The sequence below is a fragment of the Rutidosis leptorrhynchoides genome, chromosome 5 (assembly GCF_046630445.1).
Source record: "Rutidosis leptorrhynchoides isolate AG116_Rl617_1_P2 chromosome 5, CSIRO_AGI_Rlap_v1, whole genome shotgun sequence".
NCBI lineage: Eukaryota > Viridiplantae > Streptophyta > Magnoliopsida > Asterales > Asteraceae > Rutidosis > Rutidosis leptorrhynchoides.
The window spans coordinates 347,501,182-347,573,270 of NC_092337.1; positions in this window are offsets into that span (position 1 = coordinate 347,501,182).

Consider the following 72,089-nt stretch of genomic DNA (forward strand, 5'->3'; position numbering starts at 1 on the left):
ATTATTATTAGGATTATTATTACATAAAATACTACGACGAGGTTATGCTCGCATGTTTTCAAAACGAGTTTTTGAAAGGGATAGAGCTAAGGAAATTATGGGTTATAGCTATGGAGGTTATGGGTATAGTTCATGGGTATGCTCGTGAGGTCAACCTAGTGTTTATCATCTCCGTTGTGTCTACATACTTTTCTGCAATATTGAATCTCAATATTGATACGTGAGCACTCATAACTTAACTTTTATATATTGTTAGTGTATCCCTGACTAGTGCTCGAGTATATTTGATTATGCATGCTTGTATGTTTAATTTTTGTCGTTAGATAGTGTATGATAAATCACGAATTTGATAATTATGCGATTGAGATAAGGTATATGATATGCATGTAGTTGGAAAGCTGGCGAAAAATTAATAACTTTTCATTTAGAAAGCGTATGATTTCGATGGACGGATTAAAAGATATCGTCAATTGAATTATCTATAATTTTAATTTATTATTGTTAAAATGATTATCGTTATCGTTATCGTTATCCTTATCGTTATCGTTATCGTTATCATTATCGTTATCGTCGTTATTATCGTTATTATTATTATTATCTAATAATCAATAATAATAATAATAATAATAATAATAATAATAATAATAATAATAATAATATTATTATTATTATTATTATGATTATTATTATTATTATTATTAATATTATTAAAATAATTAATATTTTTTATCAAAACTATCATTTTATTATTTTTATCGTCATTATTATTATTAAAAGTATCACTAATATTAAAACCATCATTTTTATTAAAATTATCATTTTTAATAGAAATATCATTGTTATAATAAAATATCATTATTATTATCATTTTAGTATTATTATCATTTAAAATTATCATTTTGAATAGAATTATTATTTTTTATAAAATATTATTATTACGATTAATATTAAAAAGTATTGCTATTATTAAGATTGTCATGATTAGAATTATCATTTTATTATAATCATTAGTAAATATAAATATTGTTATTTTTATTAGTAGAATAATAATAATTATTATTACAAAATAATACAACTTTCACTTATTATTGTTATTATCGATATTATTTTATCAAATCAATATGTGATACAAAGATATTTTACTACATGTAATATAATTACATTAATAATACCTATCATTATATTTTTATGATATTAAATGAGCTTCATAAATTTTATTACTTAAGATATATAAAAGTATATTTTTATTATATAAATTTTAATTTAAAATTTTATTTATTAACAAATGAATTATATTATTTCTCTAATAAAATCTGTTAAATATATTAAATATATAAAATGACTATATTTAAGTTATATAATAATCATGTATAGATTTTGAAAGTCATTTTGGGTCAAGTTAACTTTTGTTGACTTTTGCATATTAGTCTCGAGCATTAGGATTGTGATACACTATGGTTTAACCTAAATTGTTAGACAATTATTGACCAACATATAAATATATATAATTAATATAGGTTCGTGAATCCGAGGCCAACCTTGCACTTGTTCAATGCTGTCATATGCATAATTACTATGAAATACAGTAAAGTGAGTTTCATTACTCCCTTTTTAAATGCTTTTGCAATATATTTTTGGGACTGAGAATACATGCGCTACTTTTATAAATGTTTGACAGAATAGACACAAGTACTTAAAAACATTCTACGAAAAGAGTTATGAGTACACCGGATATCACCCCTTTTAGTCTGGTAATCTAAGAATTAGGGAACTGGCCCCTAATTGATGCGAATCCTAAAGATAGATCTATGGGCCTTGACAAACCCCAGTCAGAGAATTTGAACTGCTTTAGTACTTCGATTTTGGTATACAACCGCCATCTTTAAAAGGTATGATCTATTTGTGAGGTGTACACAACCATCATATTTAAAAGAGTGACATGTTTGTATACTTTTTGCATGACCGTGCGAAATGCCGGTATGCGGGGGATATTCTAGATGCATTTTTTTAATGTCGATTATCAGGTGTTTATATTTTGTATGAATGAATTTTATCTCTATGCCGTGCGAAATGCCTGATACGAGATGATGTTTATGAAAAATGGAATTTAAATCTTGTGGTCTATTAAAAATATGAAAATGATGGATTATGATAAACTAATGAACTCACCAACCTTTTGGTTGATACTTTTAAGCATGTTTATTCTCAGGTATTAAAGAAATCTTTCGCTGTGCATTTGCTCATTTTAAAGATATTAATTGGAGTCATTCATGGCATATTTCAAAAGACGTTGCATTCAAGTCGTTGAGTTCGATAAAGATTATTATTAAATAAATGACAGATTAGGTCATTTATAGTTTGGATATTATGAAATGGTATGCATGCCTGTCAACTTTCGATGTAATGAAAGATGTCTTTTAAAAACGAATGCAATGTTTGTAAAATGTATCATATAGAGGTCGAATACCTCGCGATGTAATCATATGTTATTGTATTCGTTCTTACAGATTAGGACGGTTGTCTCATGTGGTATCAGAGCGGTGGTCTTAGCGAACTAGGTCTTACATTAGTGTGTCTAACTGATAGAGAATAAGATGCATTAATGAGTCTGGACTTCGACCGTGTCTACATGTTAAACGATTTGCTTATCATTTTTGTCAGAAATTACCTGCTTATCATCTTAAGTCTAAACGCATCTTACTGCATTCATTGCGTAGATAGTGTATAGAAAAAATTCATATCTTAGCTTATCTATTAATTCATATCTTAGCGTATCTATTACTATAAACTTTGCCTGACATATTCCGTAAATTCCTCCGTAATCTACGAAATCTTTTACTCTATATATATATATATATATATATATATATATATATATATATATATATATATATATAGATATTCTATGTAATTAGAATACCATCCGATAGCCGGACATCATTTCATATCGAAAAATCCTTTATTCAACCGTATGAAATGGAACTCGTCACTAGTTCAAGTCCCTCGGATTCCGATATGAAGTTTCACTCGAGCTCCGAAAGCAGCATGACCGGAATGGATCAACCAATTAGCCACCATCTATTCTGGATGAATCGGGGATGGGTTCGTAGTCTATTAAATCATTGGAGACAGGAAGAAGGTGATCCCTTCCATCCACCACATTGCCCTCTTGGCGATGAACCTGAAGCACTTACCGGTGAACCTATTCGAGACACCATTTTCTCTCTCATTTCCAGAGTGTCTCGTCACGATTATATATTACCTCAAATTCTAGATCTTATTCACCCGCTCGTTCGAACCACCGATCATCCTGGTGTAATAGAAGAAGTCAACGAGCTTCGCGCTCGAGTATTGGCTTTGGAGAACATGCTGCAAAGATTACAAGCACCATCGACAACACCAGTACCACCAACAACATCCACATCGCAAGCCTCAATAACACAAGTACCGTCAGCATCACCGACAGTATTACCAACACCAGCAACACCTATAACACTACAAGCTCCCTCAATTACATAACCACCAACGATATCGACAACACAATTACCAATAGGTATATCGAAATAACGAGTTATGAAGTATTAACTCATTTCCACTGAAGGATTTATATGTATATCTTATATATATAAATTTTTAAACCATAATAAATCTTTCCGTGCTAAGCTATTATGTGTGAATCTTAACTACTCGGTTAATTCATATTACTAATATGCTATAATATACATCCTTTATAACGACCCGTCCTAATCCATCTGGACGAATACATTACATTTGGTTACATCGCGAGGTACTTGACCTCTCTATTGTACATTTTACAAACATTGCATTCGTCTTTAAAAGACAAACTTTCATTACATCGAAAGTTGACGGCATGCATACCATTTTATAATATATCCAACTATAATTGACTTAGTAATAATCTTGATGAACTCGACAACTCTAATGCAACGTCTTTTGAAATATGTCATGAATGACTCCAAGTAATATCTCTAATATGAGCAAATGCATAGCGGAAGATTTCTTTCATACCTGAGAATAAACATGCTTTAAAGTGTCAACCAAAAGTTTGGTGAGTTCATAGGATTATCGTAAACAATAAAATTCATCATTTTGATAGACCACAAGATTTAAATACAGTACACCTATCTCGTATACAAAACCATTTTTCATAATGCTTAGCATAGTAGGTTCGTATCCTTTTCTCCCCCGTAGGTTGCCTCGCGATTTTTAAATAACCGTACACATACCTCGTGTACAAAACTAATACACATAACCTGTGTATAAAAATCATTCTCTCGATACATAACATTCACTTCGATTTCATTACTCAACATGGTAACCGACCTTAACATATAATGCACATAAATAATATCCCCAAAACAGAACATCTCGTCTGTATAATAATAATAAACTTCGAAGTACTAAACACTACATCCACTAGCTCTTCCTTCTAATGAACATTCTGGGTGGGGGTGTTAAACCCGGTAGCTACCTTTAGGATTCGCGTGAATTAGGGCCATACCCGATTCTAATTCTTAGGTTACCAAGCAATGATAATCAGGGGGAAAATATTCACATCAATTGGTGGCAATTATCATGTTCACATAATTCAATGGTGGCAATTATCATGTCCACATAATTCAATGGTGGCAATTATCATGTCCACATAATTCAATAATAATCCGCATAACTTCTGTCTGCATAATAATTCATTCAAGGAATGTTTTGCTTGTGTCTATCTCGTCAAACATTTATAAAAGCATTTCATGTATTCGCAGTTCAAAATATATTTCAAAAGCATTTAATAGAGCAGTTATAAAAGCAGCGCATGTATTCTCAGTCCCAAAAATGTAAAGAGTAAAAGGGAATCAAATGAACTCACAATACGATAATTTGTAGTAAAAATATGCATACGACGAAACTGAACAATGCAGGGTTGGCCTCGGATTCACGAACCTATATCATTTATATATATTAAAAAATATAATAATATTTAATCAAGTTTATATATACTATCTATTAATAAATAACTTAATTATATATATTTATATATATATTTTAAATAAATACTTAGTATTTATATATTAGATTCATATTGAAGTGTTTTAATTATAATGTATTAAAATTTACATATATGATTATATTAAAATATATTTAAATATTATATGTAACATTAATTAATAATATTTTAGTTTTAAAAAAATAATAGCATGTTATATAATATATATATATATATATATATATATATATATATATATATATATATATATATATATATATATATATATATATATATATATATATATATATATAATAACTATATATAAAAATATCATTTGTTTGTTAAAATAATAATTATTATAATACTAAAATAGTGATAGTAATAATAATAATAATGATAATAAAAATGATAATAATATATATACAATCATGATAATGATAATAATAATAAAAATAAAAAGTTGTATTATTTTTACAATAAACATAGTAATTTTGATAATAATTCTTAATACTAATAATACTAAAAATGATAATTTAAATAATAATGATAATATTAGTAGAAATGATAGTTTTAATAGTAATGATGATGATGATGATGATGATAATAATAATAATAATAATAATAATAATAATAATAATAATAATAATAATAATAATAATAATAATAATAATAATTTCTACTACTTTAATAATAACAATAATAATCATACTTATATATTAACAATTAATCATCTTATATATAATTAATCTTAACCATAATAATAATAGAATTAATAATAATATTATTAATAATAATAATAATAATAATAATAATAAAGATAATAATAATAATAATAATATCAAATAATACCTTAGAAGCATTAAAAAGAAATACACTACCCGGGACGGGACTCGAACTCGCGACCTCTAACTTACACCACAACACTCCTAACCAACTGAGCTATCCAATTTTTCTGATATAAATTACAAACACACCTTTAAAACCATTCGATTTGTTTTGTGATAAATATCAAAATATTATTTTAGATATAAATAATATTAATTCCAAATATAAAATATCTATACCTAATTAAAAGAAAATGCGTGGGGTTAAAAAAGGAACATATACAGCTCGATTCTTCCATTAATTATCATCATCAATTACCTAACATCATCATCGTGATTCATCAAAATCTTCGATGCTCACCATCATCTTCATCGTGTAATATCATCACAGTTCCATAATCATTATCACCGTTATTAATATCATCCTCATCATCACTTTCCTTCGTCTCTTTAATCATCATCCCCATCATTTATAATCATAACAGAAACAGGAAAGGATGTACAGCAGCAGCATCAGAAAATCGAAACAGGAATAGCAGAAAAGAAATCAAAACAATAGTAGTCACTATCCATCGTCTTCTTCATAACTTCATTATCTTCTATTTAATAGTTAGAGTGGGGTTTGTAGGGTGTGGGTTTACACCTTAATGAAACTAACACAAGAACGTAACAGTAATTGTATTCGAGTGGTAACTGCGACAGAAAGGAAAAAGAAAAATATAAATAGGTCCGGTGATGGTGACGGTTTTAAAAAAATATGTAGCAGCAGCAGCTAGTTGTAACAGAAAGAGGATAGCTGCAGGGTTTTAGAGAGAGAAAATGAAGGAAAGAAAAAAAGAAGGCATAGGTTGTTCTCGGCCAATAGTAGCAGATGACAGGAAACACGATGATGAAGATGGTGGTTCGGTTTTTGTGATAAGTGAATGAAACATAGCAGTAGTGATTAGTATGGTGAGGGTGATGGTCGAGGGATTTGGTTCGAATAGGAGGCAGCAAGATGATGGTTCAAACTGTTGCACTCGATAGTAAAAATATTCATGTGGGTTTTGTTTTGGTCAGTTAAGAGTGATGAAGTGGTGTGGTTGATTCGCGTAGCAGCAGCCATGAATGATGATGGTATTCTCTGTGGTAGTTTGATTAAGTTTTGTATATCTTCACAACAAGAAGGGTTTGTTTAACAGCTCAATATGAAATATTTGTGGTTCGGGTTGATTTAGTTGTGGTTTTGGGTTATCATTTGAAGGTAGTAACAAGTGGGTTGTTTGAATTCGTTTGAAACAGAAACATGTGAGTAGTAGTAGCACTCGAAGATGATTGAGTTTGTATAGGTAAGTCGAGCAGAGAGTGGTGGTTAGTGGTGAAGGAGGTGGTGAGTTTAGCGTTCAAGGAGGTGGTCTCGGTTTAAGGTGATGAAATGTATGTTAGTTTGCAACTCCAATAGAAACTGAAATTGGTAGCATATGGTTGTTTTGAGCTGTGTACGACGGTCGACGATGAATGTTGAGTTTAAATGGTCCTTGATCTTCTTGTAGTAATTCATGTAAATGTTTATTATCATTACTAATGATTATAGTAAAAAGTTTGTATATTTTCTTTTAGGATATTAGATTATGGTTGATGATACGAGATTAATAGACATGAAAAGGGTGAAATGTGGATTATACTGGTCGAAGAGATTTCAACAAGAAAAGGGAAAGATGAAAGAAAAGGGAAAGATGAAAAATATGGGATATTGATTGAGGTGGAGAGCAGAATCATGAATTGGGTTGCTTACCCCCAATCATGCATATATAGATAGAGATACGTTTTATTAATAATAATATAATAATATAATAATAATAAAATTAAAGAAAAACATGTTCTATAAGGATTAAACAGAAATCTTAATTTGTTAATATATGCCGACAGTTTTCACGGAGTATGTATCGTGCAAAATCAGTGGCGATTAAAAGTGTTCAGAAAAATCTCATATTTTTAAATTAACTATATTTATTTATTTTGGTCATTATGGTATAAAATTCGATCATTAACGATTAAATAAAAAAATACATCAACTGTCCCTCTCAATTCTGGGTAAAATATAAAAAGTTCTAAAATTTAACAAACTGCTCCTAAATACATTTTTAATAAGTCTATAATTTATAGAACTCATTTTCTGATCACCGTTTATTTTAAAATCATATAAGTTTGAATTTAGTTTGCTTAATATCAATCGGAACATCGAACAAGTAATGCAATCACTTAATATTTATTTTTAATATACTTTACTTATATATAGATATATTTTAAATAACAATTATTATAATATCCTATTTTTATTTTATTTTACCTAATTAAATTTTAATAGCTATAACATATAATATTTCAAATTATATTTCTCATTACCATATATATATATATATATATATATATATATATATATATATATATATATATATATATATATATATATATATACCCACATATTTATTTACAATTAATTGTTCGTGAATCGTCGAGAGTAGTCAAAGGGTAAATGAATACATGAACACAATTCAAAGTTTTTGAGATTTCAACATTACACACTTTGCTTATCGTGTCGGAAACATATAAAGATCAAGTTTAAATTTGGTCGAAAATTTCTGGGTCGTCACAGTACCTACCCGTTAAAGAAATTTCATCCCCGAAATTGGATAGAGATCATCATGGTTGACAATAAGTATGTTTTCATGACGAATATGAGTTGATAAATAGAGTTTTATCATCCTTGAGTAATATGAATGAAAAAATTCGATTACTCGAAACGTACGAGTGAAGCTACCACAAAATAATGAAATAAAGAAATAGAGGCTCGTCTTAACTTTTGACGTAGTCATGTTTGAATTTCGGAATTCCAGGGATTTAAAGAAAATCTTTGAAATCTATATAAGATTTGATTCTTCGGTAATTAAGGAAATTAGGATCCTATTTGGTTAAATGCGAGGATCTGTCTCGATTGCTCTGTCTGATATTTCACTATAAATCCTCCTCTTTTGTTCCATTATTTTCATAACTCTTATACTTTTCTTTCCTCGATTTTATGTACAACAAATAATGATCTAGAATTCGTAGGTATGAGCTTTGGAATGAACATAGCTAATGAACTCATAATAGCACGATCTGATTTGTCAAATTATCAGAATATACCGGGAAAGATAGAACTATCAATAAAAATATGTTCTTGATTTGTTTGGAGTTTAGGTAGAATGTAAGAGTCGTGTAACATGGCACATGATGACGTTATAGTCTGTGAATCATCACGTTTCATTAGAAACTCAGCATGACTTACTGTAATATAATCACGTTGATCAAGTGTCATTATATTATACTAACTCATGCTTCAGCTCCCAACACTAGTTCAAAAACATTCATAATTTAAATTCAAATTTTTCAAAATTTGGAAACTAAAACAGTTTCCTTTATTATGTAACACAGATATCGTGAAGAGATAAATGATTTCAGATAAGAATAGTTATGAAAATATCTTCAGAAAAATTGAGGATATTTATAATGAAAGATACGATAATATCTTATAATTCTACAATCAAAATGTGATGAAGAAATTCATTCACAAAGATTTAGAACAATTACGGAACAAGGCATTCGCTAAAGATTTCATTAGAATCAGAATCATCTGGATTCTTTATATACAAGTTTAGTCCTTGTGATTTGTTCAGAATCTCCTTCATGGTTTGCTCAATTCATTTTTCAGTATCAAAATCCTTGAGCTTTTTCAACACTCCATTCTTTATCATCAAACTTTTGACTGTTAAGGCAGTCTTCAGTTTTCACTGCTTCATCAGCTTTTTCAAAATTCAGAAAACTGATTCATAGGCTAAAGTGCTTTTCAGAAATCCAGAATTGAAGTTCGTAAATCCAGGAGATAGAAGTTATATATATATATATATATATATATATATATATATATATATATATATATATATATATATATATATATAATTGTTGTCATAGATTCGCTGAGAAATTTGATATTATCGATTGATGCCTCCCGGTATCTGGTATGGTAATTATTGTTACAAGATGCCGATGAGTTCATGATAAGACTTCAATAGATAAATATAGTGTTTCGTCGAAGAGATTTAAGCCAAGGAGCAACTGTGAGGACCGCTCCTAATCCATCCGGACGAAGTCCTTCTCGATTATAAACAATTCACAATAGTTGGTTACATCGCGAGGTACTAGACCTCTAAATGATACATTTTACAAACATTGCATTCGCTTTTAAAAGACAAACTTTCATTTCCTTGAAAGCTGACAGTATGCATACCACTTCTTAGTATATCCCACTATAAATGACTTGATATTAATCTTGATGAACTCAATGACTCGAATGCAACGTATTTTGAAATATGCCATGAATGACTCCAAGTAATATTTCTAGAATGAGCAAATGTACAACGGAAGACTTCTTTTAAACCTGAGAATAAACATGCTTTAAAGTGTCAACCAAAAGGTTGGTGAGTTCATAGGTTTATTGTAAACAATAAAATTCAGTGATTTTGATAGACCACAAGATTTAAATACCGCATGGTACAAATGGGCCCGAATCCTATACCCACCTGTAATGTACATGCTATATCTTTTAAATACAGTACATCTTTCTCGTGTACGAAACCATTTTCATAAATCATAGTAACCGTACACATATCTTGTGCACAAAAAATAACATACACATAACCTGTGTATAAAATCATTCTCTCGATATATAACATTCACATCAATTGGTGGCAATTATCATGTCCACATAATTCAATGGTGGCAATTATCATGTCCACATAATTCAATGGTGGCAATTATCATGTCCACATAATTCAATAATAATCCGCAGAACTTCTGTCTGCATAATAATTCATTCGAGAAATGTTTTGCTTGTGTCTATCTCGTCGAACATTTATAAAAGCATTTCATGTATTCGTAGTTCAAAATATATTCAAAAGCATTTAATAAAGCAGTTGTAAAAACAGCGCATGTATTCTCAGTCCCAAAAATATAAAGAGTAAAAGGGAGCAAATGAACTCACCATACTGTATTTTGTAGTAAAAATACATATGAAGACATTAAACAAGTGTAAGGTTGGCCTCGGATTCACGAACCTATATTATTCATATATTTATTAACACATAGAATTGTAATCGAATAAGTTTACATATTTTTATTGATGATATACTTGTTATATTTAATAATTTATAGGTTTTATTAATTAATTAAGTATGTTTATTTTATATACACTTTTAAATGAAAAATTAATAAAAAATTTAATATAGTTAAGTTATGTGTATTAAATATATTCTTAAGTAACTAATATTTATATGCTAAAATAATATTAATAATAATAAATAAAAAGTTGTTTCTTTTTATAATAATAATAATAATAATAGTTCTTATAATAATTTTACTAAAATGGATGTTTTTAAATAAAATGATAGTTTTTCTACTAATGATTCTTTTAAATAAAAATTTGTTATATCAACAATAATAATACTAGTAGTAAAAATTTATAACAATAATATAGTTGTAATAATAATAACACTTCTAATTATGATAATCATGTTAATAATAATAATGATAATATAATTAATAATACTTATAATTATAATACTAATATTAATGATAATAATAATAATAATAATATATATATATATATATAAAAATATGAGTAAAACTACCTCAAGGTAACGGCTTAAAAAAATAAACTGCCCGCAACGGGACTCGAACCCGCGACCTCTCCTTTCCCATAAACACTTCCTAAACCATACTTCTATTTCGATATTTCTGCTTATATATCACAGATATATGGATATAACTCGTACCTATCTGTTTCTCCTTATTATTCAGTTGTTTTTTTTTTCCTCATCAACCACAATGGGTCTCGGCCCAATCTTATTTCAGTCCAACCAAATCCATATTCGGCCCATCTACAACTAAATCAAGGCCAACAGCAGTTCAAAAAAAAAAAAATAATTCCGTGGCCTAGTCTTGAACCCATGACCTCTCGGCTAACACTAACATCACCACACCATCTAATCTGTCTCGCCATTCTGAGTTCATTCACAACAGAATCGTATATAACCCATTTATATTCTTGTATCTTTCTCCTTCTTCTTAAAATTTCATTCGCTCAGTAAACCTATCTAATTACTCTTATAGTTCCTTCTCATCATCTTGATGAACTGTATTATTATTATTATATTATTCATCATCTTAATCATATCATAATCCTAATTACCCACTCATTTATTATTAACGGCATCATTATCATAATAATCGTATATCATTTTCATCGAATTATCTAATACCATTTAGTCTCCATCATCGTTATCCTAATCTCAGTTTCATCATCACTCACCCCGTCATCAACACATCATCTATCATGTCATCTTTATAAAACAGAATTTTAGAAGCAAGATCGACCCTAGTCTTGTTTGCTGATGGGCTTGGGGTCTTGTATGTGGGCTTGTGTTGGCCCAACTATATAATTTATACGGCCCTTCTAAATACAGTGTTTTGATTTAATATATCTATCTGCTTTTTAGTGTCGTGCAATAATAGGACCGTTTAACTTTTATTATTATATACATTATCATTATTGAATCAATCGTCATTATCATCTTTAAAATATTGTTTATCATTACTCCCTATTATCTCTTTTGGTTACATTCGATTTACAATAGAAAAAGGTTTATAATAGCATTAAGACTTACAGTTGTATATAGCATTATGACAACCGCACTTTGCAGCTGCTTTGGTCGATCTAAGTTTGAAGGTTCTAAATGAAACGATGGTAGAAAATAGGAGGGAAAGAGAGAGAGAGAGTGATGGAGTATGGCGTTGGGTTTGAAAGAAACAAGGAACCGAAGCAAGGTCAGTAACAATAGCATGTTGTGGTGATCTTCATTCGAAGTGATACAAAAACTGAATTGCAAAAATTATAACTTAATGATTGTCGGCTTGTGATGAATTGAAGAAAAGGAGTGAGAGAGGTGATGTGGGGTGACTCACGATGGTGGTTCTTGGTGGCTAGTTTAGTGGTGGAGATGGTGGTTTATGGTGTCAAGATTGGTGCAAGGTGGCGGTGATAAAGGTGATCGAGCTTGAAGATTGTGGTTTCAAGATTATGGGAGAGAAAGATGGTGGCTACTTGGGTATCAAACGGAACAAAAAGAAAATATAGTGAGGGTGCTCGTGGTCCTGGGTTCACGAAGCAAGCAACAAGAAAGGATAATGGTTGGTTCGTTTTGGTTGTTGTAGTCCGAGGAAACAGAAATCATGAAAAGAACTAATAGGGTGGTGATGATCAACGGTTTGGTTTGATGAAACGAGTAGTTGGCAAGAAAACAAAAGGTGTTGGTTATGGTAGGTTACAAGTCGAGTAGTAAGTAATGGGTAGTAATAACTTGGTGATAGTCTAGTAGTTGCAGTGAGGTTGCTTGTGGTTATGATTTGTTTGATTTTCTGTTTTCTCTCTTCTTGAATTGCTTTAAATGTTAAATAGCAAGTAATATAGATATTAACACAGTATTGGAATCGTTTGCAATTGTTTTGTATCAAAAGGCAATCGACAGCTAAATCGTTCGTACAGGTATTCAGAATAAAAAAAATTATAAGTGACATCAATGGCTAACAGCTTTTGGAATTACTCTTATAATTAATCACAGACTTGTACTACCAATTACACAAAGAATCAATCACCTACAGCAATTGAAAATGATTGGAAAATGATTGATAACAGAATACTAGTTTCATGTATACATATAATTAACCTTATAAATATAGTTGTATAAGTATATATATATTTATATATCTGTATTTGTATCTGTATATATATATATATATATGTATATCTTTATATCTCTGTATCTATGTTTAAGTGTGTATATCAGTATCTATATATCGTTTGTATATGTAAGATGTTACTTAATATTAGTAATAATACTTAATAATAATAATTGATAATTGTATTTATAAATAAAATTAAAATTCTATTAATATTCATAATAATATTAATGTAAAAAAATGATATTATTAATATTATTAATGATAATAATGAATTGTATCATTTTCTAATAATAAAAGTGATAATGATAACAATAATTTATAATAATAATAATAATTATTATTATTTATAATAATGATGTTCAATAATAATACTAATACTTATCAAAATGACAAAATAAAAGAAAATATATAATTACTGATTATAAAAGAAAATATATAATTACTAATTATGATATTCACAATGATAATTATATTTATTTTATAATATATGATTATTTATATGTATGGTTAATTTATATGTACATTTCTATTTACGTTTATAGGTTCGTGAATCATCGGGAATAGTCAAAGGGTAATTGATTACATTAATATAAATTTCAAAACTTTCGAGACTCAACATTACAGACTTTGCTTATCGTGTCGGAAACATATAAAGATTAAAGTTTAAATTTGGTCGGAAATTCCCGCGTCGTCACAGTACCTACCCGTTAAAGAAATTTCGTCCCGAAATTTGATCGAGGTCGTCATGGCTAACTATAAAAATATTTTCATGACGAATATGAGTTGATAAATAGAATTTTATCATCATTGAGTAATATAGATAAAACGATTTGATTACGCGAAGAGTATAAGTGAAGCTATCGGAAGAGAGTGAAATGAGTAAATGTAGAATCGTTTTAACTGATGTCGTAGTTATGATTGATTTCTGGAATTCATGAGATTTAAAGGAAATCTTTGTAATAAGATTTGGTTCTTCGGCGATTAAGGAAATCAAGATCTTCTTTGATTAAATGCAATAATCTGTCTCGATTTCTCTGTCTGATATTTTACTATAAATCCAACCTCTCCATTTCCTTACAACTCACACCTTCTACTCTTTCCCCTTTAATTCATACTTTAACACATTCGTCAATATGCTCCATCCCGTTCTGATCCTTGATATACTCTTAACTTTCATATCTGTCATTCTTCTCTTTTATCTACCACCGGAGGATTTTATTTACTTTTACTATTACCTTGGGGTTATAGTGTTTTTAATTCTCCCGTGCCTTTACGTGGCAATACGTATTGATATGCACGGTTTGTAATTTATGTGTTCTTGTCGAGCTTTATATTTTATTTAATATTCAAGAGTTCCATAATTTTTTCTCCTCTTCTCGACTTCAAGTCAAGCGAATAATGGGCCGGAATTCGTAGGTATGGATTTTTGAAGCGAACATAGTTAATGTTCTAAGAAAGAAATCGTAATGGCACAATCTTGATTTGGTAAATTACCAGAATCTTCGAAAAGATAGAACTATCAAGAAGATATGTTCTTATTATGTTTGGAGATTGGGTAGAATGTAAGAGTCGTGTAAATGGCACATGATGACGGTATGTTCTGTGAATCATCACGTTCCATTAGAAACTCAGCATGAATTACTGTAATATAATCACGTTGATCAAGTGTCATTATATTATACTAACTCATGCATCAGTTCCCAACACTACTTCAAAATATTCCTATTTTAAATTCGAAGGTTCGCAGAATATAGAAACTAAAACAGTTTCCTTTTATGATATAATACGGATAGCGCAGAGAGATAATTAATATTGAACGAGAATATTTATGAAGATATCTTCAGAAAGATTGAGGATATTAATAAAGAAAGGTACGATGATATCTTAGGATTTCAGAATCAAATTGTGATGAAGATATTTATTCATGATGATTTAGAGCGATTAAGGAGCAAGGTATTCGCTAATGACTTCTGTAGATATTGAATCATTTGGATTCTTTGAAGGAATGTTTAGTATTTGTGATTTATCCATAGCCTCCTTCATGGTTTGCTCAATCCGTTTTTCAGTTTCAACTTTTCCGAGCTTTACCGACATACTATTCTTTCTCATCAAACTTCCGATGGTTAAGGTCGTTTACGGTTGTCTACAGTTTCTGATGCTTCATTCAGTTTTTTTTTTTTTTTTTAAACTCAAAGAACTGATTCGTAGGCTAGAGTGCTTTTCAGAATTTCAGAATGGAAGATCATAATTCTAAAGGTTATAGGTATACATATAACTGTTGATGTAGAAACGTTGCGAGATTTGAAATACTGATTGCGGATTCTCGGTAATTGGTATGACAATTCTCGTTATAAGATGCGGATAAGTATATGATAGAGTTTTAATGAACAAAAATAATGATTCTTCAGAGAGACTTATGTCAATGAGTAATGAAGTTTCTGGTAAGTTTAATGTTAATGTGGAGGAATATAAATGGTTCCCCGGTAACGTTGATGAGAGGCAAACTTATATATCGAAGTCATAATAAGGCTAATCCGAATGAAAAATTGAAGTTGACTTGCTGGAGCTGTGACAAAATTGGCTACTCGAACAGGAGTTGCAAAGTTATTTTTCGGTAATAATAACGTCAAAGGAGCTTGCACAAATATGTGTTAAACGTTTACTCAGGTTCCGAGTGTTTTCAGGTGCATAACTATATGCATCAATCTTTCCTTTCGTAGATGAAGTGCGATTAGTTCATCCTCTCGATTGAGGTGTTTTCAAGAATTAAGAAAGGTTTGAACGTAGATTATAATCGTCAAGATACAAATGAGGTTTAAGATGAAATCAAGTGGCAAACTTGAAGAAATATTTAACTGTAGTAGAAGTAATCTATTTACAATCTTTTAAGTCGAAATGTGTTGTATTTAATATTTCTTACTCTTTTAATACTTTATAATTGTCCATAATAGTAGTCCAATAATCCAATAGTTCAATAGTTCCACCAAAACTAGTATATTTTAAGGAAATAGTCATATAGGAACAGTTAGCTAGGAACAGTTAGCTAGGATTTGGTTAATATAGTTTTAAAGTTTTTTTTTTTTTTACGTAGTTAATTAATTGGTTACTAATAAATTTTATTTTGTTCATTGTTTTCTTCATTATGCCACTTGTCAAATCTTGACTTGGATTCTGATCGGTCAAAATCCGAATATGAAATTGAACTTGGATGAAAATTGTAAGACCCTAATCTTCATTGTACAGCAGAGTAAATAGGGTACATGAAGTGTGGGTGACCTTGTATATTAAAACAGAGGTCAGAGGGCGAACTGAGCAGGGTGCGCTCAGCGCACACTTAGGGATGCGCCTGGCGCACTCCTCACTGTAGCCAGGTTCTGTTGTTTTTTTCAGATATTTTGGTGGGCATTTTGGTAATTTCACTTGTGGACGTGTTGGAGGCCAGTAGGTCAGATCTTGGGGTATCATTCACTCCATTTTCAACAACCTTATCTTCTTCACTTTAATTTTGGAGAGAGAGTGTGATTTCTTGAGTGAGAAAGCTTAAATCCAAGAGGAAGAAGTTGTTCTCGGGCCAAAGTGCGGGTATTAAAGTCGTTCATCTACTCACTAGCTACGTTGGGGTTGTAGTGGTAAGCTCTAATCTTGATTTCCCTACTTTGATTTTGTGTAGGGTTAGGGTTTGGGTAAATGAAGAACATAAAACGCATAATTGTTGATTTTGGGTGTTCTTGGGTAAGATGGAGTCATGAAGACTCAATGGTAACTAACTTAGGGTTTTAAAGTGTTAATTGGTGTTATGAGTCCTAATTGGTTAGTTAATTACTAGCACACCTAGCTAATTGGTAAATGGGTGTTAGTTGGGTTAGTGGATGACCCGAAATGGGTGTGTTGACTTTAAATGAGTCAAAGGGGTTAATGATTTACCTAGTTTGGGATTATGGGTAAGAATTACCCTAATTGTGTTATAGTTAGTGTTGATAGACCTTAATCACTAGCTTTTAAGTGATTGACGAGGATCTTGACCCTTAAGGGGCGGTTTTGGTGAAAATGGGGCATTTAATGCATTTAAGTCATTAAATGCACTTGAGTGAATTGTTGGTGTTTAGCCCAACAAGTTTGTTTGTTGATTGAATACTTATTGTATTAGGTACTCGGCTTTGAAGCATTCGAAAGTATAAAATCATCACCAAATCGTTGAGGTGAGTGGAATAATTATATATGTATGTATATGATTTATTTACTTGTGGGGTATGTGTTAAAGTTCGATGTTGACGATACCATAACCTAGAGTATATTGTTGGTTCGTTTTGATGAGGGTTTAAGTTCGATGTTGACGAAGCCATACCGCTAGTGTAGTGAAATTCGATGAGGGTTTAAGTTCGATGTTGATGATACCTCATATGTGGGTTTAAGTTCGATGTTGACGATACCACATTTATTGGGTCGAATGGGAATTAAGTTCGATGTTGACGATACCATTCATTGAGCTAGCCTTGGGATTCGAATACTAATGGATGTTGTGAACATCAATGCTTATGTATTGTGTTATAACGTATTGTGTTGTTGCATTATATGATATTGTTATACTAGCTTATGTTATCGAGGATTTAGCGTTATACATTATAAAGGTATGCTAATGATGTTGCTAATATGTATGCGGATGTGTTGTAAGTGTTTGCAAGTAAGTAAGTTATATATTTATATGTATAATTATTGCATTCACTAAGCTTTGCTTACCCTCTCGTTGTTTATCTTTTATAGGCTCGGGCGTTGATAAGGGTAAGGGCGTACGGTTGGATTAGAGATTTTTCGCTTGTTGTTTGATAGGGGACGCTTTTGGATGTGATAGCTTTTGGAGTTTGACCGAGATTTGGGTAGTTTAACCCCAAACACCATGCTCTTAGTGTCGTTTGGAATTTAAACTAGTGTGGTCGAAACTCGAACTTTTGTATGAAACTCGTAAAACGACCGATGTGGGCCCCATTTTTTAAAATTCATTTTATTATTGAATCGTGTGAGTTTTAACCATTATAACATGTTGTGAAAAGCGTTTCGTATAAATATGTCGGGAAGTGGGAGATCTTTATTTGAAAATTGATAAAACCGGACAGAACTGAATGTGGGCCTGTGCGCGCCGCGCACCCCAAGGAGTGCGCGTGGCGCACTCTACTGATAAAAAAAAAAATTTGTTTCGCGTATTCGGTTGGTTATTGGTTTGGGTTGTTACAAAAATAGTTGTTCTTTGGTGAACGGATACGTATAGGTGTGAATTTGAGCATTGTTGTTAATGACTGCTGAATCTGAATTGAAGAATGTACAGTGTAACTTATTATTGTGAAATCTAAATATTCCTCGGGTATTACCTACCCGTTAAAATATTTTCACCATTAACAGTTTGTACAAAAGAATTTTTAATCACAATCTTTATGAAAATATATATACATATATATTTTCTTCAGATGTAATTATGGATTTAATGAGTCAATATAATATTAGACTCATTTGATTTTCGATTTGAGCTAGAATAAGTAACCTCTAAAACTATTAGGAACCACATATTCTTCGCAGAATATTAATGAAGTTATGGATCAATACTTCATTGTTAATTATTAGGATCCACATATTCTACGCAGAATATTAATGAAGTTATGGTTCAATACTTCATCGTATTAGGATCCACATATTCTTCGCAGAATATTAATGAAGTTATGGTTCAATACTTCATCGTATTAGGATCCAAATATTCTTCGCAGAATATTAATGAAGTTATGGTTCAATACTTCATCGTTAATTGCTGTTGGTACTCCTTGGTTTCCATGGTGCGTATAATGTTGATGTTCGTGGGACAGATTGTGAAATTTAGGCTTGGGATGCGGATGTTGTTGTTGGTGGTACTGTTGATGCCGGTATTGTTGCTGAAGCTGGTACATTTTGCACCATACTTTTCAAGGTTACAACTCGGGTGCGAAGCTCGTTGACTTATTACCCCGGGATGATTGTCGGTAGTAACGAGCGAGTGAATAACTTTTCGAATTTGAGATAGTATATAATCATAGCGAGATATTCGGGTAATGAGGGTGAAAATTGTGTTTCGGATTGGTTCGCCGGTAAGTAATTCAGGTTCTTCACCAAGAGGTGAATCCGGTTGATGGAAGGGATCACCTTCTTCTCATCTCCATTGATTTGGTCGACTACGAACTCATCAGATGAATTGGGGATGGCTGATTGATTGATTCATTCTGGTGACGCTGCTTTCGAAGTTGGAGTGGGACTCCATATCGGAATCCGAGGGACTTGTACTAGTTGTGAGTTCCATTTCGTACGATTGAGTAAAGGATTTTTCGATATGAAATAATTTTCGGATATCGGATGATATTCTAATTACATAGAATACCTATACATAGTACAGAAGATCCCGTAGATTACTAAGGGAATTAACCAAACTTGTCAGATAAAGTCTACAGTAGTAGATACGCTAAGATATGAAGTAGCAGATACGCTAAGATATGAATTTTATCTATACACTATTCATGCAATCAATGCAGTAAGATGTGTCTAGACTAAGAATGATAAGCAGGTAATTTTCGACACAAAATGATAAGCAAAACTTTTGATATGCAGACACGGTCGAAGTCCAAACTCACTAATGTATCCTAATGACTTATCAGTTAGACACACTAATGCAGACCTGGTTCGCTAAGACCACCGCTCTGATACTAACTGTGAGGACCGCTCCTAATCCATCCGGACGAAGTCCTTCTCGATTATAAACGATTCACAATAGTTGGTTACATCGCGAGGTACTAGACCTCTAAATGATACATTTTACAAACATTGCATTCGCTTTTAAAAGACAAACTTTCATTTCCTTGAAAGCTGACAGTATGCATACCACTTCTTAGTATATCCCACTATAAATGACTTGATATTAATCTTGATGAACTCAATGACTCGAATGCAACGTCTTTTGAAATATGCCATGAATGACTCCAAGTAATATTTCTAGAATGAGCAAATGCACAACGGAAGACTTCTTTTAAACCTGAGAATAAACATGCTTTAAAGTGTCAACCAAAAGGTTGGTGAGTTCATAGGTTTATTGTAAACAATAAAATTCAGTGATTTTGATAGACCACAAGATTTAAATACCGCATGGTACAAATGAGCCCGAATCCTATACCCACCTGTAATGTACATGCTATATCTTTTAAATACAGTACATCTTTCTCGTGTACGAAACCATTTTCATAAATCATAGTAACCGTACACATATCTTGTGCACAAAAAATAACATACACATAACCTGTGTATAAAATCATTCTCTCGATATATAACATTCACATCAATTGGTGGCAATTATCATGTCCACATAATTCAATGGTGGCAATTATCATTTCCACATAATTCAATGGTGGCAATTATCATGTCCACATAATTCAATAATAATCCGCAGAACTTCTGTCTGCATAATAATTCATTCAAGGAATGTTTTTCTTGTGTCTATCTCATCGAACATTTATAAAAGCATTTCATGTATTCGTAGTTCAAAATATATTCAAAAGCATTTAATAAAGCAGTTGTAAAAACAGCGCATGTATTCTCAGTCCCAAAAATATAAAGAGTAAAAGGGAGCAAATGAACTCACCATACTGTATTTTGTAGTAAAAATACATATGACGACATTAAACAAGTGTAAGGTTGGCCTCGGATTCACGAACCTATATTATTCATATATTTATTAACACATAGAATTGTAATCGAATAAGTTTACATATTTTTATTGATGATATACTTGTTATATTTAATAATTTATAGGTTTTATTAATTAATTAAGTATGTTTATTTTATATACACTTTTAAATGAAAAAATAATAAAAATTTTAATATAGTTAAGTTATGTGTATTAAATATATTCTTAAGTAACTAATATTTATATGCTAAAATAATATTGATAATAATAAATAAAAAGTTATTTCTTTTTATAATAATAATAATAATAATAATAATAATAATAATAATAATAATAATAATAATAATAATAATAATAGTTCTTATAATAATTTTACTAAAATGGATGTTTTTAAATAAAATGATAGTTTTTCTACTAATGATTCTTTAAAATAAAAATTTGTTATATCAACAATAATAATACTAGTAGTAAAAATTTATAACAATAATATAGTTGTAATAATAATAACACTTCTAATTATGATAATCATGTTAATAATAATAATGATAATATAATTAATAATACTTATAATTATAATACTAATATTAATGATAATAATAATAATAATAATAATAATAATAATAATAATAATAATATATAAAAAAAATATGAGTAAAACTACCTCAAGGTAACGGCTTAAAAAAATAAACTGCCCGCAACGGGACTCGAACCCGTGACCTCTCCTTTCCCATAAACACTTCCTAAACCATACTTCTATTTCGATATTTCTGCTTATATATCACAGATATATGGATATAACTCGTACCTATCTGTTTCTCCTTATTATTCAGTTGTTTTTTTTTCCTCAACAACCACAATGGGTCTCGGCCCAATCTTATTTCAGTCCAACCAAATCCATATTCGGCCCATCTACAACTAAATCAAGGCCAACAGCAGTTCAAAAAAAAAAAAAATTTCCGTGGCCTAGTCTTGAACCCATGACCTCTCGGCTAACTCTAACATCACCACACCATCTAATCTGTCTCGCCATTCTGAGTTCATTCACAACAGAATCGTATATAACCCATTTATATTCTTGTATCTTTCTCCTTCTTCTTAAAATTTCATTCGCTCAGTAAACCTATCTAATTACTCTTATAGTTCCTTCTCATCATCTTGATGAACTGTATTATTATTATTATATTATTCATCATCTTAATCATATCATAATCCTAATTACCCACTCATTTATTATTAACAGCATCATTATCATAATAATCGTATATCATTTTCATCGAATTATCTAATACCATTTAGTCTCCATCATCGTTATCCTAATCTCAGTTTCATCATCACTCACCCCGTCATCAACACATCATCTATCATGTCATCTTTATAAAACAGAATTTTAGAAGCAAGATTGACCCTAGTCTTGTTTGCTGATGGGCTTGGGGTCTTGTATGTGGGCTTGTGTTGGCCCAACTATATAATTTATACAGTCCTTCTAAATACAGTGTTTTGATTTAATATATCTATCTGCTTTTTAGTGTCGTGCAATAATAGGACCGTTTAACTTTTATTATTATATACATTATCATTATTGAATCAATCGTCATTATCATCTTTAAAATATTGTTTATCATTACTCCCTATTATCTCTTTTGGTTACATTCGATTTACAATAGAAAAAGGTTTATAATAGCATTAAGACTTACAGTTGTATATAGCATTATGACAACTGCACTTTGTAGCTGCTTTGGTCGATCTAAGTATGAAGGTTCTAAATGAAACGATGGTAGAAAATAGGAGGGAAAGAGAGAGAGAGTGATGGAGTATGGCGTTGGGTTTGAAAGAAACAAGGAACCGAAGCAAGGTCAGGAACAATAGCATGTTGTGGTGATCTTCATTCGAAGTGATACAAAAACTGAATTGCAAAAATTATAACTTAATGATTGTTGGCTTGTGATGAATTGAAGAAAAGGAGTGAGAGAGGTGATGTGGGGTGACTCACGATGGTGGTTCTTGGTGGCTAGTTTTGGTGGTGGAGATGGTGGTTTATGGTGTCAAGATTGGTGCAAGGTGGCGGTGATAAAGGTGATCGAGCTTGAAGATTGTGGCTTCAAGATTATGGGAGAGAAAGATGGTGGCTACTTGGGTATCAAACGGAACAAAAAGAAAATATAGTGAGAGTGCTCGTGGTCCTGGGTTCACGAAGCAAGCAACAAGAAATGATAATGGTTGGTTCGTTTTGGTTGTTGTAGTCCGAGGAAACAGAAATCATGAAAAGAACTAATAGGGTGGTGATGATCAACGGTTTGGTTTAATGAACCGAGTAGTTGGCAAGAAAACAAAAGGTGTTGGTTATGGTAGGTTACAAGTCGAGTAGTAAGTAATGGGTAGTAATAACTTGGTGATAGTCTAGTAGTTGCAGTGAGGTTGCTTGTGGTTATGAATTGTTTGATTTTCTATTTTCTCTCTTCTTGAATTGCTTTAAATGTTAAATAGCAAGTAATATAGATATTAACACAGTATTGGAATCGTTTGCAATTGTTTTGTATCAAAAGGCAATCGACACCTAAATCGTTCGTACAGGTATTCAGAATAAAAAAAATTATAAGTGACATCAATGGCTAACAGCTTTTGGAATTACTCTTATAATTAATCACAGACTTGTACTACCAATTACACAAAGAATCAATCACCTACAGTAATTGAAAATGATTGGAAAATGATTGATAACAGAATACTAGTTTCATGTATACATATAATTAACCTTATAAATATAGTTGTATAAGTATATATATATATATATATATATATATATATATATATATATATATATATATATATATATATATATATATATATCTGTATTTGTATCTGTATATATATATGTATATCTTTATATCTCTGTATCTATGTTTAAGTGTGTATATCAGTATCTATATATCGTTTGTATATGTAATATGTTACTTAATATTAGTAATAATACTTAATAATAATAATTGATAATTGTATTTATAAATAAAATTAAAATTCTATTAATATTCATAATAATATTAATGTAAAAAAATGATATTATTAATATTATTAATGATAATAATGAATTGTATCATTTTCTAATAATAAAAGTGATAATGATAACAATAATTTATAATAATAATAATAATTATTATTTATAATAATGATGTTCAATAATAATACTAATACTTATCAAAATGACAAAATAAAAGAAAATATTTAATTACTGATTATGATATTCACAATGATAATTATATTTATTTTATAATATATGATTATTTATATGTATGGTTAATTTATATGTACATTTCTATTTACGTTTATAGGTTCGTGAATCATCGAGAATAGTCAAAGGGTAATTGATTACATGAATATAAATTTCAAAACTTTCGAGACTCAACATTACAGACTTTGCTTATCGTGTCGGAAACATATAAAGATTAAAGTTTAAATTTGGTCGGAAATTCCCGGGTCATCACAGCAACGAGGTTGCTGGTACGTCTGCTGGTAATATGATGGAATATAAAAGGTTTCCCCGATTACGATGACGAAAGGGCAACGTATATGTCAAGGTTATAATAAGGTTGTTTCGAACGAAAAGTCGAAGTTGACTTGCTGGAGCTGTGACAAAACTGGCTATCTCGAACAGGAGTTGCAATGTTATTTACGGTAATAATAACACAAAAGGAATTAGCACAGCTACATGTTAAACATTTACTCAGTTTTCGAGAGTTTTTCAGGTGCATAACTATATGCATCAATCTTTTCTTTCGTAGATGAAGTGCGGTTGGTTCATCCTCTTGATTGAGGTGTTTTCAAGAATCATGAAAGGTTTGAACGCAGATTGTAATCATCAAGATACAAATGAGGTTTAAGATGAAATCAAGTGACAAACTTGAAGAAATGTTTAGTTTCATATGTTATAATCAATATTTTAATTTATTTTAATTGTTCAATGTTATTAGTCCACAGTTAGTAGTCCACAATTAGTAGTTCAAAAATTCTTATATAATTTAATTTATAATATTAATACGTGTCGTGACCCGTTATATACATGTCTCAGACTCGATCATAACTCAAAGTATATATATTATTTGAGAATTAACCTCAACCCTGTATAGCTAACTCGAGCATTACTGCATACAGAGTGTCTATGGTTATTCCAAATAATATATTTAGATGACGTCGATATGATATGTCAAAACATTGTATACGTGTCCCGATATTTAAAGTGCGTAAAATAAATAACAGAATTTAAATGACGGTAAATAAAATTGCGAGAATATAAATTGCGATAAATAAATTGTGATAAATAAAATGTAATCAGTTAGCTAGGAACAGTTAGCGTAGATTCTTAACAAAAATTTTCTCATAGTTAATTTGTTTGTTTCTAACAAATTTTATTTTGTCCAATGTTTTCTTCATTATGCCACTTGTTGGATTTTGATAAGTCAAAATCCAAATATGAAATTGAATGAAAATGGTTATTCTGAACGGATTCGTATATCTGTGGATGTAAGTAGGATTGTAAATGACTGTTGAATCAGATTCAAAGAATGTACGGTGTAACTTATTAATGTGAAATCTAAATATTCCTCGGGTATTACCTACCCATTAAAATATTTTCACCATTAACAGTTTGTACAAAAGAATTTTTAATTACAATCTTTATGAAAACATATATACATATATATTTTCTTCAGATGTAATATAGATTTAATGAGTTAATATGATATTAAACTCATTTTATTTACGGTTAAAACAAGAATATATAATCTCTAAAATATTAGAGATTACATAATCGCCATGTCGAACGAAGATAAATGATGTAGAACGCCATGTAGAACGATGATTATGCTCGAGGTACAATATGAGATGTTGAGGCGTGTGATGTTGAAACTTGAGTTGTTAGTGGTACTGGTATTGATGTTGGTGGTACTGTTGGTGCCGGTGATGTTATTGAAGCTGGTACATTTTGCACCTTATTTTCCAAGGCTACAACTCGGGCGCGAAGCTCGTTGACTTATTTGTCACGACTCGGAAAATTTCGACTAATTTTAAACCAAACTCTCGATACGATGTAATATTCTTGACACGATAAGAGAAATCTGTTAGGCTGAGTCTCAAAAATTTTGAACTGTTTCATATATTCAATTGACTTTCGACTGCTCTCGACGATTCACGAACAATTAATTGTAAATAAACATATGTATATATATATATATATATATATATATATATATATATATATATATATATATATATATATATATATATATATATATATATATATTATAACTTGATAACTTGAAATACATTAATAAATTATTATACGATTTAGTTGTAAAATTAATGATATAAAATGGGTGATGAATATTGAAATATAAGTAATTTATAAATGTATAGAAATTTATAATATTTTAGGTAAATAATTATGTATTAATATTAAATTGTTATATTAATATTATTAATATCATTACTAATATTATTATTAATTATTAATAACTATTATTATTATTATTAATATTATTATTATTATATTATATATATTTTTGTTATTAATCAAGTATCTGTGCATCATAATATTGTAAGACCCTAATATTTATTATACGGAAGTGTAATTATGCTACATAAAGTGCAGGAAGCATTGCGTAATTAAACAAAGCTCAAATTCTGCCCAGACATGGGTGCGCGCCGCGCACTAGCCCAGCGACAGAATCCTGCTTTTTCTATTTTTGAGTTTAATGAGGGTCTTTTTAGTCTTTTCACTTGAGGCTGGATCTCAGGCCTTATCAGCTGGATTGGATCCACTTTTAGATCATTTTCACATCCATTCATCACTCTCAAGTATCATAGAGAGAGAGGGAGAATTCTAGTGAGAGAATTGGGGTTTTGGAGAGGAAGGAGCTTGAATTGATCAAAGTCTCGGGTTTTAAAGTTGTTCACCTCGTTCCTAGCTACGTTTTGGTTGTTGTGGTAAGTTCTAACTCCGAATTTCATTGTTTGATTTGGTATTCAAAGTTAGGGTTTGAACTTAAATTGTTAAGAAACCCATTTAAACTCATGAAGTGGGTTTAGTGATACTAGTAATCGGGTTTATCGTTGTTGTTGGTGGATTTTGGGTTAGTGAACAAATTGGTTATGTTTAGTACTTGTAATTGGGTTTAATCACTAGGTTTAGTGATTATGGAAGTATTGGAACCCTTTTTGTGTGTTTGAAAGACTAATTTTGGAATTGAGTCAAAATTAGGATTTTTTGGGTGATTTTGAGATTGATAAGTGTTTAACACTTAAGATTGGGTTCATTGGCATATTAGAACCATGTTCACTTGTGATTAGTGATTTTTGATTAGTTTGGACTCATTTTGTGTTTATGAGTGCAATTGGTCGAATTTGCACCAAGTGTCGAATTGAGTTGGTTGTAAATCCACTCTAAGTGTGTTGTTGTATTTGTGATGAATTGATTAGGTATTTTCCATTGACGTGTTGCGGATTACTTGGAAACATTCATCAAGGCGACAAGGTGAGTGTTAATATCCTATGTGCATATGTATGTGTAGGATGGGTGCGGGTCGGGTGAAGTGGTTCTCGATTATAGAGCTCACTTCACATATAGGTAGATTTTAATGGACTTGCGTTTAGGTCCAATTGGCACGGTTGTGCGTTTTGGTTGACCACCTTTGGCGAGGTACACGTTTTGTGTGTACGATATCACACGTGTTTGTGATGTGGAGTATATAACCCCAATGGTTAAGGGTTGATATTGTCGTGATGTGGATGACCCCGATGTGGTGGATTTTATAATCCCGTGACCGTGGGTTTTGAGTTGGAGAAGTGAATCTCGGGTAGTGCGGATTCATGATGACTCGGGTTGTTCGATCATCTTGTGATGAGGTAGTGAATCTCGGGTTGTGCGAATTCACTAAGGCTCGGGTAGTTCGGCCAACCTCGGTTGTTGATTTGGTGAAGAAGTGAATATCGGGTTGTGCGAATTTACTAAGGCTCGGGTTGTTCGGCCAATCTTCATTGTGATGTTTGGTATTCGGTAATGGGTTAAGGGGTTAACCTTATTCGTTTATATATTGTTGTATTATCATGATGTAGCTAACCCTACGGGTGTAGCTTCTTGGCGTTGTTCCCATCGTCGTTGGTGAACTTATGTTTGTTGATGCATATTTTGCTTGTTGCTTAGTGATCGTACGGTATGCTTAGACTAGCTTGCCTTTATGCTTGGATGCTTCGGTATGCGGTATTTGATTATTTGTGTGGCGTGTCCATTTTATGTATATATATGTATGTAGTATATTTTCACTCACTGAGCGTTAGCTTACCCTCTCGTTGTTTACATTTTTATAGATTTGCTTGGAGACGGTGGCTCGGGTAAGCGTGGGGACTAGTGGACTCGCATAGTTGCTTTAGAAGATCTGGCTTTTGGATTGATTAGGATTGGGTAGCGTATCCCCAATCGCCATGCTCGGCTTTATTTTGTATTAGAAGTTGTGTGGTCGAAAACTTGTATTTTGTACGAAAGTCGTAAAACGGCCGATGTGGGCCCGGTCTCGTAAAACTCATTTTATTATTGGAACGTGTTAGCTTTAACTAATATAAAATGTTGTGAAAAGCGTTTGGTCTAAATGTGTTGGGAAGTCGAAGATCTTTTCGCGTAAAACGGAATTTTTGGACAACGGGCTGCCAGGCCCTGTACGCGCCGCGCACAGGTGAGTGTGCGCGCCGCGCACCTCATCTGGTCAGCCCAGTTTTAATTTTTTTTATGTTGCATTTTTTGTTGGTTAACGGGTTGGGTTGTTACAAGTGGTATCAGAGCATGGTCTAAGGGATTTAGGTGACTTGAGATAGGTGCCTAGACTTAGACTTTTGTGTGTACTTAATTTGTTGCGGGACTTGTAGGATTACGGGTCGGAATGGGTTATAGTTAGTGCCTTGTTTGTAGGTGGACTAACGTTTATATTAGTAATGCGGATATTATTAATATATTATTGTGTTGTGGTGTAATTCTCGCGTGTGTTTATATCGCGTAGAATTTTGTTTGTGTTTGTTTATATCATCGAGCGAAGCGGTCGTTGTACTAACGAGTTGATACGGCGTGTGTACGTAATAAGGACTTGCAAACCTTATTACGGGTGCAAATCGTGTCAAACAAGTGATGTACAACGAGTGTTTAGCAAGATGGGGCGGTGTGGTGCGTATGGTTTTATACGTTCTTGGACTAATCGTTTTGCATTCTTTAGAATGGCGACGCGAAACGAGATGGAGACGAATGACGAGGAGTTTAATACTAGAGTTGCGGCCGCCGTTGCGGAGCAAATGGGTGCGTTGGAAGAAAGAATGGATAGGAGGTATTCCGAATTTCGGAGTAGTAGTGAAATGGAGCGTTGTCTTAAGAGCTTCATGAGGGCTAAACCTCCGATGTACGATGGGAAACCGGATCCCTTAGTAAGCACCACTTGGATCTCGGATGTCGAAGGGTGTTTTCGCACGATCGAATGTCCTCCCGAGAAGAGGACAAGACTCGCTACTAGCTTGTTGCGGGGTAGAGCAAAGGATTAGTTGGATGGTAAGATTGATGTTGTCGGTGGTGAACTGTTTATGGCGTTATCATGGGATGAGTTTAAGAGGGAATTCTTCGAGGAGTTCCAGCTTCAGCCGATTTGTAGGAAATGCGAAATGAGTTGCGAAATTTGCAACAAGGGTCGATGGACTTGAATACTCTAAAGACGACCTTTATGTCGAAGGCTCGTTTTTGCCCGGAGTATATTGGGAATGATCGGATGTTGATGGAAGATTTATATCGGACTTTGAATGATGAGTTGCAGGGCAAAATTAGTTGGCCAAGTGAACTCGTTTGCGGAGTTATTTAACATGGCTAGGGGTTTCGAATCACATTCGCGATCGAAAGCGAGGGAGCTTTCAAGTAAGAGAAGGGTTGATTCGTATGGTGCTCCAAGTAAGAAAACTAAGGGCGCAAGTGCGAGTATGGGTAATGTGGAGAAAGGTTCGACGAGTTCTCGTGCGCCTAGATGTTTCAGTTGTGGTATTAGGGGCCACAAGTTATGGGAATGCACAATGCCGAGAAGTAATGACGGAATGTGCTACTATTGTCATAAAGAGGGACATCGCAAGCCGAATTGTCCCGAGTTGGCGGCGGTGAATGCCGCAAGGAGACATTGAGGTACGTTTCATTTTAATAAATATGTCCTTTGAATATTTATTTATGTGTCGATGCATTCGGGTTTGTGGGTTGCATAGTGTTTTGCATGTTATTGTTATGGGTGACGTTCCTAATGGAAGTACCCTATGGTGGCGTTTTAATTAATGGGTGAAGGGCGTAAGACTTGGTGTAACCAAGCATACCTTAGTATTGAGAAATGTTCTACTAAGCCTTGGGAATGGGCTTTGGTGTTCGGATGTTAGAGCGTGTTCGCTCTCGTGTTGAAATTGATGAACCGCGAGGTTCGTCGGGTGGTTGGAACCTTTGAGATCAAGTGTTTTGGATCTCGATGTATGTTGGTAATGGAGTCTACATGATGCGACATTAGGTGCCTCTTTCATACCTACTAGCGTAGTGTTCGACTCCGATGGTGTTGCGGTTACATTGTGCTTAGGGTACCGGAGAGAAACCCTTAGGTACATGAGTGACTGGGTGAAATTTGACAACCTAAAGCAATTGGATGATTGCGAGAGTATGGTTTGTGTAATCGTGGTACACTTTTCGTTCAAGTGTTTAAGGATTGGTTAAAATCCTTCGTATGCTCAAGGTTTGGAGCAAGATATGGTAATGAGTCGTGTGAACCCAATTGTTGGTAAAGTCTACCTTTAGTAGCATTGTACGGTTGTACGAGAGGCGGTTATGGAACGTAGTTCCAAGTGGGGGAGTTACACTCCCGCACGAGGAGGTTTTGGTATGATATTTCGGATGACGCTTTTAGTAGATCCGAAATTTGTGTCGGGACCTAGTTTTGGTCGATTTGTGGTAGAGTACAATTTCGGTTAAATTGTACTTATGATTTTGGATATAAATTATCACCGAGGTGATAATGTGGTAATCTCGTTGAGAGATAATGGGCGTGTTTGGCGAGCAAGGTGAAATCCCTCGGCTAAGGGATGTGCGTGGTAGATTCTCTTCTGGAGAATTATTGTTTAGTACCTATGTTTGATATAGGTGGTTCTTGCTCGATTGTGGGGATGGTTAGTGTCATCCGTTAGGATCCACTATGGCGTAGCAGAGCGCGATGTTACGCTACTCATTGTTCTAGGCCAAAAGGGCGTTGATTGATGAAGCATGACCTTCAGGGTCCGCTGACTTCATCCGGTATTGAGATTAGTGGAGCATGACCTTCGGGGTCCGCTGACTTCATCAGGAGAGTAGTGTTACGTCGGCGTGGCATAACATTATCGGAAAATGCGAGTACCGATGGGAAATGAGAGTACCATTCTTGAGTTGTGTTGTGGGACGTGAATATCGGGTTGTTCGTATTCACAATAATTCGGGTAGTACGATTGTCCCTATTGGTTGGACTCATAGTTTGAGGTAGTGAATGTCGGGTAGTTCGGATTCACTAAGGCTCGGGTTGTACGGCCATCCTCGGTTATACTATGTGGCGGAGGTAGTGAATATCGGTTTGCGCATATTCACGATGACTCGGGTTGTGCGGTCATTTCGTTGTGGGATATATGGATTGGGTTGGTGAATTTCGGGTTGTGCGAATTCACTAAGGTTCGGGTTGTTTCGACCATCCTCCATATGTGTTTTGGCTCGGGTTGTTTCGGCCATGTTGTGTTGTGTGATCTATCGGTTGTTTTATACGCCGATGGTGGGATCGTGAGGACCATATTGTGAGATCAGTGATGCGATAGCTGTGTTTCGCTCACAGGTTGTTACGAGTGTGACAATAGTCAATTTTGTACACCTTGGGTTTAGCGTTGCCATAGTCGTTTCGGGCGCTATCAGTTTTAGTCGTTGTTATGATGTTACGGTAGTTGCATATTGGTCGTGTTGCGCACTACAAGGGACGTTTCGTGATTGGTGTTATCCTTAGGGTTTCGTTTGGTTCGGTCTTCATCGTTTCGGGTTGTTGGCCTTAGGTTGAGACTTGGTTGCTTTTAGCATTGTACTCGGTAAGGGTACGCTAAGGGATTGATATCTCGATTCGAGATTGGTTGAGCTTTTCCCGATGTGAGGGATTGAGCATGGTTTTAGTGTTCGGATTGGTGGATTTGATAATTCGCAAGTGATGATTTTAGTTGTTAAGGCGATTCATTGGGAAGAGTTGCCTAGGAAAGTCGGTTTGGAACTTATGTTTGAGAACCGTAGAGTGTGGTCCGTTTGGTTAAGTGACAAGGATCACGAGGACGTGATCGATTCTAAGTGGGGGAGAGTTGCAAGACCCTAATATTTACTATACGGAAGTGTAATTATGCTACATAAAGTGCAGGAAGCATTGCGTAATTAAACAAAGCTCAAATTCTGTCCAGACATGGGTGCGTGCCGCGCACACCATGGGTGCGGCCGCGCACTAGCCCAGCGTAGAATCCTGCTTTTTCTATTTTTGAGTTTAATGAGTGGCTTTTTGGTCTTTTCACTTAAGGCGGGATCTCAGGCCTTATCAGCTGATTTGGATCCACTTTTGGATCATTTTCACATCCATTCATCACTCTCAAGTATCTTAGAGAGAGAGGGAGAATTCTAGTGAGAGAATTGGGGTTTTGGAGAGGAAGGAGCTTGAATTGATCAAAGTCTCGGGTTTTAAAGTTGTTCACCTCGTTCCTAACTACGTTTTGGTTGTTGTGGTAAGTTCTAACTCCGAATATCATTGTTTGATTTGGTATTCAAAGTTAGGGTTTGAACTTAAATTGTTAAGAAACCCATTTAAACTCATGAAGTGGGTTTAGTGATACTAGTAATCGGGTTTATCGTTGTTGTTGGTGGATTTTGGGTTGGTGAACAAATTGGTTATGTTTAGGACTTGTAATTGGGTTTAATCACTAGGTTTAGTGATTATGGAAGTATTAGAACCCTTTTTGTGTGTTTGAAAGACTAATTTTGGAATTGAGCAAAATTAGGGTTTTTGGGTGATTTTGAGATTGATAAGTGTTTAACACTTAAGATTGGGTTCATTGGCATATTAGAACCATGTTCACTTGTGATTAGTGATTTTTGATTAGTTTGGACGCGTTTTGTGTTTATGAGTGCAATTGGTCGAATTTGCACCAAGTGTCGAATTGAGTTGGTTGTAAATCCACTCTAAGTGTGTTGTTGTATTTATGATGAATTGATTAGGTATTTTCCATTGACGTGTTGCGGATTACTTGGAAACATTCATCAAGGCGACAAGGTGAGTGTTAATATCCTATGTGCATATGTATGTGTAGGATGGGTGCGGATCGGGTGAAGTGGTTCTCGATTATAGAGCTCACTTCACATATAGGTGGATTTTGATGGACTTGCGTTTAGGTCCAATTGGCACGGTTGTGCGTTTTGGTTGACCACCTTTGGCGAGTTACACATTTTGTGTGTACGATATCACACGTGTTTGTGATGTGGAGTATATAACCCCAATGGTTAAGGGTTGATATTGTCGTGATGTGGATGACCCCGATGTGGTGGATTTTATAATCCCGTGACCGTGGGTTTTGAGTTGGAGAAGTGAATCTCGGGTAGTGCGGATTCATGATGACTCGGGTTGTTCGGTCATCTTATGATGAGGTAGTGAATCTCGGGTTGTGCGAATTCACTAAGGCTCGGGTAGTTCGGCCAACCTCGGTTGTTGATTTGGTGAAGAAGTGAATATCGGGTTGTGCGAATTTACTAAGGCTCGGGTTGTTCAGCCAATCTTCATTGTGGTGTTTGGTATTCGGTAATGGGTTAAGGGGTTAACCTTATTCGTTTATATATTGTTGTATTGTCATGATGTAGCTAACCCTCCGGGTGTAGCTTCTTGGCGTTGTTCCCATCGTCGTTGGTGAACTTATGTTTGTTGATGCATATTTTGCTTGTTGCTTAGTGATCATACGGTATGCTTAAACTAGCTTGCCTTTATGCTTGGATGCTTCGGTATGCGGTATTTGATTATTTGTGTGGCGTGTCCATTTTATGTATATATATGTATGTAGTATATTTTCACTCACTAAGCGTTAGCTTACCCTCTCGTTGTTTACAATTTTATAGATTTGCTTGGAGACGGTGGCTCGGGTAAGCGTGGGGACTAATGGACTCGCATAGTTGCTTTAGAAGATCTGGCTTTTGGATTGATTAGGATTAGGTAGCGTATCCCCAATCACCATGCTCGGCTTTATTTTGTATTAGAAGTTGTGTGGTCGAAAACTTGTATTTTGTACGAAAGTCGTAAAACGGCCGATGTGGGCCCGGTCTCGTAAAACTCATTTTATTATTGGAACGTGTTAGTTTTAACTAATATAAAATGTTGTGAAAAGCGTTTGGTCTAAATGTGTCGGGAAGTCGAAGATCTTTTCGCGTAAAACGGAATTTTTGGACAGCGGGCTGACAGGCCCTGTGCGGGCCGCGCACAGGTGAGTGTGCGCCCCGCGCACCTCATCTAGTCAGCCCAGTTTTAATTTTTTTTTATGTTGCGTTTTTCGTTGGTTAACGGGTTGGGTTGTTACAAATATGATTGAATGCATTACTGTACCAAAACTTGAGATTTTTACTTTACTTCCCGTTCTTTTCATTTATAGAATCCATCTATGTGTTTCATTTCAACTACACGTAAATTGAATTGATATTATTGATTAGGTACTGTGTTTGTTTGATCAACTTTACAGCTATTAGATATATATCACGAGATGTTTACTATATTGGTGGATATTTGCTTTGTAATCTTTTAATATAAATAAACATGATACATATACATATGGAGAAGCTTAACCAAAATATCTCTTTCATTCTTTTATAAAACCCACCTGCTAATTCTGTTTTGTGTGCAAACAAACCAATACCACTTTCACAATTATCACAACCATCGGCTACAACCACCGTCGAACCACCTTCGAACACCACTCTTAAACCGCCACCACATGCGGACTTTAACCTTTCTCTTCTTCTTCTCTCTCTATATATATATATATTTTCTCGTGAACACCATTGATACAACTCATAACCTTCGGCTCACCTCTTTCATCAGAGACAAACATTAAAATCGCCAACATCACAATCTCACTCTCTATCCGTAATCCAAAACCACCACACACCTTTAAACATCTCGGTGATTCTTGTTTCAACTTCACTTAATTACCAAACACAAACATCACTGTTTTTCTGTTGATGATTGTAAAATTCCATGAGCCACCACCTTCTTGTTTTGCTAAACTGACACCTTCACCCGCTATCTTATCACCTTCCATCGCCATCATCCTCTACCATGAACTCCATCACCACCACAACCATGATTACTACCCTATCTCTCTCACTCACCTCTCTCTCCCCTAAACTCAATTGAGACTCACCTGTATAATTGTTCGGTCTCATTCGAACCCCAACCTACAAACCGAACCAATTATGTTGTTGATTACTTTCATCAAGAACCGACCAATATTACTGCATACCCTTTTCTTCTGTTTCTATCATCATCATCATCATCATGTATTACTATTACTACGCGTATTATTGCTGCTGCACTTTATTTTTTTAATACTAAAAATGAAGATGTTGTTGTGAGGATAATGATAATAATTTCGCTGTAGAGGTGAGCTGTAAGTTGGTTAGATAGTGACTGTTTTTTTTATTTTTTTTCATGTTCCTGCCATTCCCAATTCGTGTTACCAGATCAAAGTGAAAGGCCACGAATTTTCTTGTTGGGCCAGCATAATCCTTTTTCTACTTGGGCCGTAATTTTGTTTATAATATTGGGCCTTGTTTTACTTTACTTCTTGGGCCATGTTACATTATCATAAGCTTTTTGGGCCGAAATCCAACCATAAAGTTCGGGGGCCTGCTGCTATGCCGTTGGTCCTGTGGATTATTCGAAAACTAAAATTATGTTGTTTAGGAAACGAAATTATGATTGTGAAAATGAGGTGATGGTTGTGATCAGAGACGATGACGCACGATGATGAAGATTAAAAGAATATTGATGATATGATTTGATACATAAAATAACGATGATGATTAGGATTTTGGATTATGATGATAATAAAAAAAAAGATATAAAAGAGAGGATGATGATGAAGATGTTAAAACGAGTTTCGTACATAATAAATAATTAGAAAAACAATTCCTACTAGAAAGTAACAAGCAGCGGAATGGTTTAAGGGACTTATTGGGTCAGCGGGAGGTCGCGGGTTCAATTCCGGGCAGTCATAGTTTCATTTTTTTAAACTTATTAATTCTCTTAAGGTAGTGCTATTGTTATTGTTATTATTTTTATTTTTACTATTATTATTATTATTATTATTATTATTATTATTATTATTATTATTATTATTATTATTATTATTATTATTATCATTATTATTATTATTATTATCATTAACATATTATTATTAATAATATTATTATCATTATTATAATTATAAACATTATTATTATTATGATTACAAACATAAAGTATATAGATACAAATAATATCATGACAACGATTAAGTTACAATGAACTATTATTGTTATCATTATTTTAGTATTATTATAATTTTTACAAACAAATGATATTTATATAAAAATATATCTTTACATGTATCATTACTATATTAACATTACATATTGTTTTTAAATGAAATGTTATTATTATAAAATATTAATTAAATTACATATGATGGATAAACATATTTTAATATAATATATAAATATTAATTATTTATCTAAAGAATATAAAATAGTTATAACTAATTTATTTGTTAATATCACATACACATTATTAAGTATATTAATATTAATATATATACTTGCTTAATTGTTATTATAGGTTTTAATATATACACAAATGATATAAGTTCGTGAATCCGAGGCCAACCCTATACTTGTTCAATGACGTCATATGTATTTTTACTACAAAATACAGTATGGTGAGTTTCATTTGCTCCCTTTTTAATTGCTTTTGCAATATATATTTTTGGGCTGAGAATACATGCGCTGCTTTTATAAATGTTTACGAAATGGACACAAGTACTTAAAAATACATTCTATATTGAGTTGTACCACTGGCAATTTCCCTGTAGCTTGGTAACTACTATTTACATGGGTATTGTAAACGCGAATCCTGTTGATAGATCTATCGGGCCTGACAACCCCAACCGGACTGGACGACCAGTATTCAACGGTTGCACAGTACTTCGTTTTGTAGGCTACACTTGGTACAGTGTAGTGAGATTTCATAATAAAGGGAATATGCGACGTTGATTAATAGTTAAGTATGGTTACCAAGTGCTCAACCACTTAGAATGCTTTACATACACTTGCGAGTGTATTATGTTTATGATTATGAAATCTTGTGGTCTATTAATATATTGAAATGATTGTTATGATAAACCTATGAACTCATCAACCTTTTAGTTGACACTTTTAAGCATGTTTATTCTCAGGTACGAATTAAGTCTTCCGCTGTGCATTTGCTCAATTGAAAGATATTATTTGGAGTCATTCATGGCATATTTAGGTCAGTACCTCGCAATGGGACCAGATGATGATGACTTCGTCCAGGAGGATAAGGACGGGTTGTTAAAGTTGGTATCAGAGCGGTGGTCGTAGCGAACCAGGTCTTGCATTAGTGTGTCTAACTACGAGTTGTTAGGATGTATTAATGAGTCTGGACTTCGACCTAGTAGTTGGTAGGTTATATTAATGAGTCTAGACTTGAACCTGGTCTGCATGTTAAGAGTTTTTGCTTACCACCATTTGTTGAAAAATATCTACTTATCATTGTTGGTCTCGACACGTCTTATTGAAATTATTGCATAGACGGTGTACAGGCAAATTCATATTCCATCACATTAAATCTTGTCTGACACGTTTTCTTAATTTCCTCCGTAATCTATGGGATCTTCTGTACTATACATAGATATTCTATGTAATTAGAATATCATCTGATGTTCGAAGATCATTACATATCGAAAGCCATTTATCTAACCGTATCAAATGAAACTCACCACTAGTTCAAGTCCCTCGGATTCCGATATGGAGTTTCACCTAAGCTTCGAAAGCAATGTCACCAGAATGAATCACCCAGTCATCCATCCCCAATTCATCTGATGTGTTCGTAGTTGACTTAATCAATGGAGACGAGAAGAAGGCGATCCTTTCCTTCCACCAACCGAATTCACCTCTTGGCGAAAAACCTGAAGCACTTACCGACGAACCAGTTCGAAACACCATCTTCACTCTCATTTCCAGAATATCTTGCAACGATTATATAATATCTCAAATTCTAAACCTTATCCATTCCCTTGTTCAAACCGCCAATCATCCCGGAATAATAGAAGAAGTCAACGAATTTCGCGCTCGAGTTGTAGCTTTGGAGAATATGGTGCAAAACTTAACAGCTCCAGCAACATCACCGGCACCAACAGTACCACCAACATCAACACCAGTACCACCAACAACCCAAGTTTCAACATCACACGCCTCAACATCTCATTCCGTACCTCGAGCATAATCATCGTTCTACGTATCGTTCTATCTACTTTATCTTCGTTCTACATATCGTTCTACATCGATTATCTTCGCTCGACATGGCGATTATATAATTTCTAAAGTGTTAGAGATTATGTAATCTAGTACTAACGATAAATCAAATGAGTTTAATATCTTATTGACTCATTAAATCCATGACTACATCTGAAGAAAATATATATGAATGTATATTTTCATAAAGATTGTAATTAAAAATTCTTTTGTACAAACTGATAATGGTGAAAATATTTTAACGGGTAGATAATACCCGAGGAATATTTAGATTTCACTTTAATAAGTTACACTGTACATTCGACGAAGCTGATTAAATAGTCATTTACTATCCTACTTACAACCACCGATATACGTATCCGTTCACCGCAGAATAACCATTTTCAACCAATTTCATATTTGGATTTTGATTTACCAGAATCCAACAAGTGGCACAATGAAGAAAACATTGGACAAAATAAAATTTGTTAGAAACAAACGAATTAACTAATTGAAATTTTGTTAAGAATCCACGCTAACTGATCCTAGCTAACTATTCCTAGCTAACTGATTACATTTTATTTATCGCAGTTTATTTATCGCAATTTTAATTATCGTAATTTAATTTCTGTTATTTATTTTACGCACTTTAAATATCGGGACACGTATACAAGGTTTTGACATATCATATCGATGCATCTATATATATTATTTGGAATCACCATAGACACTCTATATGCAGTAATGATCGAGTTCTCTATACAGGGTTGAGGTTGATTTTATAATAATATATATAGTTTGAGTTGTGATCGAGTCTGAGACATGTACACGGGTCACGATACTTATTAATTAATTCGAATATTATATATGAATTATTGAATTGCTAACTGTGGACTATCAACTATGGACTGCCAACATTGGATAATTAAAATGAATTAAAATATTATCTATAACATATAAAACTAAACAATTCTTCAAATTTGCCACTTGATTTCATCTTAAACCTCATTTGAATCTTGACGATTCCAATCCATGTTCAAACCTTTCATGATTCTTGAAAACACCTCAGTCGATAGGACGAATCAACCGCGCTTCATCTACGGAAGGAAAGATTTATGCATATAGTTACGCACCTGAGAAACTCTCAGCAACTGGGTAAAAGTTTAACATGTAGCCGCGTCAGATCCTTTAGCATTTATTAGCAAAAATAACTTGCGATCCTTTTTCAAAGTAGAAAATTTTGTCACAGCTCCAACAAGTCAACTTCAACTTTTCATCCGAAGTAGCCTTACTATAATCCTGATATATATATGATTACCCTTTTGATATCGGAGAATTCTTTTATATTCCGCCATATTACCAGCAGACGTACCAGCAACCTCGTTGCTTCTTGGCTTAAATCTCTCTAATAAATCACTATATTTATTCATTGAAACCCTATCATATACTCATCTGCATCTTGTAACGAGAACTGCCATACCAATTACCTGGAATCAGCAATCAGTACTTTGAAAACTCACAGCATATCTACATCAACAGTTATATGTATGACCTTTATCTTTTAGAATTATGATCTTTCATTCTAAAATTCTGAAAAGCACTCAGTCTACAAATCAATACTCTGAATGTTGAAAAAGCTAAATGAGGTAACAGAAACCGTAGACAATCGTAAACGACCTTAATCAACGGAAGTTTGATGATAAGGAATAGTATGTTGGAAAAGCTCAGAAAAATTGGAACTGGAAAACGGATTGAGCTAACCACGAAGGAGACCAAGGATAAATACAAGGACCATTCCATATATTCAAAGAATCCAGGTAATTCTGGATCCAATGAAACCTTCAACGAATATCTTGCTCCGAAGTCATGTTAAAATCTTGCGAAAAATTTTTCTTCATCAACCTTCGAACTTAGAAATTCCAAAATATTATCATAAATATCTTCGATATTTCAGAAGATATTTTCATAAATATTTTCGTCCGAAATTATATACCTCTTCGTGTTATCTGTATTCCATTAAATTAGAAACTTCTGTAAAATCTAAGTATAAATTATGAATGAATTATGGAGAAGGGTTGGGAATTGAAGCATGAGTTAATATAATATAATGACGCTTGTCCAATGTGATTATATTATAGTAAATCATGCTGAGTTTCTAATGGAACGTGATGATGCACAGATCACACCCTCATCATAAACCATGTTACATGACTCTTTCATTCTATTTAACCTCTAAACATATCAAGAAAATATTCTCTTGATATTTCTATCCTTTCCACAATTCCAACAATTGCTAATGAATCGTGCTATTACATTTTCTTTCTGATTAGAAGATTTTCCTTAAATTCTTTGAATTCTGGAAATCCACCATGACTACGTCAAAAGTTAAGACGAAACTATTCACTCTTTTGTGATAGCTTCACTCGTACGCTTCACATGATCGAATTGTTTTATCTATAATAATCAATAATGATGAAACCCTAATTATCAACTCATATTCGTCATGAAAACATTTTTATTGTTAGTCATGACGACCTCGATCAAATTTCGGGACGAAATTTCTTTAACGGGTACTGTCACGACCCGGAAAATTTCGACTAATTTTAAACCAAACTCTCGATACGATGTAATATTCTTGACACGATAAGAGAAATCTGTTAGGTTGAGTCTCAAAAATTTTGAACTATTTCATATATTCAATTGACTTTCGACTGCTCTCGACGATTCACGAACAATTAATTATAAATAAACATATGTGTGTGTATATATATATATATATATTATAACTTGATAACTTGAAATACATTAATAAATTATTATACGATTTAGTTGTAAAATTAATGATATAAAATGGGTGATGAATATTGAAATATAAGTAATTTATAAATGTATAGAAATTTATAATATTTTAGGTAAATAATTATGTATTAATATTAAATTGTTATATTAATATTATTAATATCATTACTAATATTATTATTAATTATTAATAACTATTATTATTATTATTATTATTATTATTATTATATTATATATATTTTTGTTATTAATCAACTATCTGTGCATCATAATATGATTGAATGCATTACTGTACCAAAACTTGAGATTTTTACTTTACTTCCCGTTCTTTTCATTTATAGAATCCATCTATGTGTTTCATTTCAACTACTCGCGAATTAAATTGATATTATTGATTACGTACTGTGTTTTTTTGATCAACTTTACAGCTATTAGATATATATCACGAGATGTTTACTATATTGGTGGATATTTGCTTTGTCATCTTTTAATATAAATAAACATGATACATATACATATGGAGAAGCTTAACCAAAATATCTCTTTCATTCTTTTATAAAACCCACCTGCTAATTCTGTTTTGTGTGCAAACAAACCAATACCACTTTCACAATTATCACAACCATCGGCTACAACCACCGTCGAACCACCTTCGAACACCACTCTTAAACCGCCACCACCTGCGGACTTTAACCTTTCTCTTCTTCTTCTCTCTCTATATATATATATTTTCTCGTGAACACCATTGATACAACTCATAACCTTCGGCTCACCTCTTTCATCAGAGACAAACATTAAAATCGCCAACATCACAATCTCACTCTCTATCCGTAATCCAAAACTACCACACACCTTTAAACATCTCGGTGATTCTTGTTTCTACTTCACTTAATTACCAAACATAAATGTCACTGTTTTTCTGTTGATGATTGTAAAATTCCATGAGCCACCACCTTCTTGTTTTGATAAACCGACACCTTCACCCGCTATCTTATCACCTTCCATCGCCATCATCCTCTACCATGAACTCCATCACCACCACAACCATGATTACTACCCTATCTCTCTCACTCACCTCTCTCTCCCCTAAACTCAATTGAGACTCACCTGTATAATTGTTCGGTCTCATTCGAACCCCAACCTACAAACCGAACCAATTATGTTATTGATTACTTTCATCAAGAACCGACCAATATTACTGCATACCCTTTTCTTCTGTTTCTATCATCATCATCATCATCATCATCATCATCATGTATTACTATTACTACGCGTATTATTTCTGCTGCATTTTATTTTTTTAATATTAAAAATGAAGATGTTGTTGTGAGGATAATGATAATAATTTCGCTGTAGAGGTGAGCTGTAAAGTTGGTTAGATAGTGACTGTTTTTTATTTTTTTCATGTTCCTGCCATTCCCAATTCGTGTTACCGGATCAAAGTGAAAGGCCACGAATTTTCTTGTTGGGCCAGCATAATTCTTTTTCTACTTGGGCCGTAATTTTGTTTATAATATTGGGCCGTGTTTTACTTTACTTCTTGGGCCATGTAACATTATCATAAGCTTTTTGGGCTGAAATCCAACCATAAAGTTCGGGGGCCTGCTGCTATGCCGTTGGTTCTGTGGATTATTCGAAAACCAAATTTATGTTGTTTAGGAAACGAAATTATGATTGTGAAAATGAGGTGATGGTTGTGATCAGAGACGATGACGCACGATGATGAAGATTAAAAGAATATTGATGATAAGATTTGATACATAAAATAACGATGATGATTAGGATTTTGGATTATGATGATAATAAAAAAAAAAGATATAAAAGAGAGGATGATGATGAAGATGTTAAAACGAGTTTCGTACATAATAAATAATTAGAAAAACAATTCCTACTAGAAAGTAACAAGCAGCGGAATGGTTTAAGGGACTTATTGGGTCAGCGGGAGGTCGCGGGTTCAATTCCGGGCAGTCATAGTTTCATTTTTTTTTTTAAACTTATTAATTCTCTTAAGGTAGTGCTATTGTTATTGTTATTATTTTTATTTTTACTATTATTATTATTATTATTATTATTATTATTATTATTATTATTATTATTATTATTATCATTATTATTATTATTATCATTAACATATTATTATTAATAATATTATTATCATTATTATAATTATAAACATTATTATTATTATGATTACAAACATAAAATATATAGATACAAATAATATCATGACAACGATTAAGTTACAATGAACTATTATTATTATCATTATTTTAGTATTATTATAATTTTTACAAACAAATGATATTTATATAAAAATATATCTTTACATGTATCATAACTATATTAACATTACATATTGTTTTTAAATGAAATGTTATTATTATAAAATATTAATTAAATTACATATGATGGATAAACATATTTTAATATAATATATAAATATTAATTATTTATCTAAAGAATATAAAATAGTTATAACTAATTTATTTGTTAATATCACATACAGATTATTAAGTATATTAATATTAATATATATACTTGCTTAATTGTTATTATAGGTTTTAATATATACACAAATGATATAAGTTCGTGAATCCGAGGCCAACCCTATACTTGTTCAATGACGTCATATGTATTTTTACTACAAAATACAGTATGGTGAGTTTCATTTGCTCCCTTTTTAATTGCTTTTGCAATATATATTTTTGGGCTGAGAATACATACGCTGCTTTTATAAATGTTTACGAAATGGACACAAGTACTTAAAAATACATTCTACATTGAGTTGTACCACTGGCATATTTCCCTGTAGCTTGGTAACTACTATTTACATGGGTATTGTAAATGCGAATCCTGTTGATAGATCTATCGGGCCTGACAACCCCAACCGGACTGGACGACCAGTATTCAACGGTTGCACAGTACTTCGTTTTGTAGGCTACACTTGGTACAGTGTAGTGAGATTTCATAATAAAGGGAATATGCGACGTTGATTAATAGTTAAGTATGGTTACCAAGTGCTCAACCACTTAGAATGCTTTACATACACTTGCGAGTGTATTATGTTTATGATTATGAAATCTTGTGGTCTATTAATATATTGAAATGATTGTTATGATAAACCTATGAACTCACCAACCTTTTGGTTGACACTTTTAAGCATGTTTATTCTCAGGTACGAATTAAGTCTTCCGCTATGCATTTGCTCAATTGAAAGATATTATTTGGAGTCATTCATGGTATATTTAGGTCAGTACCTCGCAATGGGACCAGATGATGATGACTTCGTCCAGGAGGATAAGGACGGGTTGTTAAATTATTACTCCAGAATGATTGTCGGTAGGAACGAGTGAATGAATAAGGTTTAGAATTTTGGATATCATATAATCATTGCGTGATATCCTGGAAATGAGAGTGAAAATGGTGGTTCGAACAGGTTTGCCGGTAAGTACTTCTGGTTCTTTGCCAATAAGGCAATATGGTTGGTGGAAGGGATCGCCTTCTTCTTATCTCCAATGATTAAGTAGACTACGAACCCATTAGATGAATTGGGGATGGCTGATTGGTTGATTCATTCTGGTGACGCTGCTTCCGGAGCTTAGGTAAACATCCATGTCGGAATAGCTGTCGGAATCCGAGGAACTTAAATTAGTGGCGATTTCCATTTCGTACGATTGAATAAAGGATTTTTCGATATGAAATGATTTTCGGCTATCGGATGGTATTCTAATTACATAAAATATCTATATATATAAAACAACAGATTTCGTAGATTATGGAGGAATTTACGAAATATGTCAGGCAAAGTTTACAGTAATAGATACGCTAAGATATGGATTAGCAGATACGCTAAGATATGAATTTTTTCTATACACTATTCATGCAATCAATGCAGTAAGATGTGTTTAGACTAAGAATGATAAGCAAGTGATTCCCTAAAAATGATAAGTATGTAATTTTCGACACGAAATGATAAGCAAAACTTTTGACATGCAGACACGGTCGAAGCCCAGACCCACTAAGGAATCTAAACAACTATCAGTTAGACACACTAATGCAAGACCTGGTTCGCTAAGACCACCGCTCTGATACCAACTGAAACGACCCGTCCTAATCCATATGGACGAATACATTACATTTGGTTACATCGCAAGGTACTTGACCTCTATATGATACATTTTACAAACATTGCATTCGTTTTTAAAAGACAAACTTTCATTACGTCGAAAGTTGACGGCATGCATACCATTTCATAATATATCCAACTATAATTGACTTAGTAATAATCTTGATGAACTCGACGACTCGAATGCAACGTCTTTTGAAATATGTCATGAATGACTCCAACTAATATCTCTAATATGAGCAAATACACAGCGGACGATTTCTTTCATACCTGAAAATAAACATGCTTTAAAGTGTCAATCAAAAGGTTGCTGAGTTCATAGGTTTATCGTAAACAATAAAATTCTATAGGTTTATCGTAAACAATAAAATTCATCATTTTGATAGACCATAAGATTTAAATACAGTACACCTATCTCGTGTACAAAACCATTTTTCATAATGCTTAGCAGAGTAGGTTCGTATCCTTTTCTCCACCGTAGGTTGCCTCGCGATTTTTAAATAACCGTACACATACCTCGTGTACAAAACTAATACACATAACTTGTGTATAAAAATCATTCTCTCGATACATAACATTCACTTCGATTTCATTGCTCAACATGGTAACCGACCTTAACATATAATGCGCATAAATAATATCCCCAAAACATAACATCTCGTCTGTATAATAATAGTAAACTTCAAAGTACTAAACACCATGTCCACTAGCTCTTCTGTCTAATGAATATTCTGGGTGGGGGTGTTAAACCCAGTAGCTACCTTTAGGATTCGCGTGAATTAGGGTCATACCCGATTCTAATTCTTAGGTTACCAAGCAATGATAATCAGGTGGAAAATATTCACATCAATTGGTGGCAATTATCGTGTCCACATAATTCAATGGTGGCAATTATCATGTCCACATAATTCAATAATAATCTGCAGAACTTCTGTCTACATAATAATTCATTCGAGGAATGTTTTGCTTGTGTCTATCTTGTCAAACATTTATAAAAGCATTTCATGTATTCGCAGTTCAAAATATATTTCAAAAGTATTTAATAGAGCAGTTATAAAAGCAGCGCATGTATTCTCAGTCCCAAAAATGTAAAGAGTAAAAGGGAATCAAATGAACTCACAATACGATAATTTGTAGTAAAAATATGCATACGACGGAACTGAACAATGCAAGGTTGGCCTCGGATTCACGAACCTATATCATTTATATATATTAAAACATATAATAATATTTAATCAAGTTTATATATACTATCTATTAATAAATAACTTAATTATACCTATTTATATATATTTTTTAAATAAATACTTAGTATTTATATATTAGATTCATATTGAAGTGTTTTAATTATAATGTATTAAAATTTACATATATGATTATATTAAAATATATTTATATATTATATGTAACATTAATTAATAATATTTTAGTTTTTAAAAAATAATAGCATGTTATATAATATATATATATATAATTACTATATATAAAAATATCATTTGTTTGTTAAAATAATAATTATTATAATACTAAAATAGTGATAGTAATAATAATAATGATAATAAAAATGATAATGATATATATACAATCATGATAATGATAATAATAATAAAAATAAAAAGTTGTATTATTTTTACAATAAACATAGTAATTTTGATAATAATTCTTAATACTAATAATACTAAAAATGATAATTTAAATAATAATGATAATATTAGTAAAAATGATAGTTTTAATAGTAGTAGTAGTAATAATAATAATAATAATAATAATAATAATAATAATAATAATAATAATAATAATAATAATAATAATAATAATAATAATAATAATAATAATAATAATAATAATAATAATAATAAAAAATAATAAATAATAATAATTTCTACTACTTTAATAATAAAAATAATAATCATACTTATATATTAACAATTAATCATCTTATATAATTAATCTTAACCATAATAACAATAGAATTAATAATAATATTAATAATAATAATAATAATAATAATAATAATAATAATAATAATAAAGATGATAATAATAATAATAATAATAATAATAATAATAATAATAATAATAATAATAATAACAATATCAAATAATAACTTAGAAGCATTAAAAAGAAATACACTGCCCGGGACGGGACTCGAACTCGCGACCTCTAACTTACACCACAACACTCCTAACCAGCTGATCTATCCTGTTTTTCTGATATAAATTACAAACACATCTTTAAAACCATTCGATTTGTGTTGTGATAAATATCAAAATATTATTTTAGATATAAATAATATTAATTCCAAATATAAAATATATATACCTAATTAAAAGAAAACGCGTGGGGTTGCAAAAAGGAACATATACAGCTCGATTCTTCCATTAATTATCATCATCAATTACCTAACATCATCATCATTTTTCATCAAAATCTTCGATACTCACCATCATCTTCATCGTGTAATATCATCACAGTTCCATAATCATCATCACCGTTATTAATATCATCCTCATCATCACTTTCCTTCATCTCTTTAATCATCATCCCCATCATTTAAAATCATAACAGAAACAGGAAAGGATGTACAGCAGCAGCAGCAGCAGAAAATCGAAACAGGAACACCAGAAAAGAAATCAAAACAATAGTAGTCACTATCCATCGTCTTCTTCATAACTTCATTATCTTCTATTTAACAGTTAGAGTGGGGTTTGTAGGGTGTGGGTTTACACCTGAATGAAACTAACATAAGAACGTAACAGTAATTGTATTCGAGTGGTAACTGCGACAGAAAGGAAAAAGAAAAATATAAATAGGTCCGGTGATGGTGACGGTTTTAAAAAAATATGTAGCAGCAGCAGCTAGTTGTAACAGAAAGAGGATAGCTGCAGGGTTTTAGAGAGAGAAAATGAAGGAAATAAGGAAAGAAGGCATAGGTTGTTCTCGGCCAATAGTAGCAGATGATAGGAAACACGATGATGAAGATGGTGGTTCGGTTTTTGTGAAAAGTGAACGAAACATAGCAGTAGTGATTAGTATGGTGAGGGTGATGGTCGAGGGATTTGGTTCGAACAGGAGGCAGCAAGATGATGGTTTAAACTGTTGCACTCGATAGTAAAAATATTCATGTGGGTTTTGTTTTGGTCAGTTAAGAGTGATGAAGTGGTGTGGTTGATTCGCGTAGCAGCAGCCATGAATGATGATGGTATTCTCTGTGGTAGTTTGATTAAGTTTTGTATATCTTCACAACAAGAAGGGTTTGTTTAACAGCTCAATATGAAAGATTTGTGGTTCGGGTTGATTTAGTTGTGGTTTTGGGTTATCATTTGAAGGTAGTAACAAGTGGGTTGTTTGAATTCGTTTGAAATAGAAACATGTGAGTAGTAGTAGCACTCGAAGATGAATTGAGTTTGAATGGGTAAGTCGAGCAGAGAGTGGTGGTTAGTGGTGAAGGAGGTGGTGAGTTTAGCGTTCAAGGAGGTGGTCTCGGTTTAAGGTGATGAAATGTATGTTAGTTTGCAACTCCAATAGAAACTGAAATTATTAGCATATGTTTTTTTGAGCTGTGTACGACGGTCGACGATGAATGTTGAGTTTAAATTGTTCTTGATCTTCTTGTAGTAATTCATGTAAATGTTTATTATCATTACTAATGATTATAGTAAAAAGTTTGTATATTTTCTTTTAGGATATTAGATTATGGTTGATGATACGAGATTAATAGACATGAAAAGGGTGAAATGTGGATTATACTGGTCGAAGGGATTTCAACAAGAAAAAGGGAAAGATGAAAAATATGGGATGTTAATTGAGGTGGAGAGCAGAATCATGAATTGGGTTGCTTACCCCCAATCATGCATATATAGATAGAGATACGCTTTATTAATAATAATATAATAATATAATAATAATAAAATTAAAGAAAAATGTGTTTTATAAGGATTAAACAGAAATCTTAATTTGTTAATATATGCCGACAGTTTTCTCGGACTATGTATCGTGCAAAATCAGGGGTGAATAAAAGTGTTCAGAAAAATCTCATATGTTTAAATTAACTATATTTATTTATTTTGGTCATTATGGTATAAAATTCGATCATTAACGATTAAATAAAAAAAATACATCAACTGTCCCTCTCAATTCTGAGTAAAATATAAAAATTCTAAAATTTAACAAACTGCTTCTAAATACATTTTTAATAAGTATATAATTTATAGAACTCATTTTCGGATCACTGTTTATTTTAAAATCATATAAGTTTGAATTTAGTTTGTTTAATATCAATCGGAACATCAAAAAAGTAATGCAATCACTTAATATTTATTTTTAATATACTTTACTTATATATAGATATATTTTAAATAACAATTATTATAATATCCTATTTTTATTTTATTTTACCTAATTAAATTTTAATAGCTATAACATATAATATTTCAAATTATATTTTTTCTCATTACCATTTGTATATATATATATATATATATATATATATATATATATATATATATATATATATATATATACACACACACATATTTATTTACAATTAATTGTTCGTGAATTATCGAGAGTAGTCAAAGGGTAAATGAATACATGAACACAATTCAAAGTTTTTGAGATTTCAACATTACAGACTTTTCTTATCGTGTCGGAAACATATAAAGATCAAGTTTAAATTTGGTCGGAAATTTCCGGCTCGTCACATCCTTCGTCAGCGACTTAATCATCGCTAACTACAATCTCTGTTTCAATTTAATGAATTCCATTTCATAATAAATCAAGTGTGTTATTCAAATATATGTTTGATTTTACACTTTCATCATCGATGTACTCGAAACTTTTCAGATAACATCATTCGTATCTTGCGAAGTTAGCAAGAGTTCTATGAGCATCAACATGATTCACTAAGGAAATATCTATAAGAATAAATAATGAAGTATTGATCACAGTAGTGAAATACTCTGTGAAGTTTATGTAATCTCTAGTATTAGAGATTATTCATTTCTAATTCCTGCCTAAGATCAAATGAGCTTAACTCATCAAATCTGTATTACATCTGAAGAAAATATACATATATTTTCATAAAGATTGTAATAAAATTCTCTGGTACAAAACATTACTTGTGAAATTTTTTTAACGGGTAGGTAATACCCGAGAGATATATAAAATTCACAATTAATATGTTATATCTTTAGATTCTGATTCAGCAAATCATCAACTATACTTCCTACTTTCACAACAATATACATTCTTTTATAGGAATCAAAACAACCATACTCATTCAAGTCTAATTACATATTCTGATTTTGAAATCTTGGAATTCAATTCGAGATATAACCAAAATCATCACTCTTAGATTCCTACATCTTTCAAAACTATACTTTGACTTCAAAACTGTGCTAAAACATTATTTCTATTCATGGAACCCAGAAAAATATTTGTATCATTCAAAATTCTAGAACATCATATGTATATTGATGATAACAATCTGTGTTCAAACCCTTTGAAATTCCTGAAGACACTTCAAACAATGAACAATCGAGATGATGATCCAACCACATGTTACCCGCAGTCTTGTACCTGAAAAAAACCCTCGAAACCAAAGTCATAGTTTAACACGTACCCGTGTCAGACCCTTCGACATTTATTAAAAAAAAAAAACCTTTCAATCTCTTTTTCAAAATAGACAGATTTGTCACAGCTCCAGCAAATCACCTTTAATTGTTCATTCGAATAAGCCTTATTATAACGATTACCCCTTCATCATTTTTACCAGGGAAACTTTCATATCTCGCCACATTAGCAGTAAACTTATCAACAACTTCATTGATATTTAAGCCTCTTTGAAAAATCACGATACTTATTCATTGAAACTTTATCAAGTACTCATCTGCATCTTGTAATGGTAATTGCCATATCAAAAACCTTGAATCATTATTCTCGAATTTCGCAGCAATTCTATGGCAACAGTTATATATATACATATAACGTCTGAAAGGACCCGTTCATATCGATTATAAACGATTCCCAATAGTTGATTACATCGCGAGGTACTTAACCTCTATATGAAACATTTTACAAACATTGCATTCGTTTTTAAAAGACAAACTTTCATTTCATCGAAAGTTGACAGGCATGCATACCATTTCTTAATATATCTAAGCTATAAATGACTTGATAATATTCTTGATGAACTCAATGACTCAAATGCAACGTCTTTTGAAATATGTCATGAATGACTCTAAATAATATCTCTAAGATGAGCAAATGCACAGCGAAAGATTTCTTTCGTACCTGAGAATAAACATGCTTTCAAGTGTCAACTAAAAGGTTGGTGAGTTCATTAGTTTAACATAAATAATCATTTCCATCATTTTAATAGACCACAAGATTTTCATTTTCATTTCTCATAAATATACGTCCCATGCATAGAGATAAAAATAATTCATATGGATTGAACACCTGGTAACCGACATTAACAAGATGCATATAAGAATATCCCCTATCATTTCGGGACATCCATCGGACATGATAAAACAACAACGAAGTCCTAAAGCATCCGCTACAATGGATGGGGTTTGTTAGGCCCAATAGATCTATCTTTAGGATTCGCGTCAATTAGTAGATCGGTTTACTAATTCTTAGGCTACCAAGCAAAAGGGGCATATTCGGCTTCGATCATTCAACCATATAATGTAGTTTCGATTACTTGTGTCTATTTCGTAAAACATTTATAAAAGCGCATGTATTCTCAGTCCCAAAAATATATATTGCAAGAGCATTTAAAAAGGGAGTAATGAAACTCACAATACTGTATTTTGTAGTAAAAATACATATGACGGCATTGAACAAAAGTATGGTTGGCCTCGGATTCACGAACCTATATCATTTATATATATATTATTACATATAATCGTAATTGAACAATTTCAATTAATATAACTTATTTTATATATTATATATACTTAATTTGTGTATATTCATTTATAATCACTAATATTTATATAGTTTTATTAATATATTTGGTTACTATTATTCTAAAAATATTTAATTGGTTAAATATGAATTTTTATATAAAAATGTTAATATGATTTATACATACTTATATGTAATATTATTAAGAGTATATTTTTTATATACAAAAATATTTACTTGGTAACATAATATCAATAATAATAATAATAAAAGTTGTATTTTCTTTTAATGATAATAATACAACTACTTATGATAATAATAAAATAATAATGATATTCTTATTAAAAATGATTCTTTTAATAATACTATAGTTATTAAAATAATAATAATGATAATAAGAATAATAATAATTTTACTAAATGATATTTATAAAAATAATATTTTTTAATAATAATGATAACAACAATAATATCAATGATGTTAATAATAATAATAATAATAATAATAATAATAATAATAATAATAATAATAATAATAATAATAATAATAATAATAATAATAATAATAATAATAATCTATACTATATATAATAACAAACACAAAAATAGGTCATCAAAATCTCTAACTTCTAATCTTAGCCCTCCATTCATAAGCTATCATTAAATCTACACCATTAAAAACTAAATGTCATGATTATGGCCTCATAATCTTCAAAATTAGTAATAGTGAGACTAAAATACCCTTGCAAATAAAAAAACACGGGAGAAAACATAGATAATAGGGGTTCTACATAATTCCCCAAATACTCCCAAATCAAAATCCGTCGGAGAAACTAAGGTTCCCAATCAAATCATCAAAAATTGCACTATGATCGTTGATTCTATAGTATCAAACCCTAAATTGGCGTCAAATTGATTCTTTTAACTTCCATCGATGATCCTTGCTAACAATTTAAATGATTTTTCGTTTGCATCAGGTAATCAATTCGTATGATATTTAATCGATTTATAATTTACCGTTAAATGATTATTTTGGTATATAATGGCCTTAAAAAATACCATATGTTCTTCATCTTTGTTTTCTGCTAACAATGAATCGATATCGTAATGGATATAAACAGTCGCCTGCTTACAATTATAATTTTATAATGATATATTATGATATAATTACTATGTCGAAATCAACAAGTCTTAAAATTATTTCCTAATGTGCAGTGCAAATGGGGGATATGATGAAGTTAACATAATATTACTCATTAAATAGTTTCGGGTGTTTATGTTCTTCTTGCTTGCCAATTTCCGGTTTATTTTTGGTAATACACTATATTTTGTGTTTGCGTATGTCAGATGGGTTTGAGGGTGTTGACTATTATTATCATTTTTTTCTTATAAATCTTAAGAAGAGGAGGTTGAGATTGAGGTATCATTTATCTGAATTTTCATGAAATGTAAGAGCATGACTGTATGAAAATTGACCTTTTTCCAAAATTTATGGCATTTTCTAATTCTGTTATCTATTAGATGATAAACGAAGTGACATAAACAGGTCGAGAGATTTGAATTAGGGGTTTAAACGGGTCTGTAGGGATCAGCTAAAGTATTTGTTTATTTTGGCCAAACTTTATCGGTTTGTGAACACTTAATATTTCAAGTGACTGAAACTATATTCTAATACTTTTTAGGAAGTTTTATGTACTTGAAATACACCTTGAGCTAATTGAAGTTACAAGTTTCACGTTATATGTACTTAACCAAGGTTGCATTTTGGTCATGTGCTGACCAAGTTATCTATTTATTAATCATTTATGGTGTTTTGTGGGTCTTTAAAATTTTTTTGGTTTTTGTCCTAAAGAAGTAAGATTGGCAGACATTGAACAATATACACGAAAACAAGGAAAGGAGCTTGAAGGTAATTACATGGATGCCATAGTTTTCAGGTACTAATCTGTTTGGATGTCATGTGTAGAATTTTGTAGGCCATATTTAAAAAGTAGCCTGATGTGGTTTCTTTGGGCTTGCATTTTGATTGTAGAAATACATTATTGTTATGGATTGCGTCGCTTAGGTAGTTTGGGTGATTTCTTTGACCAGTTCGGGTGTTGTTTGCGGTGAAATTTGTTATCGAGTTTCGGTTAGTTCAATGTCATATGGGTGATTCTGTCATCCATATGTGTTGTTTTTCTTTTTGTTTTTTATTAGATATCTCTAACAATTAGTTTTTTATCCGAGTCATTTGAAGCTTTAATTAATTACGATTCTTCTTATATCTGATATCTCTGATAATGAATAAAGAGAAGAAAGTTTTGATGTTCAAAAAATATTGTATGTATTTAATTATTAAGTTTTTCTTGTACAATGATCATGAAAAGTGGTGAAAGTTTTTCATGTATTGTGACTGCTTAAAACATAAGTAGGTATGTACATCATTATTTTATAGTGCCTATTTCTTCTCAAATAAGTAGATAAGAATTTTTCAGGAGTGCTGACGAGATTAATTTTGTGGCTATGTGCATATGAACATATAGAGTCCAAATGGGTCGACTTCACCAGGACCATGTGATGAGATTGACCATTAATGTGTTGTATGTAGATGCAGTGGAAGAGTAGATGCTCTTGATTGTTGTGGAAATGTCACTTTTTTCATCTTCTTCCTCATGAATACACCACTAGAGATAGATGGATAACAACCTTATATTGGGAATAGGTTCATCCGATATAAAAAGGGCATATTAAGTGGTACATTTAGTTTTATTCTAACAACTCTTTTATCATAAGAGTTTTCATATGTAGGTCAAAATCACTTATTTGTGTGTATCTCATATGATATAGAATTTACAGGGAAGTGGAATCCAACATAACATCAAATATTAGTACCAATCATACATTAGTAATGTAGGTAAGATTACAGTTCTATTTCGAATTCATAAGTATCGAATTTTAATTACGTACTTTAAATAACACTACTCTATTTGAATTTTAAGGTAATGCTAAAGTTGATTAGAAATTATCAGTTGTATCTCATATATGTGACCGTATTATCTTTACAACAAATGCAAAATTTAGGTAACTTTTATCCCATGGTTTGATTAGATGTTCACATTGAGTATTGTTTCAGTTATGTTATGTTTGATGGTGAGGGACATAAGTGTGGATGTTATAATCAAAGCTACTAGAGCCAATGGTATGGTAGCTATGGCAGAAAATTATGTTCTGATGCAAACCCTCTCAAGAAAAGTCTTACCATAGTTAATGTGATACATTGATATGGTACACTCGAAGTCCTTATCGTTATATGTGTTCATGAGACTGCATTCATTATTTGAATTGCAACAAGCAATCAAATATGTAAGTTGACTCAAATGTTTTGGTGCTATTATTTCACTGCTTCATCATTCATAGCTCATTGTCTCTTTTGCTCATGTCACGCAATTTATTGCGTATAGGTAGTCAAATGGGCGGTCAGGTGGATGTAAAGTTATACTATCATATATGTATAGTCAACTTTAATTTTGTTCAGTTTCATTGTTGCATTGATCTTGATTACTAATATATTTTATATCAGTCAGGAACCTGTAAAAAAGATGACGGATCAACTGAATGGTGATCATGGTACTGGAATTAAATTATTTAGAGTTCTAGCATGTGACGTTGATGCCAACTCCCTATATGAATTCATGGATAGAATTAGCTCTAAAGTTAAGGTGGAGCTTCCTTGACTTTTCTTTCTCCAAGTCCTGATAGAATTTGCCAGACAGAATGCCATTTTTTTCTTGATTATTTTTATTGATATAGTATGTATATCATATTTGCTATTGTGACTATTTGTTTTACTTTTTGTGATACAATTATATTTAGATATCTGTTGTCATTTGCCCAAACTTATCACTACTTGTTTGATTTGTGTTATATTTTCTATTGTTACTTTTTGTGATACATAAATGTATCAACTTTGTTTTATTTATAACTTGCTTACTTTATTATGAGTAATTGAACATTACTAATGAAACTGTTTTGATTTCTTAACAGCCAAACAAATAACATATAGAAAATAACTATTCAGAAATTTTGTTTCTTCCATAAAAAAACCCCGCGAATTCGCGGGTATTAAGCTAGTAATAATAATAATAATAATAATAATAATAATAACTACTATAATAATAATGGAAATGGGAAAAGAATGTATACCCTCCTAAAAAGAAATGCTCCAGACGGGACTCGAACCCATGACCTCTCGTTTAACAACACTGCAACTTAACCGTTTGTCTGCCTATACACTTCTGTCTTAACTAGCACATATAATATATCTATAACCCGTATATCTGTTTTACTATCCCATTTGTTCTTGTGTCAGCCCAATCGAAAAATAGATAATTAGATCACGGCCCAATAGTAAATTTGTAAGCCCAGCAAATCTGTTTAACCTAGCCCAACTTCAATGATAATACAGCTCGTGATCTAAGGAATTATATGGGAATTCTGGTTCGTGATTTTAATAGAAAACGGGAACCTAAAACAACCGTATGATTAGTTAAATCATCATCATTCGTCTTCCTGTATTCATCTTAACATCTTATCATTCATTCATTATCGTAACCTAATCATAGCATAAACATCATCTATCGTTATTCAACTTCATTATCAATTATCAATTTTATCATCACTGTATTCATCATCGATCATCTTATTTATCAATATCTTAACCATCATCTATATGTAACTATTCATCATCATCAATCCATCTTCTTTTTCGCCTAATCACTCATCTTAACTCGCTGTAATGAAATTAATATAGCAGCTGCAATGTACACTTCGATCAACAGAAGAAAATATCGAAGGTGTGGTTTACGTACAGAAGTAGCCACAATTACCAGATTAACTTAGTTGAAATATGATATTGGGCCAGACATAATACTTAGGCTTGAGTAAAACTCTGTTGGGCTGATCTTTTGAGGTTTCTAGTTGAACCAGTTTATTTCCAAACCGAAAAGGAAAAGAAATAATATGGAATCCGTATTCTGTAGGGTTTAATGAAGGTGGGGTCTTTCTTTATTTTGGAATGGGTCGAAGGTTTCCCCACTAAAACCTCATCATTGAATTTCATCATTCGATTTCGTTAGTATATTGCTTTAATTGTCATTATCCCCATAATTCTTTGCTGAACAGGAAGAGGGAAAGTTACAGCTATATACATGATCTTTTTGCAAGTGGGTTTTCTTTTCGGTGGGAAGTGGGGTTCGATCAAAAAGGAAACAGAAGAGAAAATATATGTAGCATTCATTCGTCTCATTTTTATTCACCACTTTCTTTATCACTTCCCCAACTAATACATAATCGATATCTAGTTCATTACTCATCATCATTCTTATTTTCTTCGTTAATCAGAAACACAAAAAAGAAAACGCGGCAGCTCGTGAGTTTACAGAAGAGAGAGAGAAGAGTGAGAGAATACAGAAGTAAAGGTGATGGTGTTTGGTTTCGTTTAAACAAAAATAATAGTAGCAGTTAGTGATGGTTTAGGTTTTATAGGCGTTCGATGATGGTTGTGGCTATACAAAGAAACGAAACTTACAGTACATTAGTAGCAGTCCGGTGGTGTTTTAATTTGGTGTTGGCTTTGGTGGTTGTACAGCAACAGAATAGGAAACCCTAGTGGCGTGATGATTGGTTTTGGTTGTAGTTGTATAGTGGTATTGGTGGTTGATGTAGTGGTGAATTGGATCATAAGCAGAAGCAACTATACTTGTTTGGCGTTCGACAAAACAAAAATAACATGGTGACATTAGTTAACGGGCGATGGCGATAAGGTGATGTTTGTTTGAAGAAAGTGGTTGTGATCAATTGTGATTTTATGTGGATTTGTTTGATTTTTCTCTCATTCCATTCGGATTGCATTTTCAGAGTACTATATAGAGATCACCAGATATAATTGTAGTACAATGGAATCAATTAAATTTTGTTTCGTAGCTTGCTTAACTCGACACGTTGTACAAATTTGAAACAGCAAGAAAGAAAATAATAGCAGATATATTCCATTCGTACAAATCAAGGATATTAATATTAGCTGAATAATTGAAACGCGATTGTGATGTATAACAAATTACGTAATTTTCTGTATATGTATATATACATATAGCTGAACATGTATTTATATATATAATATCCGTATTTATATAACCGTATTTATATACCTATATCTATATCTGTATTTAATTATATATTAATCTGTGTTTATATATTTATATGTGTTATATATATATATATATATATATATATATATATATATATATATATATATATATATATATATATCTGTGTCTATATATTATTACATTTTTATCTAATGTTAATAATTATCAATGTATTAAGGATAATAACATTTTTAACATTTATATTAACAAGAATACTAATATTAATAATAATAATAATAATAATAATAGTTTTAATATAAAAAAAATAATTATAATAATACCATTATTGATAATACTCAATTATGTATATATCAAATAGATATACAATTAATAATTTTAATAATGCTAATATTACCAACATTAATATTACTAATAATACTGAATATAATAGTATTATAACAACTATAATTAACTTGTTAGTACAATTAATATTTAATTTATTAATTATGTATTATTTTGTGATAACGTCTATTGAATATTGAATATTTATATATTTGATATATATTACAATATAATAATAATTATTATTAGAATTCATATATATACATATAGATTCATAATACTATTTTATATATATTCTGTTTATTACTTTATATTTTTTAATTCCAATTGATTAATGTTTATTTTATTACTCAAATTTTTATTTATACACATATGTTTATATTTATATCTATATATATTTTTTCATAAATTACTTACACAATTGTTCGTGAATCGTCGGGGATAGTCAAAGGTTTAAGTGTATCCTTGTAAACAGTTTAGAGATTTTGAGATTCAATTAAATAAACTTTTCTTATCATGTCGAAACCATATAAAATTAAGTTTAAATTTGGTCGGAAATTTCCAGGTCGTCACAGTACCTACCCGTTAAAGAAATTTCGTCCCAAAATTTGAGTGAGGTGGTCATGGCTAACAATAAAAATGTTTTCATGACGAATATGAGTTGATAAATAGAGTTTTATCATCATTGAGTAATACAGATAAAACAATTCGATTATTCGAAGAGTACGAATGAAGTTGTCATAAAAGAGTGAAATGAATAAATAATGTTTCGTCATATCTTTTGACGTAGATATGGTTGATTTCCGGAGTTCAAGGGATTTAGAGAAAATCTTCGTAATAAAATTTGGTTCTCTGATAATTAAGAAAATTAGAATCCTTTTTGGTTAAATGCGATGTTCTGTTTCGATTGCTCTGTCTGATTTTACACTATAAATCCACCCTCTTCGTTTCCTTTATATGTTGGGGTCCCATTCTTTTGTTTTCTTTTCCTGCCTTTAAGTCAAGAGAATAATGGTCCAGAATTCGTAGGTATGAAGTTTCAAATGAACATGGCTAATATTCTAAGAGAGAAGTTGTAACGGCACGATCTTGATTTGTTAAATCACCAGAATTCAAGAGAAAAGATATAACTATCAAGAGAATATGTTCTTGATATGTTTAGAGATTAGACTAAATGTAAGAGTCATGTAATATGGAACATGATGACGGTATAGTCTGTGAATCATCACGTTCCATTAGAAACTTAGCATGACTTACTGTAATATAATCACGTTGATCAAGTGTCATTATATTATTTTAACTTATGCTTCAGTTCCCAACACTTCTTCAAAATCATTCATAATTTAAACTCGAAGGTTTACCGAATATAGAAACTATACAGTTTCTTTTATGATGTAATACTGATAACGCGAGAAAATGGATGATTTCGGATAAGAATAATTATGTAGATATCTTCAGAAATATTGAGGATAATAATATTGAAAGATACGATAATATTTTAGAATTTTAGAATCAAATTGTGATGAAAAAATTCATTCACGATGATTTAGAGCGATCAAGGAGCAAGGTATTCGCTAAAGATTTCATCAGAAACAGAATCATCAGGATTCTTTATGTACAAGTTTAGTCCTTGTGATTTGTTCAGAGTTTCAGAATTAGAGATCATAATTCTAAGAGATAAATTTTATATGTATATATAACTTTTGATGTAGAAACGCTGCTAGATTCAAAATACTGATTGCTGATTTCCCGATACTTGGTATGGCAATTCTTGTTACAAGATGCCGATAATTTCATGATAAGACTTCAATAGATAAATATAGTGTTTTGTCGAAGAGATTTAAGCCAAGGAGCAACGAGATTGCTGGTACGTCTGCTGGTAATATGATGGAATATAAAAAGTTCTCCGGTAACAATAAAAGAGCACACATATATATCAAGGTTATAATAAGGTTGTTTCGAACGAAAAATCGAAGTTGACTTGTTGGAGCTGTGACAAAATTGGCTAATTTGGAAAGATATTGCAAAGTTATTTTCGATAATAATAACGCTAAAGGAATTAGCACAGCTACGCATTAAACGTTTACTCAGTTTTCGAGAGTTTTCAGGTGCATAACTATATGCATCGATCTTTTCTTCTGTAGATGAAGTGCGGTTGGTTCATCCTCTCGATTGAGGTATTTTCAAGAATTATGAAAGGTTTGAACGCAGATTGTAACCGTCAAAATACCAATGAAGTTTAAGATGAAATCAAGTGGCAAACTTGAAGAAATGTTTAGTTTCATATGTTATAATCAATATTTTAATTCATTTTAATTGTCCAATGTTATTAGTCCATAGTTAACAGTCCAATAATTCATATATAGTTTAATTTATAATATTCGAATTAATTAATACGTATCGTGACCCGTGTACATGTCTCAGACTCGATCACAACTCAAAGTATATATATTATTGTAGAATCAACCTCTACCCTGTATAGCTAACTCCAGCATTACGGCATATAGAGTGTCTATGGTTATTCCAAATAATATATATAGATGCGTCGATATGATATGTCAAAACCTTGTATACGTGTCTCGATATTTAAAATGCGTAAATAACAGTATTTAAATGATGATAAATAAAGTGCGTAAAATAAATAACAGAAATTAAATGGCAATAAATAAAATTGCGAGAATATAAATTGCGATAAATAAACTGCGATAAATAAATTGCGATAATAAAATGTAATAAGGAATTAACAGTTAGCTAGGAACACTTAGCTAGGATTTTGTTAGCGTGAATTCTTAACAAAATTTTCTCATGGTTAATTTGTTTGTTTCTAACAAATTTTATTTTTGTCCAATGTTTTCTTCATTATGCCACTTGTTGGATTCTGATAAGTTAAAATCCAAATATGAAATTGAATGAAAATGGTTATTCTGTGATGAACGATTCGTATATCTATGAATGTAAGTAGGATAGTAAATGACTGTTGAATCAGATTCGAAGAATGTACAGTGTAACTTATTAAGGTGAAATCTAAATATTCCTCGGGTATTACCTACCCGTTAAAATATTTTCACCATTAACACTTTGTACAAAAGAATTTTTAATTACAATCTTTATGAAAACATATGTACATATATATTTTCTTCAGATATAATCATGGATTTATGAGTTAATATGATATTAATCTCATCTGATTTACCATTAGAACAAGAATATATAACCTCTAAAACATTAGAGATTACATAATCATCATGTCGAACGAAGATAAATGATGTAGAACGTCATGTAGAACGATGATTATGCTCGAGGTACAGTATGTTGTTGAAACTTGGGTACTGGTGCAGTTATTGATGGTACTGTTGGTGCCGGTGATGTTGTTAAAGCTGGTAAATTTTGCACCATTTTCTCTAAATTGATTACTCGAGCGCGAAGCTTGTTGACTTCTTTCATTATTCCGAGATGATTGTCGGTCGGAACGAGCAGATGAATAAGGTTTAGAATTGTGGATATAATATGATCGTGTCGAGCTACTCTAGAAATGAGGCTGAAAATGGTGTTTCGGATAGATTCACCGGTAAGTGTTTCAGGTTCTTCGCCAAGAGTGCAAGTTAGTGGGTGGAAAAGATCTCCTTTTTCTCATCTCCATCGGTTAAGTCGACTACGAACTCATCCTCAATTCATCCAGAATTGAAGATGACTAGTTTGCTTGATCCATTTCATTTACACTGCTTTCGGAGCTTAGGTGAATATCCGTGTCGGAATAGCTGTCGGAATAACTATCGGAATAGCTATTGGAATCTGAGGGACTCGAACTGGTTGAGGGATTCATCTCGTACGATCAGATGAAGGATTTTCGATAAGAAATAGATTATAGGATGTAGAATAGTACCCTTCAATACATAATTTACATATGCGTATATAATACTAAAATCCCATAAGTTACGGAGGAATCTACGGAAGCTGTCAAGAAAAGTCTACAGTAACAGATATGCTAAGATATGAATTATCAGATACGCTAAGATATGAATTTATCTATACATTGTCTATGCAATAGAGGCAGTAAGATGTGTCTAGACTTTAAGGATGATAAGTAAATAATTTTCGACACTAAATGATAAGCAAAACTTTTGACATGCAGACACGATCGAAGTCCAGACCCACTAATGCATCTAAACAACTATCAGTTAGACACATAAATGCAAGACCTGGTTCGCTAAGACCACTGCTCTGATACTAACTGAAAGGAACCGTTCATATCGATTATAAACGATTCAAAATAGTTGATTACATCGCGAGGTACTTGACCTCTATATGAAACATTTTACAAACATTGCATTCGTTTTTAAAAGACAAACTTTCATTTCATCGAAAGTTGACAGGCATGCATACCATTTCATAATATATCTAAGCTATAAATGACTTGATAATATTCTTGATGAACTCAATGACTCGAATGCAACGTCTTTTGAAATATGTCATGAATGACTCCAAATAATATCTCTAAGATGAGCAAATGCACAGCGGAAGATTTCTTTCGTACCTGAGAATAAACATGCTTTCAAGTGTCAACTAAAAGGTTGGTGAGTTCATTTGTTTAACATAAATAATCATTTCCATCATTTTAATAGACCACAAGATTTTCATTTTCATTTCTCATAAATATACGTCCCATGCATAGAGACAAAAATCATTCATATGGATTGAACACCTGGTAACCGACATTAACAAGATGCATATAAGAATATCCCCTATCATTCCGGGACATCCATCGGACATAATAAAACAACATCGAAGTACTAAAGCATCCGCTACAACAGATGGGGTTTGTTAGGCCCAATAGATCTATCTTTAGGATTCGCGTCAATTAGTAGATCGGTTTATTAATTCTTAGGCTACCAAGCAAAAGGGGCATATTCGACTTCGTTCATTCAACCATATAATGTAGTTTCGATTACTTGTGTCTATTTCGTAAAACATTTATAAAAGCGCATGTATTCTCAGTCCCAAAAATATATATTGCAAGAGCATTTAAAAAGGGAGTAATGAAACTCACAATACTGTATTTTGTAGTAAAAATACATATGACGGCATTGAACAAAAGTATGGTTGGCCTCGGATTCACGAACCTATATCATTTATATATATATATTAATACATATAATCGTAATTGAACAATTTCAATTAATATAACTTATTTTATATATTATATATACTTAATTTGTGTATATTCATTTATAATCACTAATATTTATATAGTTTTACTAATATATTTGGTTACTATTATTCTAAAAATATTTAATTGGTTATATATGAATTTTTATATAAAAATGTTAATATGATTTATACATACTTATATGTAATATTATTAAGAGTATATTTTTTATATACAAAAATATTTACTTGGTAACATAATATCAATAATAATAATAATAAAAGTTGTATTTGCTTTTAATGATAATAATACAACTACTTATGATAATAATAAAAATAATAATGATATTCTTATTAAAAATGATTCTTTTAATAATACTATAGTTGTTAAAATAATAATAATGATAATAAGAATAATAATACTTTTACTAAATGATATTTATAAAAATAACATTTTTTAACAATAATGATAACAACAATAATATCAATGATGTTAATAATAATAATAATAATAATAATAATAATAATAATAATAATAATAATAATAATAATAATAATAATAATAATAACAATAATAATAATAATAATAATAATAACAACTACTATAATAATAATGGAAATGAGAAAAGAATGTATACCCTCCTAAAAAGAAATGCTCCAGACGGGACTCGAACCCATGACCTCTCGTTTAACAACACTGCAACTTAACCATTCGTCTGCCTATACACTTCTGTCTTAACTACCATATATAATATATCTATAACCCGTATATCTGTTTTACTATCCCATTTATTCTTGTGTCAGCCCAATCGAAAAATAGATAATTAGATCACGGCCCAATAGCAAATTTGTAAGCCCGGCAAATCTATTTAACCTAGCCCAACTTCAATGATAATACAGCTCGTGATCTAAGGAATTATATGGGAATTCTGGTTCGTGATTTTAATAGAAAACAGGAACCTAAAACAACCGTATGATCAGTTAAATCATCATCATTCGCCTTCCTGTATTAATCTTAACATCTTATCATTCATTCATTATCATAACCTAATCATAGCATAAACATCATCTATCATTATTCAACTTCATTATCAATTATCAATTTTATCATCACTGTATTCATCATCGATCATCCTATTTATCAATATCTTAACCATCATCTATATGTAACTATTCATCATCATCAATCCATCTTCTTTTTCGCCTAATCACTCATCTTAACTCACTGTAATGAAAGCAGCTGCAAGGTATACTTCGGTCAACAGAAGAAAATATCGAAGGTGTGGTTTATGTACAGAAGTAGCCACAATTACCAGATTAACTTAGTTGAAATATGATATTGGGCCAGACATAATACTTGGGCTTGAGTAAAACTCTGTTGGGCTGATCTTTTGAGGTTTCTAGTTGAACCAGTTTGTTTCCAAACTGAAAAGGAAAAGAAATAATATGGAATCCGTATTCTCTAGGGTTTAATGAAGGTGGGGTCTTTCTTTATTTTGGAATGGGTTGACGGTTTCCCCACTAAAACCTCATCATTGAATTTCATCATTCGATTTTGTTAATATATTCTTTAATTGTCATTATCCCCACAATTCTTTGCTGAACAGGAAGAGGGAAAGTTACAGCTGTATACATGATCTTTTTGCAAGTGCGTTTTCTTTTCGGTGAGAAGTGGGGTTCGATCAAAAAGGAAACAGAAGAGAAAATATATGTAGCATTCATTCGTCTCATTTTTATTCACCACTTTCTTTATCACTTCCCCAACTAATACATAATCAATATCTAGTTCATTGCTTATCATCATTCTTATTTTCTTCGTTAATCAGAAACACAAAAAAGAAAACGCAGTAGCTCGTGAGTTTACAGAAGAGAGAGAGAAGAGTGAGAGAATACGGAAGTAAAGGTGATGGTGTTTGGTTTCGTTTAAACAAAAATAACAGTAGCAGTAAATGAAGGTTTAGGTTTTATATGCGTTCGATGATGGTTGTGCATATACAAAGAAACGGAACTTATAGTACATTAGTAGCAGTCCGGTGGTGTTTTAATTTGGTGTTGGCTTTGGTGGTTGTACAGCAACAGAACAGGAAACCCTAGTGGCGTGATGATTGGTTTTGGTTGTAGTTGTATAATGGTATTGGTGGTTGATGTAGTGGTGAATTGGATCACAAGAAGAAGCAACTATACTTGTTTGGCGTTCGACAAAACAGAAATAATATGTTGACATTAGTTAACGGGCGATGGCGATAAGGTGATGTTTGTTTGAAGAAAGTGGTTGTGATCAATTATGATTTTATGTAGATTTGTTTGATTTTTCTCTCATTCCATTCGGATTTCATTTTCAGAGTACTATATAGAGATCACTAGATATAATTGTAGTACAATGGAATCAATTAAATTTTGTTTCGTAGCTTGCTTAACTCGACAGGTTGTACAAATTTGAAACAGCAAGAAAGAAAATAATAGCAGATATATTACATTCGTACAAATCAAGGATATTAATATTAGCTGAATAATTGAAACGCGATTGTGAAGTATAACAGATTACGTAATTTTCTGTATATGTATATATACATATAGCTGAACATGTATTTATATATATAATATCCGTATTTATATAACCGTATTTATATACTTATATCTATATCTGTATTTAATTATATATATTAATCCGTGTTTATATATTTATATATATATATATATATATATGTGTGTGTGTGTGTGTGTGTGTGTGTGTGTGTGTATATATATCTGTGTCTATATATTATTACATTTTTATCTAATGTTAATAATTTTCAATGTATTAAGGATAATAACATTTTTAACATTTATATTAACAAGAATACTAATATTAATAACAATAATAATAGTTTTAATATATAAAAACTAATTATAATAATACCATTATTTATAATACTCAATTATGTATATATCAAATAGAGATACAATTAATAATTTTAATAATGCTAATATTACCAACATTAATATTACTAATAATACTGAATATAATAGTATTATAACAACTATAATTAACTTGTAAATACAATTAATATTTAATTTATTAATTATGTATTATTTTGTAATAACGTCTATTGAATATTTAATATTTATATATTTGATATATATTACAAAATAATAATAATTATTATTAGAATTCATATATATACATATAGATTAATAATACTATTTTATATATATTCTGTTTATTACTTTATATTTTTTAATTCCAATTGATTAATGTTTATTTTATTACTCAAATTTTTATTTATACACATATGTTTATATTTATATATATATATATATATATATATATATATATATATATATATATATATATATATATATTTTTTTCATAAATTACTTACACAATTGTTCGTGAATCGTCGGGGATAGTCAAAGGTTTAAGTGTATCCATGTAAACAGTTTAGAGATTTTGAGATTCAATTAAATAAACTTTGCTTATCATGTCGAAACCATATAAAATTAAGTTTAAATTTGGTCGGAAATTTTCGGGTCGTCACAGCGTCTATCTCCAAGACTTACATACTTCGAATGTGAAGTTTCTGAAAAACACCCTAAACTGCGAACTAGTTCTCGAAATTTTGCTGATGAAGCAGCAAAAACCGTAAACGACCTTAACAGTAAAAAGTTTGATGAAAAAGAATAGTGTGTTGGCAAAGCTCAGAAAAAGAGAAGGTTTGAAACTGGAAAACAGATTGAGCAAACTATGAAGGAGACTGTGGACAAATTACAAAGACAAAATCTACATTCGAAGAATCCAAATGGTTCTGTGTCTGCTTAAATCCTTAGCAAATACCTTGCTCCTTACTCTAAAACCCTTGCGGAGAATATTCTTCATCATCCTCTGATCTTAAATGTTCTAAGAGATCATCATATCTTTCATTATAAATATCTTCGATGTTTCTGAAGATATCTTCATAACTATTGTTATTCGAAATTATTTACCTCTTCACGCTATCTGTGTTACATCATAAAAGAAACTATTTTAGTTTCTAAATTCTAAAACCTTCGAGTTTAAAATATGAATATTTTTGAAGTAGTGTTGGGAACTGAAGCATGAGTTAGTATAATATAATGACACTTGATCAACGTGATTATATTACAGTAATTCATGCTGAGTTTCTAATAGGACATGATGATTCACAGACCATATCGTCATCACGTGCCATGTTACACGACTCTTGTATTCTATTTAACCTCTACAAATATCAAGAAAATATTTTCTTGATGACTCGGCCTTTTTCGAATATTCTGGTAATTTGACGAATCAAGACCGTACTATTACAATTTCTTTCTTAGAACATTAACTATGTTCATTTCGAAACTCATATCTACGAATTCTGGACCATTACATGTGGTGCTTAATGGCAAGAAGAGAAAACGGAAGAATGAAGCTCCGAGATAGAAATTAGAGTATAAATCGCAGTAAATAGGAAAGAACATTAACTATAGATAACAATGATTATAGAAGACAGAAGCAGGGACTCTGAAATATAAGGGAAGATATAAAAACCCAGAAATTACAAACCATATATATCAATGCATATAGCAATATAAAGACACGGAAGAACTAAAAACACTATAAAACCAAGAGTATAGTAGAAGTAAATAGATTCTTCTGACGGTAGATGAAAAAGAAAAATGACAGATATGAAAGTTAGAAATATATCAAGAAGCAGAACTGGATGAAGCATATTGATGAATGATTTAAAATATGAATTAAAGGAAGAAGAATAGAAGGTGTGAGTTGTGGGAATAAGGAAACGAAGAGGGTGGATATATAGTAAAAATATCCGACAGGGCAATCAAAACAGATTATCACATTTAATCAAAGCGGATTCTAATTTCCTTAATTACCGAAGAACCAAATCTTACTACGAAGATTTTCTCTAAATCCTTTAAATTTCGAAAATCAGCCGTGACTACATCACCGGTTAAAACTAACCTACATTTACTCATTTCACTTTTTTGTGATAACTTCACTCATACTCTTCACATAAACGGATTGTTTTATCCATAATACTCAATGATGATAAAATTCTATTTATCAACTCATAATTATCATGAAAACATTCTTATTGTTATCCATGATGACCTCGATCAAATTTCGGGGACAAAATTTCTTTAACGGGTAGGTACTGTGACAACTCGAAAATTTCTGACCAAATTTAAACTTAATCTTTATATTATTCCAACACGATAGGCAAAGTTTGTAATGTTGAAATCTCAAAAACTTCGAACTGTGTTCATATATTCAATTACCCTTTGACTATGCTCGACGATTCACGAACAGTTATGTGTATAGATATATATAAGAAATAGTTATATTAATTGAAAATGATAACAAAGTATTAGATGTATAATACTTTACATGAACGTATTTATTTTGATATATGTTTAATATAATTATCGATGAAATTAAAAGATAATATTAAATGATCGAGTTATCAGTTATATATTGATATGATTAGGGGTCTCGGTTGTGAGGTCCACGTTGATTTGAGAAATCATTCTTTTTAACAACATTCGGAAAATGGTTAAGTAATTTACATGTAAGAACGAAGTGTCACTCAATGAGAGCTAGACAAAAGTTAGTGGAGATTCCTGTTAGATTCTCAATGCACGTTTTACAATAATTCCCTCATTACTTTTGATAAGATAACAATTTAGATTCCATATTATTTATTGTGAAAGTGAAATTCGGGAATATAGGTAAATTAGAAAATAGATATTGACAAGTTAAGTAGATCGACATTTTACATTAAGATGATTTTATACGTTTGATTTTCCTTTAGACTTAATCCTACGAGTCATGAATAAACTGTAAGTTAAAACCTTGAAACCTATTATGATTCATATATGATTTTATTTTCTTAAACGAAAAAGTTTTTCGATATAATAGACTTTTATTATTAAGAATGTATTATGATATAACAACTTCTACTATTATAACCTTTGTGATAAAATGATTTTTGAATATAAAATAATTTGATTATTAAAATGTTTTTATTTAATGAATGTTTGTACATAAATGAATTATATCAATTTTAAACTTTAAAATACAAATGTTACGAAATAATATTTCTTATTATTTAAATGATTTCAAAATATATAAGTTTTGAATATCATTAGCTTTGAAAAACTATATATTATATTGTTAAATAAATATTTCAAATTTATATTTCTAAATGAAAATATATATATATATATATATATATATATATATATATATATATATATATATATATATATATATATATATATATATATATATATATATATATATATATATATATATATATATATATATATTAACTTAGTCATAAAACATTTTGATAATATGTATATACAACGAGACGATGATTTATATAAGCAAATAACCAAAACACTTAAATGATTAAGTTACACTTCGAGTGATATAGTTTATCAATAATTAAGTCTAATTTTTGATAAAGGTACACGTCACGTAATGAAAAGTATTAGTTTTCTAAGTGTACGAAAGTGAGTTCGAGAAACCAAGACCAGGACATAAGTCGAGTGTTGACATACAAATCATTGGAACAAAAATTATAAGGCAGCTATACACACAAATTTAATATAATTAATTATATAAATTAAATATATTATATATATATTATTATATAAACCGTCGGCACAAAACGATAAGCGAATATGAGCTGTAAGAATGTGTCATGCGATCGCATGACAAACCCTCACAAAAATCATGCGGTCGTATGAAGAGGGGAGGAGTGCCAAGTCTATAAAACGAACGAAATTGGATTCAGTTTGCACATACTGATCTCGATCTCATTCTCTCTAAATCTATATATATTTATATTTATATTTATATTATTATTATTATTATTATTATTATTATTATTATGATTAATTATGTTATTATTATTATTATTATTATTATTATTATTAGTATTAGAATTAGTATTAGTATTATTATTACATAAAATACTACGACGAGGTTCTGCTCGCATGTTTTCAAAACGAGTTTTTGAGAGGGATAGAGCTAAGGAAATTATGGGTTATAGCTATAGAGGTTATGGGTATAGTTCGTGGGTATGCTCGTGAGGTCAACCTAGTGTTTATCAACTTCGTTGCGTCTACGTACTTTCCTGCAATATTGAATCTCAATATTGATAAGTGAGCACTCATAACTTAACTTTTATATATTGTTAGTGTATCCCTGACTAGTGCTCGAGTATATTTGATTATGCATGCTTGTATGTTTAATTTTTGTCGTTAGATAGTTTATGATAAATCACAAATTTGATAATTATGCGATTGAGATAAGGTATATGATATGCATGTCGTTGGAAAGCTGGCGAAAAATTAATAACTTTTCATTTAGAAAGCCTATGATTTCGATGGACGGATTAAAAGATATCATCAATTGAATTATCTATAATTTTAATGTATTATTGTTAAAATGATTATCGTTATCGTTATCGTTATCGTTATCGTTATCGTTATCGTTATCGTCGTTATTATCGTTATTATTATTATTATCTAATAATCAATAATAATAATATTATTATTATTATTATTATTATTATTATTATTATTATGTTTATTATTATTATTATTAATATTATTAAAATAATTAATATTTTTATCAAAACTATCATTTTATTATTTTTATCGT